Source organism: Medicago truncatula, chromosome 6 (genome assembly GCF_003473485.1).
Source record: "Medicago truncatula cultivar Jemalong A17 chromosome 6, MtrunA17r5.0-ANR, whole genome shotgun sequence".
NCBI classification, from domain to species: domain Eukaryota; kingdom Viridiplantae; phylum Streptophyta; class Magnoliopsida; order Fabales; family Fabaceae; genus Medicago; species Medicago truncatula.
The window spans coordinates 1,942,409-2,002,861 of NC_053047.1; the positions used below are offsets into that span (position 1 = coordinate 1,942,409).

General features: G+C 31.5%; 6 protein-coding genes across 9 annotated transcripts; all 6 read left to right on the plus strand.

Annotated features, from left to right (window-relative positions):
* Positions 1–6,236: 6,236 nt before the first annotated feature.
* LOC25495224 (xyloglucan glycosyltransferase 4) lies at positions 6,237–10,408 on the plus strand. Its single transcript, XM_013595411.3, has 4 exons — positions 6,237–7,200; positions 7,750–8,058; positions 8,378–8,782; positions 9,417–10,408. The coding sequence occupies exons 1-4, from the start codon at positions 6,553–6,555 to the stop codon at positions 10,053–10,055; spliced, it is 2,001 nt and encodes a 666-aa protein (XP_013450865.1). The 5' UTR covers positions 6,237–6,552; the 3' UTR covers positions 10,056–10,408.
* Positions 10,409–12,077: 1,669 nt separating this feature from the next.
* On the plus strand, positions 12,078–15,935 carry LOC112422479 (protein MAINTENANCE OF MERISTEMS). 3 transcript variants are annotated; one of them, XM_024785418.2, is made up of 6 exons: positions 12,078–12,267; positions 12,373–12,481; positions 13,611–13,769; positions 13,895–14,044; positions 14,216–14,956; positions 15,053–15,935. In XM_024785418.2, the coding sequence occupies exons 2-6, from the start codon at positions 12,380–12,382 to the stop codon at positions 15,812–15,814; spliced, it is 1,914 nt and encodes a 637-aa protein (XP_024641186.1). In that variant the 5' UTR covers positions 12,078–12,267; positions 12,373–12,379; the 3' UTR covers positions 15,815–15,935. The 3 variants fall into 3 exon arrangements, with proteins under 3 accessions (XP_024641186.1, XP_024641187.1, XP_024641188.1); XM_024785419.2 differs by having other exon boundaries at positions 13,907–14,044; XM_024785420.2 differs by lacking the exons at positions 12,078–12,267; positions 12,373–12,481 and having other exon boundaries at positions 13,629–13,769; positions 13,847–14,044.
* Positions 15,936–19,053: 3,118 nt separating this feature from the next.
* LOC112422480 (uncharacterized) lies at positions 19,054–23,703 on the plus strand. 2 transcript variants are annotated; one of them, XM_024785421.2, is made up of 11 exons: positions 19,054–19,260; positions 19,365–19,474; positions 20,300–20,458; positions 20,937–21,020; positions 21,453–21,536; positions 21,652–21,747; positions 22,246–22,338; positions 22,426–22,569; positions 22,883–22,990; positions 23,229–23,280; positions 23,445–23,703. In XM_024785421.2, exons 2-11 carry the CDS (start codon positions 19,376–19,378, stop codon positions 23,477–23,479), a joined length of 954 nt encoding a protein of 317 aa, XP_024641189.1. In that variant the 5' UTR covers positions 19,054–19,260; positions 19,365–19,375; the 3' UTR covers positions 23,480–23,703. The 2 variants fall into 2 exon arrangements, with proteins under 2 accessions (XP_024641189.1, XP_024641190.1); XM_024785422.2 differs by having other exon boundaries at positions 19,081–19,260; positions 21,655–21,747.
* Positions 23,704–31,030: 7,327 nt separating this feature from the next.
* Positions 31,031–35,072, plus strand: LOC112422891 (uncharacterized protein Mb2253c). Its single transcript, XM_024786670.2, has 6 exons — positions 31,031–31,140; positions 32,798–32,890; positions 32,980–33,123; positions 33,667–33,774; positions 34,452–34,503; positions 34,773–35,072. Exons 1-6 carry the CDS (start codon positions 31,123–31,125, stop codon positions 34,802–34,804), a joined length of 447 nt encoding a protein of 148 aa, XP_024642438.1. The 5' UTR covers positions 31,031–31,122; the 3' UTR covers positions 34,805–35,072.
* A 3,276-nt stretch (positions 35,073–38,348) lies between these two features.
* Positions 38,349–41,079, plus strand: LOC112422662 (uncharacterized protein Mb2253c-like). Its single transcript, XM_024785988.2, has 6 exons — positions 38,349–38,430; positions 39,339–39,431; positions 39,526–39,669; positions 39,895–40,002; positions 40,540–40,591; positions 40,860–41,079. Exons 1-6 carry the CDS (start codon positions 38,413–38,415, stop codon positions 40,889–40,891), a joined length of 447 nt encoding a protein of 148 aa, XP_024641756.1. The 5' UTR covers positions 38,349–38,412; the 3' UTR covers positions 40,892–41,079.
* Positions 41,080–47,571: 6,492 nt separating this feature from the next.
* Positions 47,572–48,584, plus strand: LOC120580954 (uncharacterized protein Mb2253c-like). The gene is made up of 5 exons (XM_039835309.1): positions 47,572–47,595; positions 47,876–47,968; positions 48,063–48,206; positions 48,294–48,401; positions 48,528–48,584. Exons 1-5 carry the CDS (start codon positions 47,572–47,574, stop codon positions 48,582–48,584), a joined length of 426 nt encoding a protein of 141 aa, XP_039691243.1.
* Positions 48,585–60,453: the final 11,869 nt, after the last annotated feature.

A 60,453-nucleotide genomic window follows, 5' to 3' on the forward strand; every position in this document is an offset into this window, starting at 1 on the left:
AAAATCTAAGATAATTTTATTCGGTGTAGTTTTAATAGTTGTTAGTATGAACTTTAAGATAATGATAATTAGTTCGAGAGTCTCTTTCTGTTATGCTATTTCTTTACCTCCTTCTGGTTGTCATTGTCATTACAGTGTATACAAATATATAATAGACCTTTGTTTAATGAATAAATCCGAGTTTCATTTTCTTAACACTTACAATACTTCACAAACATTAACCTTCTAAGAAAATAAATGTATTGTTGCAAAAGAATATAGGTATGTGAGTTGTGTACCAAACAAAAAAAAAAAGTGGGTTGCGAATGAATTGGTCCGATTGTGTTATCTTGAAACCTTAAAGTGAGTTTCTCTTAAAGGTTTAGGTTTAAATTCTTCATGTGCCAATTTTTGTGAGTTGCTCTATAATCTATATTATGACTTCAAATGAAATTTTTCGAAGAACTCACTTGAATTGGTTTAGTGGTATTAATTTAATGTTCGATTCTCTTCAATGTCAATCTAGATGAGCTAATTTAACTTCTTAAAAATAAAAAATAAAAATTCTGCAAATGAACGGTTAGATTGATATCCCAAAGGGTTAGTAGGCCTTTACCTCCTGCAATATAAGTCATTTTTGGTTTTCCCCCTGTAAATTTTTTTGTCAGATTCCGTCCTTGTAAAATTTTTGTTTTGAGAAACCCTCTAAGCCAACTGACTATGCATTTTCGCTGATGTGGCACGCCGACTGTATAATTTTATTATTTTATTGTGTACACGTGGCATTTATAATTTTTTTTCAAAAAAAATTTAAAAAATTGATAAAAATGCTGATATTTATATCAATCAACGTAAAATTAAAGTCATTTTTTTATACCAACAATTTTTTTAAGGAAAATAACTTATATCATTTCATTAAAAATTAAATCAATGATACATAAAAGTTAGAAAATAATATGGTTGTCTTAATTAACATATGAGCAACCTCATGCCTCCTAATAAACTTAACATGAGAGTAAATACTCACAAATGACAAAAAATATGATTTTAATCGTAAATAAATAGAGAAAACTAATAAGAAACAAATAAGAATGACACAATACATAAGCGTAGGTTAACAAACACTAAACTTAAATTAAAAAAAAAACAAGTTTGGAAACGACAAAATATATATGCATAGAATAATAACAAAAAAACTTCATAGATAGAATAATAACAAACGTGTTACTTTCTTACTTACTACTTGATTTTAGAGAGATACTTTCTCACTACTTGTTCCCACCTTAATTTCTAACCAATTGACATAACATTATCTTTGTAAATTTGAACACCGCGTTACAACCTAATCCCACCGACACATCCAATGATACCAAACCATAGCCAGAAGACATCAAGTGGGACTACACTACACTATGCATTATGAATATTGTTTCATAAAAAAGGTATAGCAGTAGAATAAAATAATATCTTATGATGATTTTGATTAAAAATGTTAAAAAATACAACTATGGAATATGCTATGTTCCTTCGTGATGCATGAGATCCACAACTATATATAATAACCATCACGTTGGTGCATAATAATCATAGCTTTTGCATTTGAGAGATCCACCATATTTGGCTATGTTGTCCACTGTCCAACTTGGCATGAAAAGCCTAAACAAAGTCAATGGTTATTTTGACTATGGAAAAAATTAATTAACATCAAAACATTTCTACACCTAAAACAAATAAAAACTTGATTTAGATTGGACTTCTATAAAATTTTGGTTTGAATTCTTATATAAACTTGTATTAATTTTTTTGACTTAATGCTGTTTTTTTCAGCTACCTTTAAACACGGCTTTAATGAAGGCACTAATTTTAGATTCAATTTGTCATGTAATGTCTACTATGAGACATTGTTGCTTGACTTTTCTTGTTACATTTATTAATATCATATGTATAAATATGCTTCTATTTTTTTTTGTCAGTTCTATTCTTTGTTTTTTGTATGTAGATAAAGTGATAAACATAACCAGACACATAAATTGTTTTTTTACTCACCCAAAACAAAATTTCTTGTTTTTACTTTGATCTCTCGCTTCTTTTACCAAAAAAACAAACAACATAAGGGATTCACCTAATCTCCCAGGTATGACATTGGTAAAAAAATAAAAAATAAAAGTTTTTCACCACCTTCAAATGGAAAGTGACTCAATAACTTTGGTTGACAGGATCAAAGGAAACGTCAAAGTTAATGGCAAGTCACACCCACTTTGGTGTGTCGTATTCAAGAGCTTTTAAAGTTAAACCGATAGGTGCAATTCAACCATACTTAACGGAAGAAAAATAGAATTGTTGATTGACTAGATAATTTCAACTTCTCTTTAAATTCTTTCGACATTCATGTGATGAAGACTCCTCATAATGATGTTTCGAGCTCTTTTTTTTTTTATGATATTTTCGAGGATTACATATATAGAGATATTCATGTAATTATGTAGTTTTTTTTTCGCTTAGGGCTTTAGCCCTCTTTTACCACTAAAAAAAAATCGGATGGTCTTTTAAGATTAGAAATTAAGATGGTTAACAACCAATTTTTTTTGTACGCAAGACATAGTTTAACCAGCAATATCGACATTACTACATTGAATATCTTCACTCGAGTTTGAATCCGAAATTTGCATCTACGTGTGTGAATTTGAGACAGTTTTTGCTACTTTGAAAATAAAAGGCTTAATTGCATTTTTGGTCCCCTAAGTTTCAAGAAGTTGTGATTTTGGACCCCTAACTAATTAAAATACAAAACAGCCCCCTATGTATTGGATCTTTGGCAGTTTTGGCCCCCTAGACCAATTTTGACTCAGTCAACGCTGACGTGGCACTTCAAAGGCGCCACGTGTGCATTGTTTTAATTGAAAATAAATAAAAAAAGTCACATAAATTAAAGAATTAAATAAATGTAAAAAAAACAACAAATAATTAAAAAAAATAAAAAAGAAAGAAAAAAAGAAAGGAAATGTTCTATTGAACGAAACGAAAGTTTCGTTAAAAGGAGCATATCACATGCACTTTGACATATATAGAGGACACAAAACAATGCAACTATATTAGTTGCATGTTGCTTATACATAACTTGAATAAAAATTACACCTTCATTGTTCCCTAACAATACAATAGCCTGATATATTTATTATATAAATTATTTTTTTCATCCCTTACTCTGTCATTTTCTATATGTATATTTATTATAAACTGCTCAATTATTTGTTAATTTGCAGTTATAAATGCAATATTATCAATGTCAACATGAATAATGCAAGAATATCTGAATAATCTTCAATAGTATGAATATTTATTTTTGAATCAATTTTTGATTCAGTTAAAAAGTGTTTTAAAACTCTTCATCTGAGACACAATAACTCATACATGTTACCTTGAATGCATGAATAAGAACTCCCTGTATTACCAATTTGATGATCTCCCAAAAAAATCAGAACAATCACATACTGTCTACATTATTAAAAGTATAATGATAGTTTCTATTTATATTTCCTCATCAACTTTGTTCCTGAATGCTACAACTAGTTTACCTGTGTTTGAAAAATTAAAATGTCACTTTACTTCCTCGTGTTTCTGGTTACAATTCGAATACGAGAGAGATTCAATTGGAGCAAATCCATGGTGGTGATGAAGCAGTGGCAGAAAGCTTCAAGATTTTGGAACAAAGGGTTTTGGAGAGAGAGAATCACTGTTTTAGAGAGAGATGAGAGGAAGAAGAGAGAGAATCAGATTTTGGAACACGATTTCCTTACTTTTTTTTTTTAATTATTTGTTGTTTTTTTCATTTATTTAATTCTTAAATTTATGTGGTTTTATTTTTATTTTTAATTAAAACAATGCCCACGCGGCGGCTTTGACGTGCCACGTCAGCGTTGACCGAGTCAAAATTGGTCTAGGGGACCAAAACTGACAAAGATCCAATACATAGGGGGCTGTTTTGTATTTTAATTAGTTAGGGGGCCAAAACTGCCAAAGATCCAATACATAAGGGGCTGTTTTGTATTTTAATTAGTTAGGGGGCCAAAAGTACCAAAGATCCAATACATAAGGGGCTGTTTTATATTTTAATTAATTAGGGGGCCAAAATCGCAACTTCTTGAAACATAAGGGGCCAAAAGTGCAATTAAGTCAAAATAAAATGAAATCTTTATTTTTTTTGGTAAATATTTTTTTCTAGCAATTTTTCTTCTTCTAGTAATTCGTCTTTTTAAGGGGAATATGTAGATTTTTCTAGTCATTATTATAAACAAATTTTTTTGGGTAGATAGACGAAATAACAAAGTCATTATAAACTTACACACACAAGTGGAGGTAGCAGAGTTCGAACCACGGTCATGACATTTGACCTAACAATTTCGACATTTTTACCAGTTGAGCTAGGACTTCTGGATATTATAAACAAATTTATTGGAACTATATTATAAATCAGAATCGGATATACATCAAAATTATTCAATAAATTTAAAAACATGTCAAAAAAATAAATTAAAAACATAATATTTATTTATAATAATGACGAAAAAGGGCTTTGACCTTCTTTGTTCACCAAAAAAATAAAATGACCGAAAGAAATAAATTAGGCAATCTTTTTATCATTGGAAAAATATTAAATCTCCTTTAAAACAACGTCTTTAAATTTATTTCAGAAAAAAAAAACGTCTTTAAATGAAAAATCTCCCAATTCCTCAAATTACTTACATTGCATTAACAATTTCCCTTTAAATTTGATTAATGACAAATCAATCAATTAAATAAATACCCTTTAAACAAAATCAATTAAATAAATGCAAACTACAATACAATGAATGCACCGAGCGTATTCATTGAATTGAATGTCAAGGCGAGATTATGGCAATAGTTAATAAACTATCCTTTTTTTAATCATGATTATATAATAATCTTTCTATGTAAAGAATCAAATAAATTTATCATTATTATAATCAAGCAATTCAACCTCAATTCATTAACGAGATTCATCAATCACGTTGAAAAAACTTATTTTATTTTTTGAGTACAATAATTCTTAATCAAACTATATTTATCTCGCGGCGAACCAGTTTTAACTGAACTCTTTTCTTAAGGTTAAAACAAATTATAATTATAACTATGCAGAAACGTCTGAATTGTGTGTGGCAGCAGAAGAAAAAGGAAATTTCTGTGGTGATTCATTTTCAAATCTCTAGCTAAGCATAAAATAAGAACTTTCCCTTATGACAATGATGATCTGCATTTTAGCTGTATCTTATTGTCACCTTTAGAAAGAAAGAGAAAAAAAAGAAAAACTTTAATATAATGTGCTGTTTTTCATTTTTATTTTATTTTTCTATTGAGTGAGATTGCTTACGTGTGAAACAAATACTGCTCAACATGCCAGCTTTGTTCTTTCAAACTTACCTCAACTTGCTAAATCAACCAATCAAAATGAGTCACCATATTCTAAGAATAAATAACTAAGTGCCTTGTTAATCATTGGGTCAAAAAAGTGTATTAGCTAACCATGATTTTCACACTAAATGTAAAAAATTCATACTTCATTCTATGTGGTCAAAATTGGAATGGAAAAAAAAAAAACAATGGATGGGAAGAGACCTCACTAAAAGTGGTAAGTCAAGTCCTCTAATTAAGATTTTTTTTTTGATAAATCTCTAATTAAGATTAATCATCAACAAAACAATACTTCTAACAAATAACATATTTCTTCTGATTATATTAATAATTTTTTTTTTTTAGGTTCGTTTATCAACTGATGTATTTGGATTATAATATAATTCTTATACATATGTTATTTAATGAATATGAAAAATTAGAATTTGCTTATAAATATGATTGGAGGAATTAATTATATAAAAATAATTTGCAACCATTAAATCAGATCAAACAATCTGTGTTTCTAGTCGGTTATTTTGGTTTGTCAAAGTAAAAGTATAAACTTTTCGATATCACACCAACAAAAAAGGTAAACAATGAACATATTGATCGTTAAATCCAAATCAGACGATTTATGTTTCGAATTTGAATTTTTGATTCGACGAAGTACAAATATATCACCTAATTTTAATTCAACGATCGAGATATTTTAACCATAGACCATCCAAATCCGCGTAAATATTCATATTTTTAAGCTGGCTATTACCACATGAGTTATGACAAAAAACACAAAAGTTTGTTCTTACTATAAAGAAAGCATTATTAATACCTTGCTTTAGCCTGTCATCAAATTAGCTCTCTCTCTCTCTCTCTCTAGCAGATACACTCTCTTTCTCTCTCTAACAGATACATACACTCTCTCTTTCACCAAATTCCATAGCAGATTTCTCTGATTTGCTTTCCATTCATATTTCAAAACCAATCACACACATTAAATACTGTAATATGAGCATAACCCTTTAGTGTTTATGCTTCTATTTCCCTTCATTCATCAATGATGTTGAAGAAAATTCTCTAAATTTTCTTCCATTAACGTAAAAATTCAATCTTTAGATTTTTGGTTTTGACGACAAAAAAAAAAAAATAGAGAGAGAAAAAAAAATGGCACCAAACACAGTTACAAATGCAACTGACAAAGTTAATGATTTTACTTTGTTACATGTTCATGATGATGGTTTGGATTCTCCAATGTTTCAAGAGAAGCAAAAAAAATCTACAAGTACAAAACAGTTTACATGGGTTATTCTCCTTAAACTTCACAAACTTCTGACATGTTTGACATGGTTGACCAATGGTCTCAAATCAACTTTTTCATTGGTCAAAAAGAGAGTTTCATTATCTGATATTGGTGATGAAAATCCTAAGAACACAACAAGGTTATATAGATTCATCAAAGTGTTTCTTGTACTTTCAATTGTTGCTTTGGTTGTTGAAATCATTGCTCATTTTAATCAATGGAATTTGCATGTGATTCAACCTTGGGAAGTTAAGAATCTTTTGCAATGGTTTTATATGGTTTGGATTTCTTTTAGAGAAGATTATGTTGCTCCTTTGGTTTTGTTTGTGTCAAAATTTTGTATTGTTTTGTTCTTGATTCAATCTTTGGATCGGCTTGTTCTTTGTCTTGGATGCTTTTGGATCAAGGTTAAGAAGTTGAAGCCTATGATTGATGATGATGCTTATGATGTTGAGGATCCTTTGAGCTTTCCTATGGTTCTTGTTCAGATTCCAATGTGTAATGAAAGAGAGGTAACTAAATGCTGCAACTTGATTCTAATCTATGATTTAGGATTTTCTTTCCAACATTTTATGTGTATATTGGATTCAATTATGATTGTAATTTGGTAGCTTGATTTTTACATGATTTTCCAAATTTACATGTCTGGTAATTGGAGTTTGACTGTTAAGTAAGTAAAATCTGGTCAATGATTGCTTCGGCCAGACTTCGAACTCGGGTACTCCCGATCAATTCGAACTTCACTGGTAATCTGGAGTTTGGCCGATAAGTAAAGTCTGGTCAATGATTGTTCTAGCCAAATTTTGAATTTGGGCAATCTTGATCGATTTGACCTTCACCGGAGCTTATGTGTATAATGATTTTCTAATTATTTTGGCTTAACTCTCTGATTATCAAGGGAAATAGTCTCGGATAGTAAATAAAGTCTGACCAATGATTGTTCCAATCAGGATTCAAGTTCTGCTAGTCCCAATCGATTTAACATTCGTTAGAGCTCAAACACTTGGTTTTCCAATTTTACATCTGATGCTGACACATTTTTTGTTTTGTTTTGAATGAAGGTTTATTCACAATCAATTGGTGCTGCTTGTCAACTTGATTGGCCAAAAGACAGAATACTAGTTCAAGTATTGGATGATTCAGATGATCCTAATTTACAGATGCTTATCAAAGATGAGGTTTCTTCTTGGAAAGAGAAAGGGGTCAACATTGTTTATAGACATAGATTGATCAGAACTGGTTACAAAGCAGGGAATCTTAAGTCAGCTATGTCATGTGACTATGTCAAAAACTATGAATTTGTGGCAATATTTGATGCAGATTTTCAGCCAAATCCTGATTACCTCATGCAAACCATTCCACATTTCAAGGTAAGCATCATAAATAAGCCAAATAAGGACAAGGAAAAGTTTAGTCCTGTTTACTTCCTAACCACATTTACAGTTTTCAGTGTCAACTTTGACTTTGTATGTGACGAATGACAAAAGATGGAAGCTTACTAGAAATTATGCATTTCCAGAAATACCGAAAACAATGTTTTCAAAATTTTCAATAACTTTCAATCTATTTTCAACATGCATTTTAAAAAACTTCCACACTGTTGTATGTAATACATATTTTATCTGTGAAGATGGAATAAGGAAACAGTAGAAGTTAACGACCCTAACGATTTTCGTGACTTGTTTATAGGGAAAACCTGACTTGGGACTAGTTCAAGCAAGATGGTCATATGTGAACAAAGATGAGAATCTACTAACAAGGCTTCAAAACATCAACTTGTGTTTTCACTTTGAGGTTGAACAACAAGTGAATGGCTATTTCTTGAATTTCTTCGGATTCAATGGAACAGCTGGTGTTTGGAGGATAAAGGCTTTGGAGGAATCAGGCGGTTGGTTGGAGAGGACGACAGTTGAGGACATGGACATAGCTGTTAGAGCTCATTTGAATGGATGGAAATTCATATATCTTAATGATGTTAAAGTTCTTTGCGAATTACCTGAATCTTATGAAGCTTACAAGAAACAACAACATCGTTGGCATTCTGGTCCTATGCAACTTTTCAGGCTATGTCTTCCTGCTGTATTAACTGCCAAGGTATTGCTAATTCTCATTTCTCTTTCAATAGACTTGTTTAGGGTCTGTTTGCCTTGACTTGTTTGAGCTTATTTATTAGCGTAAGCACTAGTGAGACTGTTTGGAAGAGCTCATAGAACCAGCTTATAACTTGTCTATAAGTTGTTTTCAACTTATTTTCATAAGCTTTAAAAAATAGCTAATGAAAACAACTAATCGTTTATATATATGAAGTATGAATGCAGTTTGACTTTAGGCTCTATTTTGATAAACAAATTTACTAAGCACTTACCGTATGGTGGAGAGATTATAAAACAGCTTTCATATAAGCTATAAGCTATTTTCTATAAACTTTCTTGGAGAGCTTATAGAAATAAGCTGAAAACAGTTTGTGATCAGGTCATAAGTTGTTTCCACAAGCTCTCTGAAACAGTCTCAAGTTCTTATACCAATAGACAAGCTCAGATATAGAAATCTAAACATGTAATTTTATCTTTTGCTATAGAAATAACTTATATATGAACACTTATATGATAAGTGCCTATACTATAAGTGCTTAATTAAGTTGTTTATCCAAATTTTTGCAACTGAAATTTAAAACCATGCTTGGAAATTTGTACAAGTTTTCTGAATGTTTATTTGCTATTTTGTGCAGATATCAATTTGGAAGAAGGCAAACCTAATATTCTTGTTCTTCTTATTGAGGAAACTTATACTTCCCTTCTACTCATTCACCCTCTTCTGCATCATACTACCCTTAACAATGTTCATACCTGAATCAGAACTACCTCTTTGGGTGATCTGCTATGTCCCTATTGTCATGTCGTTCTTAAACATCCTTCCATCACCAAAATCAGTCCCTTTCCTTGTCCCTTATCTTCTTTTTGAGAACACAATGTCGGTTACAAAGTTCAATGCAATGGTTTCTGGACTATTTCAACTAGGAAGTGCTTATGAATGGGTTGTGACAAAGAAAACAGGTAGATCATCTGAGTCCGATTTGCTAGCATTAGCTGAAAGAGAGTCAAAGTCTTCAAATGAAGATAAACCATTGCATAGACGACACTCAGAATCCGGTTTGGAGTTATTAGGCAAAATTCAGAAAACAGAAGTGGTTTCGAAGAAGAAGAAAAACAAACTCTATAGGAAAGAATTAGCACTTGCTTTTCTTTTACTCACTGCTTGTGCTAGAAGTCTTTTAGCAGCACATGGTGTTCATTTCTATTTCTTGCTTTTTCAAGGTTTGGCATTCCTTGTTATGGGTTTGGACTTGATTGGTGAACAAGTTAGCTGAAGAATAAGGCATTGAAAATGTCTTGTTTTTTTATTACCAATAATTGGTGATTCTAATTTCAAGCCCATATATCAGTTGAAAGAACTATATCAGCTGGCAAGAAATGGGATATAGAGTAAAGTTTATTGATTGTATAATCATAAAATGATAAGGATCCATAGAACAAGAATGTAATTTTTTGTAGACTTCAAATTTGTTGGAGAGTTATATAATTTATTTGGTTTTTTTATTTTTGTGGTTTTTCACTTATGTAAAGTAGGATCAAGAAAATGTTGATTGAACATAACTGTATTTACTTACTACTGTCTTTTAGAAAAGCTTGTGAAATGAGCAACATTTCCTTTCTGGTTGTTTCTGTTTTGTGATAATATAATATATACTATGAAATCCCTACTTAACACCATCTGTGTTTTGATTAAGAAGAAAGGAAGAAAAAATTATTAAGAAAGTCTCCTTATTAAGGAGAAAGTGTATGGTCTATCCTAATTTTTTTTCTTGGTTTGCCAGAGTATCGAACTTAGGTCACAAAGATTGAAAAATGGTCTATCCTTATATATCCTCATCAGTTAGAAGTAATTAAATTTAACATGTCAACTGAAGTTGGCATTGCTGATGGTTTGGTTATTTGAATGGTTCAATTGTGATTTTGATTTCCAGTTCGACTTTTAACACATTTGTCAAAAATGTATGTAAAAACCAAACCGCGACATATCAAAAACATCTTCATCAAAATCAACAATGATATACCAACATAGTGGGACACAAACGGTAGATACTTAGACCATTAACCATCTGATCTAGAGTTTGGTCACTGGCGGTGCGTATGGAGAAGTATTTGTTGGGAGATGTCAACCCCTTAAATGAATCTCAGTTATCTTAAAAGATTAATCTATGTAGTTGCGTGCGGAGGATACATTTCGTGTATAAAAAAAGTTTAACAATGATATAGCTCAATCAAATTCATGATCATATTGAATTCATTTGTGTGATTTGTAACCAAAAGATCTTCGACATTTTTATAATTAAAGTTGCCAACATACTAGTAATATCTTGTTTGGAGAAAATGACTTTTCATAACTAAAATACTTGAAGTACCTAGCTTGAAGTGAATTTCTTTTTTAAGTATTTGATTTGATGACAGTTACAAACACACAATAATGATACATCACCCGTCTATATTTGGTTTTGGAAGTGTGCATCTATTCTAGATCACATAAGCAGTGTTTGGTTTCACGTTTTTTTCACGGTGCACGTTACTCAATATCACTTTTACTGTGATTTTATGAAGCTGGAAATTCCTGCTTTTGCTTAGACGTGTTTTTTTTGAGCTTTCCACCGGTATTCCAAACACATACTAAGTCATCTAAAAGTACACATATATGAATTGCATAAATTCAGTGGCTTTTCTAAATACATACATCTCAACAGATGTAATGGTGGGTGAGAAAAGTAGCCACATATATTCATTAGTCAATTAATATTTGGGCCAACAACTTTTCTCCCTTTAAAATCACTTTGAAAGTACACATCCAAAAATAGTATTTTTTTTTCCATCAGGAAGTATATAATCTGAAGAAAAAAATGTAGTTTTTCAGTTTCATCTAGAAGTACATTTCTAAAATTAAGTGTGAATTTTTCAGAAATGTGCACTTTGCTAAAGTTTCACTACTAAAAATTGAGAGTTTGTATATCAAAAATAATTTGAGAGCTTGTTTGTAAGTTCTAGTTTGACTTATGTCAATATTATTAAATTGAACATCTTTATTTAGTTAACGTGTCACTTTATTTGGAGTTGGTTTGAGATGTTGGAATGTACTCTTTTCTTTCAGGTATGATTTACCTGATGCCAATTTCGATGGACCAAATCCATACAAAACTATCCTGACTTTAAATCCTTTATGAGTGTAATTTTATGTACATTGTCACGTTATTTGAACTTAATCATTTTTTTTGTTTGTTACAAAACTCATTTTTTTATTAGACAAAAATAATCCAACATTAACATCCCAAAAAATACGACAACAGTTTACACAGTCACTCCTTAAAAAAAAACAGTTTACACAGTCACTCTTCTGTCTAGTCTCTTCTTTTCTTCTTCCACGCATCAACTACAAAAAAAGTTCAAAACTTTCATTTTCACTTTTCAAAATTCAAACTGATTCTCCTTTCCAATCACTGAAAAAGTGATCCTGCAACTGGGTTTGTCCAAAATGTAACTTACACTATTGAAAATTTCAATTTTAGCTTATTTATTTATGTGAATTTTGTTGTGATTCTCATAACTAAGATCACACCCTTTATGCTTGTTTGTTTGCAGAATTTCAATGGCTGATGAGAAAGATGCTTTCTATGTTGTAAAGAAAGGAAATGTTGTTGGCATATACAAGTCTTTCACTGATGTTCAACCTTTACTTTCATCTTCTGCTGTATGTATACATTTTTTCCATATCCTTATGCAAATTTTTTGTCTTTAGAATTTTTCTGCATTTGGGTTTGTATGCTTTGTAAGATGTTCTTCTCCCAGCTTATGGATTTTTTTTTGTATTTAAGGCCCAGTTGGATTGACTTATTTTTAGCTTATGAAAAATAGCTTATGCAAATAGATAAACTTTTATGTTAATTCATAAGTTCTTACTAACAAAAGTTGTATCTTCATAAGCTGTTTTTTCATAAACTGTCTTGACAAACTTCTGAATAATGCATAAAAGCTTATTTATTTGCATAAGCTGGAAAACAAGCCAATCCAAACGGGCCCTTAGGTATGCATGATTTGTGATGTTGAACTACTAGAGCATGTTTGGATTGTCTTATTTGAACTTGTGTAGTACTAGCATAAGCGGGGAGACTGTTTGAGAGTTTATGAAAACAGCTTATGACATTTCCATAAGCTGTTTTCAGCTTATTTATTTAAACTCTACATGCTAGCTTATGAGAACAGCTTATAGGTTATATGAAAATAGTTTGACTTTATTTTATCTTTTGTTATAAAAATAGCTTAAACGCTTATGCCATAAGCGCTTCATAAAGTTTTTCTATTCAAACATGGCCTACATGTAGGTCTTATTTGTAATGTTCTTCCTTCATGGTAAGTTTTTGTCTTAGGAATTTTTTTTTCTGTATTTTGGGTATGTATGTTTTGTGATGTTGAACCACTAAATGGAGTTCATTTATAAAGGGCATCTTTGGATGAAGAAATAAGCCCATCCACTGATATAATCATAAACCACTCACGAGACTGTTTGGGAGAGCTTATAGAAACAACTTATGACATGTCAATAAACTGCCTTTAGCTTATTTCCTTAAGTTCCAAGTTAGCTTATGATAAAACCTCTACGAAAACAACCTTGATGAAAACAATTTTGACTTTATTTTATCTTTTAATACAAAAATAGCTTATACGTAAGTGCTAATATGATAAGCATTTATGATATAAGCGCTTAATGAAACTGTTTATCCAAACAGGCATAAATGGAGCTCCTTTATATTGAACTTACGGGGTTGGTTTTTACTTTTTTTTGGGATGTTTTCAGTTGAATGTTTTCATTTTCCAAGCAGGTTTCTGGTGAAGCTGCAAGTGTTTTTAAAGGGTTTTCTTTACCTCAAGAAACTGAGGAGTATCTTGTCTCACATGGACTTAAGGGAGCCACTTACTCTATCAGTGCTGCTCATGTAAATGCGGGTAGTTTTGGAAGACTTGCTGTTTGTCCTCATCAGGTTTGTGACACTTTTTGTTCTTATTTTTGTTGTTCTCTTAAACTCGGTGTGAATTTTTCCTCTTATATTGGATAAAGGCCTATGAAGCACTGCATGTCGTCACCGATAATAATTTGATGAAATAGAATCCCCAGCAGCATTATGAGCAGCATCCTCAGCAGGCTCAGCCTGATATGGAGGATGAGGATGAGGGCTTTCCAGGGGGGCCTTATGAGTTGTCTCTTTTACCGAACTTCGGTAAACACGTCGCATACAAGCTTTGGAGCGACAAAGTAGTAAGTATAATTGTTTTATTTAATTTAATGATATTTTACTATTTATTAATTTTACTTAGAATATTTCATGATTATTTTACGTATAATTTTTTTTAACAGTGTTTATTAGAATACGTGACATTTATTTTTTACTTAAAATATTTCTTGTTTATTTTACTTATTTAATTTCAGTTGCAAGTGGAGCGTAAGATGACCGGCGTCTCGCACGGGAAGAAACTTAAGCTTTCTGCCTTGTCACTTCCGTTGCCGGTAGATGATAACCGTTGGTTCTGGGATCCGGTGGATACATCCGGTCTAAGGCCCCTCCTTCTGACTGGGTACGAAAGTATCTCTCACGGGCTAGTTTGTGCTTTGGCTGAGAGATGGCATGAGGAGACCAGCAGCTTCCATCTGCCTGTTGGCGAGATGACCGTCACACTAGATGATGTGGCTTGTCTTCTAGACATCCCCATCGTTGGACGGCTTATTGAGGAGGATGACTTAGATCATTGCGTGGGCGTAGAGCTGTTGGAGAATCAGCTACTGTTTACGGTGGAGGATGCGATGGAGCAGGTGAGTTATAATTCTGGTGCTTATGTCACTTACACAGCCTTGAAAGAGCGTTACGAGCAGCTGTTGAATAGGTGTAACCAGTTGGTGGGGGAGGATTTATCAGAGGAGGAGGAGGAGGAGCAGAGGCGTGTTAGGCCCGCCTGTGTTAAGGCGTTTTTGTTGCTCTTGCTTGGCTACACCCTTTTTGCCGGCAAGAACAGCAAAACCATTAATCTGTTGTGGCTGCTTGCGATTCAGAATTTGGATGAGTTAGGCGAGTGGTCATGGGGCGGGATGGGACTTGCTTTCTTATATGAGCAACTTTCTCTTACCTCCAGCTCACATGTTGGCTCCTGCGGTGGTTACATGAGCTTGCTTGTGGTATTTTTTTTCTTATTCTTTTAAGTTAATCATAAATGTATAGTTTTTTGTATGATACTTGTGTGCTGATATAAATTTGTCTCTTTGTGTTTGCAGGGATGGGTTTTAGCTCACTTCAGACATATCGTTCCGAGGAGGAAATATGAAGATTACGAACGGGAGAACCCGTATGTGGGTAGATGGAGACCTCCCAGGGGGTATTCTGATGCTGGACACTTTAGAGGCTTGATGGATTCAATGGAGCATTGTCATGTCATCTGGAGGCCGTACGAGCACCGACGAGATGTGACGCCTTTTCAGGACGTGTGCTGGTATTCTGGATGGATCATGGCCGGCAAACAGAAGATGGTGCGTCACTTGCCAGAGCGGGTTCTGAGGCAGTACGGCTATGTTCAGACCGTTCCTCGACCTCCTACGACGATTGTGCCTCTTGCCCCAGCAGAGGTGGCTACTGCCTTCTTCGAATTTGTTGTCCATGTCCTTAGCCAGCAGGATAGGGGTGACCCGGTCCCAGAGGACGAGTGGTGGAAGCATTCGGATGGGTACATTAAATGGTTCTACCGTGTATCCCATCCTCTTATCGTCAACCCTGCTCCCGTTCCTGAGTACATAGCTCCCAGACCTGTCTACCAAGAGGTTATTGTTGAGCAGGAGTGGGTCAAACATCCTCCTGATCCATTGCAGGTCATCAACAACATGAGAGTCCGAGTGGAGCATGCGATGGAGATTCCAGAGGTGGCTTCAAATCCACTCTTTTTCAACATTTTGGAGGGTCTCCTGTCCGATTATATCGTGTTTGACAAGGAGCCGGTTCCACGAAGGAGGAGTAGGAGTCCGCGGGTGCAGGAGCAGGAGTAGTAGAGTCTTATTTTATGAATTTTTTATATTTGTAGTATTTTTATGACATTTTGTCGGATTTGGATGTAATATATTTACATTTGAGCATTTGCGCTTATTTATGACATTTTAGTTAATTTTCGTTAATAGTGCGTATCTAAATTATGAATGAATGCATGATTTAATGATTTTTTTTTTTAAATCGGCAAAATAATATTAACCACTAGCCCGTGTAAGCCGCACTAATAAGCTAGGGAGCAAAATCCACAAACAAAAGAGATGCCAAAGCATCCTTCGAAACTGCAACTCAGTGAGACAATCCAAAGGAAACCTAAGCACTAAGCTAAAGAAAGGCAAAAGGCACCCAAACAGCAGAAAAAACGGTGCTGCCTACTCCTAGCAGAGCACCGACCAGCAGCACTACGGCTGCTAAAAACTGCTACTGTCATCTCCAAACAGCAGAAAACCTGCAAACAGCCGTACCATCATCTTAATAAACAGTCTCGCGGACACCATGACTACTCGTAAAACATACACGCCGGAGCATTAAATCTACCTAACAACCATCTCCACGATAACACCTTTACCTCCTCCACTAATTCATCCCACCTTACAATAACTTATTGAAAATAACCCTATTTCTCGCCTTCCAAATCACCCAAATAGCAACTTGCCAAATCATTCTCAAACCCTTCCGGATCTTCTTATTAAGAGCACCCCCCGCCCAACACTCCCAATGGATAAATAAATTGGGTGGCATTACAAAATTCAAATCCAACCACTTCATCAAATTATTAAGTCAAATATTTCTTGCCATATCACAATGGAGGAAAAGATGTGAAGTGGATTCGGGTATCATCACACACCAAACAATTCATGACTAACATCCGTTGGTAAACAACTTCTTTTCTCCAAATTCACCCGATTTGGAATCCGGTCTAGAAGAGCCTTCCACATAAAAGCACTCACCTTAGTTGGAACCCCAGACTTCCAAATTTGACGAAACACTCTCCTTTCCCCTTCCGGCCTAATCTCCTCTCCTATCTCCCTCCTATCCAACTTTGAATACAAGGACTTCACCGAAAAGGTCCTATCCTCCTCCAACTTCCAACCCCAAAAATCATCCTCTAACGACATCACATAGCCTTCCAATAACTCCCTGAGAAGGTTTTGTTCCCAAACAAATAACTCACGCCTCCAATTAAATCCCCAAGACCCTCCATTAGGTTTTGTTGAATGAATGTTCTCTAAATTGTGAGTTTTGGTTGAATGAATTAATGGTTGTACCTATGTATGAATGAAGGAACAAAGGAAATCAGGGAACAAGACACTATTGCCTGGTCTGGTACGAGCCCAGAAGCTGCGTGAGTTAACTCACGCTGAGATTAACACTAGCGTGACTTAAGTCACGCAAAATTTGACACCAACTTGAATTAACTCGCGCAGGGATAAAATTGTCATTTCAGTTGAGAATGAGCAAAAACTGTTGGATAAAGAACATAATTCTCTCTCTCTTTTTTTTTTTTTTTTTTTCCATTAGGAAGTATATATAATCTGAAGAAAAAAATATAGTTTTTCAGTTTCATCTAGAAGTACATTTCTAAAATTAAGTGTGAATTATTCAGAAATGCACACTTGGCTAAGGTTTCACTATTAAAAAATGAGAGCTCGTGTACAAAAATAAAATAAAAAATGAAAGCTTGTTACCTATGAAGCCCCAATACGGATACGGGTGCGGGTACGATACGAAACGAGTATGCGGATACGCAATTTTTTTAAATTTAGGATACGATACAATTAGGATACATTAACAAAAATTTATAATAAAACTTATATGTATGTAAAATACTTGAAGAAAATTAACGTTGATTACTTTTCATTATTGTATTGTTATTATAAAAGTTACAATTTTTTAAAAATAATACATGTGATCAAAATAATTTTTTTTTGAAAGTTTTCTTATAAACCATATTACATTTTCATATGTTAGGATATTGAGAGAAACATCATTAAAAAGAACTCAACACAAATTTTATCTAATGTTGATTAACTGAATAACATCTCTCGCTACGTTCATCCACAAGAAGTATAATTTTAAGTGTTTCATCCGAGAAACAATTCTATTGATGCATATCTAAAATTGAGTCATATACATCAATAATGAATTTTTACAATATTGTCTCACTTTTTTACTCTTCACCTTTTTCTAGGATACATGTCTGTGAAGTATCTTAGAAGTATCCTTGTGTATATGTGGAGTATCACATAAATATCCGATAAAATATTTATTAAAAATTAAAATAATTAATTCCGATACTTCGTGGATACGTATCCGCGAGTATCCGTGGAGTATCGGTATCCGATACGTATTCGGTACGAGTACATCTCCGTTTTGTAGTATCCGGGCTTCATAGCTTGATACTAAGGTCTAGCCCGACATATGACAACATCAATATTATTAAATTGAATACGTTCACTTAATTGACGTGTTAACATATTCTTTGGTGCATGTGTAAAATAATTATACACTAACATTGATCGTGTATACTAATTAAATTTTTTTCAGATTTTTTTTTGTTATTGATTCTTTTTGAGTAAAAGGTTAATAATGTTTTAACCCTTGTAATATAAGTCATTTCCGGTTTTTCCTTTGTATTGTTTTTTTTTACTACCCGAGTAAAAAAAAATTGTTTTGGAATACCCTAAATAGGTCATTCAAAAACCAATTTTTTTATTATTCTTTTTTTTACAGAAATTTTCGTTTTTGAATGACTTATTATTAGGGGATTTTCCTAAACAAATTTTTTTACAGGGTAAATAAAAAAAATTACAAGAGGGAAAATCGAAAATGACCTATATTATAGGGGGTAAAACACCATTAACCCTTTAATTTATACTCCCTCCGTTTTCTAATATAAGCAAATTTTAACTTTTAGGTTCATTCAATTAATGATGTTTGTGGTATATATTATAGGCCAAATACATCATTAATTGAATGAACTTGAAAGTCAAAATTTGCTTATATTAAAAAACGGAGGGAGTATACATTATCATTTTATACAAATTTTACGGATGTGTTGTAAGAACAATTAACGAGATACACCAAACTATGTGTTTTGAACTTATTAAATAACATGGGAAGATATCATTTCTAAAACTTTTGTACACTATATAAATAAATTAAATTCACTCTTTCAAAAAATAAAAAATTAAACTCATTTACTTTTTATTAGACAAAAAAAATCCAAAATTAACATCCCAAAAAACACGGCAACAACAGTTTACACAGTCACTCTTCCCTTAAAAAAAAAAAAGTTTACACAGTCACTCTTCTGTCTTGTCTCTTTTCTTCTTCCACGTATCAACTACAAAAAAGTTCAAAACTTTCATTTTCACTTTTCAAAATTCAAACTGATTCTCCTTTCCGATCACTGAAAAAGTGATTCTGCAACTGGGTTTCGTCCAATGTAACTTACACTATTGAAAAATTCAGTTTTTTAGCTTCTTTATTTATGTGAATTTTGTTGTTACTCTCATAACTATGATCACACCCTTTGTGTTTGTTTTGCAGTTTTTTGTGCAATGGCTGAAGAGAAAGATGCTTTCTATGTTGTAAAGAAAGGGAATGTTGTTGGTGTATACAAGTCTTTCACTGATATTCAACCTTTACTTTCATCTTCTGTATGTATACATCTTTTTCCATCTTTGTTATGTTTTACACCATTATGCAAAGTTTTTGTCTTTGGAATTTTGCTGCATTTGGGTTTGCATGCTTTGTTACGTTGAATCAGCAAATTTAGTTACTTCTTGTTATGCTCTTTTCCCAGCTTATGGATTTTTTTTATTTTTTTTTTATTTTTCTTTCTTTCTGTATTTAGGCCTGTTTTCGAGCTTATGATAAATAGCTTATGCAAATAAATAAGCTTTTATGTTGAATCATAAGTTATTACTTACGAAAATTGTATCTTGGTAAGTTGTTTTTTCATAAACTACCTTGACAAACTTATAAATAATACATAAAAGCTTATTTATTTGCATAAGCTCAAAAACAAGCCAATCCAAACGGGCCCTTAGGTTTGCATGAACTACTAGAGCATGTTTAAATTGTCTTATTTGAACTTGTGTAGTACTAGCATAAGCGGTGAGACTGTTCGAGAGTTTATGGAAACAGCTTATGACATTTCCATAAGCTGTTTTCAGCTTATTTCATTAAGCTCTACATGTTAGCTTATGAAAAAAGCTTATATGAAAGTAGTTTGACTTTATTTTATCTTTGTTGTAAAAACAGCTTATACATAAGCACTTGTATTGTATGATAAGCGTTATGCTATAAGCGCTTAATGAAATTGTTTATCCAAACAGGCCTAAATGGAGCTCTTTTATATTGAACTTATGGGGTTGGTTTTAATTTTTTTTTCCTTCCTGAAAGCATCCATGTCTTCTTCATTGTTTTGGTTATAACGGAAACGAGGTTTTCTCAGTTAAGTGTTTTGATTTCCCAAGCAGGTTTCTGGTCAAGCTGTAAGTGTTTTTAAAGGGTTTTCTTTACCTCAAGAAACTGAGGAGTATCTTGTCTCACATGGACTTAAGGGAGCCACTTACTCTATCAGTGCTGCTCATGTAAATGCGGGTAGTTTTGGAAGACTTGCTGTTTGTCCTTATCAGGTTTGTGACACTTTTTGTTCTTATTTTTGTTGTTCTCTTAAACTTGTTGTAAATTTCCTCTTATATGGGATAAAGACCTATGATTTATGAAGCAGTGCATGTCGTCACTGATAATAATTTGATGAAATAGGATAATTTAATGTAACCACATGCATAGCCGTATATAGGAGTATCCTCAATGTTGTCAATTGCGGATCTCAAAAGAGAATAGCGGCTTGTTCAGATTCCATTATGCTACAGCGCTATACTGTAACTTGGCAACATTTTGTACTAAATCGCGCATCACAGAACAATAGTGGCTTGTCCAAATTCCGTTATTCTATGGCGCTATATCACTGCTATTTGACAACATTGATTTTCCTCTCTTATTATGTTGGATTGTATTGCATAGTGGTTCTTAAGCTTATGCCATTTGTGTCTCTGGCAAGTTTGCAATTGGAAACATTTTAATTTAATGAAGAGATTAATGTTCTTTCAGGATCCATGTTCTTCAGGAGGAGGAACTGTTATGGCAAATTCCTCATTAAAGAGATCGCAAGATGCATTGCAAGTTGATACCAGTGTGAGTTATCAACTTCAAATATCCTCAACCAGGAATTATTACCTTCACATTACCAAAGACGTATCGGACACGTATCGGTGTCGGACACGTATCGGTGTCGGACACCAATACTTTGGCATTTTTGGAGTATTGGGGCTTCCCAGCATTATAGTGATTAATCTATTCTTTATATTATATGGAATAAAAGCTCTTTTATGTGTCTAAAATTTTGATATTGTTAACTTGAACTTTATTTTGCAACTTTTGTCTCTATTATATGATGGACTTCAATGCAACAGGGATCATCCACTATCAACATTATTTCTAAATTTCTAATAACTTCTTAAACTCTTTTCTATTTTGTATCGAGGAGCTTACGTTTATATGTTTTTGTCTCTTGCAAATTTGCAATTGGAGAAAAGTTTAACTAAGAGGAGATTAATTTTCTTTCAGGATCCATATTCTTATGGAGGAAGGACTAATATGGTGAATTCTTCATCAAAGAGCTTCCAAGGTGCCACGCAACTTGATGCTAGTGTGAGTTGTAAACTTTGGAATATCCTCAACCATGAATTTTCACCGAATATTACCAAAGAAATGTTCATTGCTTACCGCCTCATCCGTTCTTGTTCTTTTCCTTTTTCTTGTACAGAAGGGAGCTGGATCATCTTCATTTTCAACAAATTTGCAAAGGAATCATTCTATAGGTGGATTACATCTACAAGCAGACGTGTCGACTGATAGTTGTGTAAGTTCCTCCGTGTTTCGCATTGTTAATATCATTAATTTCATTATACATCATATTCATAGTTCTCCCAAGTTCCTGCATTCTTTTACTTGGAGAATTTCTCGATAACACGAACAATCCTTGTCTGGAATGACTCAACTAACACGTCACTTTTAAAGTTATTTACCATTGTATGGCTTTCTGATCCTTAATCTTGATTTCACCTTCTAAATCAAAAACTTCTGGTTACGTTTTTCCCCATCATTTAAAGTATGCATGAACTCTATAAGTGACTGTGAGATTATGTCCAAGCACCCTATTAATTACTTGATTTTCTTCATTTGTGTGCATTTATCCGCAAGTGGTTACTATAAATAAAAAGTGATGTTAATCATAAAATTGATTTCATCTCTAAAGTTTTGGCAGCAATTCAACATTATTCTTGATCTTACCTAGATAGATGTTTTACAAAATAAATCAATCTATAAGATAGATAATACAACAAAACATTTCTTGTAGCTTTCTTGTAGACTTGAGTTTGATGGTGCGTGCAAAGGAAATCCTGGACCAGCTGGTGCTGGAGCAATACTGCGTGCTGAAGATGGGAGCAAGGTGAATATTTTGTATTTGTACAAGTAATTAATCATTTTTGTAATATATATTCTTTGTGAAAAGTGGCTAACTGCTTCCTCTTCATAGGTCTACCGATTGCGTGAAGGAGTTGGTGCTGCTACAAATAACGTTGCTGAATATCGAGGATTGATTTTGGGATTGAAACAAGCTCTCAAAAAAGGATATAAGCACATCCGTGTTCAAGGAGACTCCTTGCTCGTTTGCAATCAGGTTTGTTATCTCTAAAGATACAAAGTATGCATCAATGTTGTTAAGTAGTGGTGCAATAGCGCTATAGCGTAATAGAATTTCAATAAATCACTATTGTTTCGCGATATCCTATTAATTACAAAATGTTGAATAAATCACTATTTTCTGTTATCTGCGATTGAAAACACTGGTATGCATTATTCCTAGTATTTTTCAAATTTTGTGCTCTCTAGCTACCTTTATTGGTCTATATTTCACTGATAACTTTTATAACTTTTCAATTTTATACTCTTTCTAATCATTTAACCATCATTTTTGTTTGCTTTTGTAACAGATTCAGGGTATATGGAAAGTAAAAAACGCGAATATGGGTGAATTATGCAATGAAGCCAAGGAGTTGAAGAATAAGTTTCAGTCATTCAAGATCAATCATGTTCTTAGGGTACCCTCTTTCTCACTTTGTCATTATTTTGCTTACAAAATGTTGAAAATGTTAGATAAGTTTTAGTTGTTTGTATTTGTATAGTCATGATCACTAGCATCAATATACACTCCGAATTATATGTATAATTTCACGCAAACTATTTTTACCTTTTTGTTTTAAGATTATAGCTTCCTCTTTTTTCTTTTGTCTTACTATTTGGAATCTGTTTATAAATAACATTTTTTTAATGTTCAAGGAATATAACTCTGAAGCTGATATTCAAGCGAACCGCGCGTTAAATCTCCAAGGTTAGATTTCAAGACTTTTCTGAGTTCCTTATCCGTTTCAGTTCTAATTTGCAACGAGTTTCACACCAAACTGTCACGAGTTCCACAAAACAACATCACTCCGTTCTCTATAGTCTTCATTTGGAAGGGGAACATTAATTTTAAGGGATTTTGAACTTTTGCAGCTGGTCAGGTTGAAGAAGATTGTGAGATTAAATAATGTTCAACTAGCAGCAGCATACATGACTCATGCCTTTGCCTTCAGCTAGTAAAAATTTGATGATTTTAGCTGTAACAAAGGTTCCAATTAAATTTCTAATTAAATTTCTTCTGTGACATTTCTTGTATAGTTTGTGCTTGTTTTAACTTTGGGACTAGAAAAGTGCTTTTAATGTTTGGATGTTGCTTAGCTTAATGCAAGGCCTTATTGTAAGTATTTAATCATATGCTTTTGAAGGTTTATAATTTTGCTTTTCAAGGTTTTTTAAAATATTAATTATTTACCATAAAAATAACCATGATCAGTACGATTCGAATTTCGCCACTTCGGAGTACTTAGTCTTACATACATTTTTATTGTTGAATTCTGCTCTTTACCAAACATATTTTACTAATTCTCAACTGAAATTCCAAAATTACAACTGCATGAGCTCACGCTGCGTGAGCTAGAGCTAAGTTACGCTTATGTTAAATTTTGCATAAATTAACTCACGTTAAAATTTAACATCAACTTGAGTGATTTTCTTTCTCACTTTTCTCTTTCTACAGGAACATATTCCTTAAAAATTAAAACAAGAATGACGTATAGAAACAAAAACCGAGGAATTTTTCATAAAAGAATTCACGTGACAATTATTATGGTGTTTGTTCGCATCGGAAAAGTTAATCATTTCCCACCATGGGAAAGTTAACTTAAGCCATTAGATTAATTGAAGAATACAATCATATGGTACATTTTCAATACTAGATTATTTCTTTTACACCTTCCACCACCATTCTCTCTTCTTCCTCCCCACCACCAGCAACATCCAAACACACGTGTAATACACTGTTCTATAACAAAAAAAAAACTGCAAAGCGAAATGAAAAGATTGGGAGAGATGGGATCTATACCATTTGAATGGGTGCACAGTTTTCATCCTCCATGTTATGCCTAAATTTGAAAAACCCATAAAATTATGCGTAGGAAGTAGAGTTATGAAATTATATTCCCACTTAAATAAATAGTTCAATCTGTAATTAGAATTTAACCTTCTCCATAATAATACTAATGAGGAGATGTTGTATTCATATCACAGCTAGTATAATATGAAAGGGTAGAGAAAGATCATATTACAGTCAGCTCGGTAATGAAGAAGAAAACATCGTATATCTCAATCGAATTCCACTTTTTATTATTTTTATCTTACACCCATCGATTTAAACCAATGGCTAAAAAGAAAGCAGGAGAGATGGCTGAAAGAAGAAAACAGGAGAGGATCCACATCAAGTGGTGTGTTTGGATGTTGCTGGTGGTGGAGAGGAAGGAGAGAATGGTGGTGGAAGGTGTAAAAGAAATAAGGGCTAATAGTGTTTTTCACCCTTGTAATATATGTCATTTTTGGTTTTCGCCTCTATAAAATTTTCAGTTTGATTTGCACCCTCGTAAAATTTTTATTTTCCGGAAAACACCCTTAATAGGCCATTCAAAAACCAAAATTTCTTAAAAAAAATTCTGAAAATGGCCTATTAAAGGTGTTTTTCGAAAAATAAAAATTTTATGAGATTGCAAATCAAACCGAAAATTTTATAGGGTCGAAAACCGGAAATAACATATATTACAGGGATGAAAAGCATTATTAACCCAAGAAATAATTTAGTGTTGGAAGTGTACCATATGATTGTGTTCTTCAATTAATCTAATGGTTAAAGTTAACTTTGCTATGGTGTGAAAGAATTAACCTTTCCAAATGCCATCAATTATTATTACTGCACTCTGAACCTGATTCATCACCCACCCACCCTCTCTCCCAAGATTCCTTGCATTAATTCACTGCATGACAAAAAGATTGAAAAGCAACTCAACTCAACTGACATTTGGTTGAAAAACACAACTTATAGAAAAAGAAAGCAATTTGAGTTAACTCACGCTGACTCACACTGCGTGAGTTAACTCACGTAGCTCGACTTAAATTACGTAGAGACATTTTGAAATTTTCAGTTGGAAGCGAGCAAAAAGTGTTTGGTAAATAGTATAATTCTTTATTTTTTTTTTCTTTCTTTGAGGTGGGGATACATTTTTATTCAGGTTATTTTAGTAAAGAGACTAAAAAATAAATATTGTGAAAATTGGGGAAGAAAATGTGGAGACAAAATTAATAGTCCCGTTTAGATTGAGCTCATGAAAAATAACTTATGCAAATAAATAAGTTTTTATATTAATTTATAAGTTCTAACTAATGAAAATTGTAACTTTATAAATTGTTTTTTTTCTTCATAAATTACCTTAACAAACTTATGAATAATAAATAAAAGCTTATTTATTTATATAAGTTGTTTTGCATAAGCTCAATCCAAACGAATCCTTAATAAAGAAGATTTTGCTATTATAGAAGTGAGACTCAATTGAAAGCTACACAAACATTAGAGCACGAATTGGTGCAAGAGTAAAAAGAAGCTGAAAACCGGAGAAAGATCACAATGCAAGGAAACCAAGTAAGTAACTCATCTTATTCGTAAATGGTGATACGTGTTTAGCATAAAGTCATGGTGTCTTGTTGAGATACATAATAAAGGTTTGGTTGAAGAGGGTAGACTCTTATTATAAAGTACAAGCATTCTTTGGATCAAACGTATTTCGGTGTCGGATACATGTTGTGTCCGACACTGATATATATAATTTTACTGAATTACGTGATTTTCTCAAATTATTAGTGGTTTTGGTGTATTAGTATCCATTTCGTGTCTGGTATTTATGTCCGCATCCCTAAAAGCAAAACTCATACAATATTGTGGTTCCAATTATGATCGAAAAATGTGTCGAAAAATAAGATTATTAGAAGGAACCTATAAAAAAAAGTTAAGGACTTTCTTAAAATCTTTAGATCAAATAATAAAAAAAGTTTGATATCCAATTTTTCGTACACACTTGCTATTGATTTGTTTTTAAGAAGTTTGTTGTGTTGAGTTGTAGTAGTAAATCTGTAACAAACATTTTACTATAGAATCTTCTACCTCCATTTCTTAATTTACAAGTCTCCTTTTTTTTTGGTACAAGTCTCTCTTCTAAATGAAAAATTGAAGCAAAGATATTAATTTTTTTTCACTTGAAAATTTGGTAATTGAAAAAAATTATTGTCTATAATTTTTTTTTATAGATACACGAAATGATAATAGTCATGAAAAAATCCACACGCACAAAAGGAGGATACAAAGTTTGAACTCCGATCACTAAGTTCGGTTTAATAAGTTACATTTTTGACTCTTGAGCTATTAAAATTCAATTTAATTTTTTGTTATGAAAGCCCAATCAGTTATTTCTAATTCTAAAATAAATAAAATAATAAGATTTATTTTTGCAATAATTTTTTATTTTTATTTGTTTACATTTGTCTTCTCATATACCTAATTGGACCGGAGAAATCTGGATAAAGGATACAACACCCTTCACAAGGGCCAAAGTGGCCTCAAGTGCCCTTCACAGGAGGCAAAGTGGCGTTAGGTGCCCTCTATATAGGCATCGCCTATGGAACCTTCTAGAAGTAGCTAGAAGCCTCGATGCTTATCTCAGCCCAAGTAACTTAATGCCTAGGCTGACGGAGAAACAGACCCAGCTATGCTATGAATACTAACCTTAAGAGCATTCTCAAAGCATGACCTAAAGAGATTAACCCTAATTTGATAGATTGTTCTCACTCCAAGTATAGTAACTAACTTATTATACAAAATTATTATACCTAAATTGTAAACTTGTATAAAGTTTTGACAATCATATGTTATGTTAACTCCAAAATTTTAAATCTTATTTGCAGAGTTCTTGTATCCTTCAATTTGATGGTGCGTCAAGTGGAAATCCTGGATCAGCTGGTGCAAGAGCTATATTGTTTGTTGAAAATGGAAGTCTGGTATCAAGTTTATACAACAATTCAATTAATTATATACTATATTAGTATTATTTATTTATTTATAAAATGTAGCTAACTCTTATGTTTCTTTTCTTCATAGCTATATCAATTCCGAGAAGGACTGGGCTATCAAACAAATAATGTTGCTGAGTATCGCGCTTTGATCTTAGGATTGAATTAAGCAATCCAGAGAGGATATAGAAACATCAATGTGCAAGGAGACTCAGAACTTGTTATCAATCAGGTTTGTTCTATTATAAAGTATGCAGTAGTATATTATAATGTGCAAGGTCTTACCTTTTGCATTTGAATGTTGATAAAAAAGAAAACATATATAATTCAATGTTCCCAGAATGTTGCATGGTTTTGAAACAGCTTCAGGGTTCCATGGAAATCAACAACCCACATTTAAAGAGCTTATGTGAAGAGGCTTTGCAGCTCATCAATTGCTTTCACTCGTTCAGCATCCAACACATTCCTAGGGTATTTATTTAGTGATTTCGTGTGTGTGATACTTACATGCAAAAATCACCAACACCATTTAACAAAAAATTTCTTTATGTTTAAGGAATTTAACATTGAGGCTGATGCTCAAGCAAATCGGGCTATCAATCTCCGAGGTTAGACCTCCGGACCTTTCTAATTTTCCTATATATTTCAGTTGTTAGATATTTTGAAGAAATACTGTGAACAATTTGTTTGGCTTTCCCTCAGAATTTATTTTTATATTGGTATTTATGATGGAGGAACATAAAATTTAATGGATCTTCATATTTTTTTAGATGGTCAAGTTGAAGAAGATCGATCATATGTATTACTGATCAGCTGACAACATGCCACTTCAAAACTATTGGCAACTACGTTCATGCCACAACTATTGTAGATGTGTTTTACATGTGTGTGACATTGTTGCATGTCAAAGGTCAAATGTTGTTTACAATTTCATCAATTTGTACGTGCCACGACTTGTAGATAAATTTGAACATGCCATTTAAAAAATAATGTTGTGAATTGTGATGTTGGATGCTATGTTTTTTTTATGTGCATGTGCTATATGTTTATGTGCATGATTTTCAAGGATACTTGTTAAAATTTTCTTTTTAGAATTTAGTCACATGTTTTATCTACTAATTCTTTTCATTTATATTGTATGCTTTATCGGGGTGCTAATCTAATTGGGATGTCGTTGGTTCTCCTTGATGCCTGTCCTTTCTCCTGCTTTACCTATTTTTTTTTATTTTTAATATTTTTATCCAACTAAGTATTTCTCTTGACCTAAGGGAATTTCTCTTTGAGGTATTCTTCTACCAAATAAACAATACTTGGACACACATGAAGAGATTTATACCAAAAATAATCATTTTTTTTTATCATTTTCTTTATGTATGTACACAAACACTATTTATTTGATCATATGAAAGGTATAGTACATGTTGTTGAGTTAGTTATCACTTATGAAGATTATTAAAAAATAATAATTGAAGGGAACATTAAGGATTAAAATATTTGTTTTCAATATTTTATTTTATTTTGACAAAATTAATATTTAAAATCCTGTTTTAGTCTTTGTTTTATAAATCAAATCATATTTTTGATACTATAAACAGCCAACCAGATAATTTGTCACAATTATCAAACATCTAAATACAGTAGCATGACTCAATTGAAAGATACACAAATATTAGAGCAAGAGTAGAAAAAGTGAAAACCAGAGAAAGAAAGGTCGCGATGCAAAGAAACCAGGTAAGTGAGTCATCTTTTGCAACTAGGTTAAAAATTATCAATATATAAAAATATATGCATCAATACCCTTTTTCATGAAACTCGCTTAAAAATGTATCATGCGACCGCTTAATGTTAAGTTGGTAAGTTTAAATTTATGGCTCTTAAAACTATGATTCATATATGTATTATTCAATCATGATTTGAAACGAAATTCATCAATTACTTGATTTATAATATTATTTATTGATAAAATATTTATTTGTAAAATTTGGTTTGAATTCGAACACATGAAGAAAATGAGTGTATTTAATCATACTTAGTGTAAAAAAAACTTTTTAGATCTATCACCTCAATATTGAACAATCACTTAAACACGTTTTAATGGAGTTGGATAAAAAAGGGTAACAATGTAAACATCTTACGACTATAAGAACCAAGTCATTATATAAAAACGCTTAAAAACTAACTTGTTAGAGTCATCTAACTTAAGGGAATTTGAAGGTTTTTGGCCTATTTGTTTGAAGGAAACACCACGCTAAAACATGTGGCTTGATTTTGGTGCTATCTCTTTGCAAGAGGCTCGTGAGAAAGTAGCTTCAAGCATACAAAACACAACTTTAGGTATAGAAGAAATTCCGACCCTCTAAAAACACTCCATTCCCTTTCATTTAAACTCTCAAACAAAGTCTTAATGTATAGAAATTTGAAAATAATCTTTGATCGTGCAATTCGTTAATCAAAATAGTCACATACAATAAAATAGTCCCTCAATATTGACATTAACTCTTTTCTTATATGACAACAAGTAAATAATCATATGGACTACATGACAATAAATAAGTATATTGAGAATCTAATATGATAATATTAACATGGCGTATGAAATTATTTTGAGTGCACAATCAAAAACTATTTACCCAACCATTATTACTACCATACTCAATACAGTTAAATTTGATGGTTAAATAAATTTTCCGTACCTAAAATATTACGATTTTCCCAAAATTTTCTTTTTCTTTTTTGTCAAGTAGCATAGTGGTTGAAGCTCACACATTTTAAATGTAGAGAAATTAGATGTCCAACGTTCGAACTCCGACCTCTGCATATTATTATGCATTGTCTATACCAACTGAACTAAACTCACGGAGATTATTTTTAGTCCTTAATGAACATAATTTTTACATGTCTTTGATTTTTATTGAACATAAACTTAACACAATCGGATTAAACATAATTGATTGATATAACTTGTACACATCTTGAACATAAAACAATCATAATATTGACATTAATATGAACAAAAACAAAGGTGGAGCCTTTCATGGGCTGGGGTGGGCCACAACCCGCCTGAAAAAATTAAAAAATTAACAATTATATGTATATTATGCGAGATTTTAAACAATTTTACGACGTTTTTTGCCTTCGGCACATCCAAATCTTTGTAAAGTGGTGTAGTGGCTGACCTAAAAAATAAAAAACTATAGATCAATTTTGTGAGATTTTAAAGAATTTTTCAACGGTTTTAGATTTCGGTGGTTCCACAAATATTATACATGATTTTTGTCGTGTCTATAGTTGATTGGTTAACAAAGGTTTACAACCTTCTAATTTGTGGAGGGTTTCAAACATCCCTTATTATCTTTGAACTAAAACTTATTTCAATTAACATTTATACTGTAAAAAAAAAATTCATAATAGCTTTTCTTCGGGCTCCGCCACCAAAAAAAACATCATACAAAAACTTCACGATTTTATTATGGATGACCAATTTTGTGAATTAAAATAGGGAACTTTTTTGTTTATTTAATTTAAAATAAGAAATTGAAGCAAATATTAATTTCTTTTATTAGCAACTGAAGCAAATAAATATTTTGTTGTGTTTTAAAAATATTTAAAATAATTTTATCAAAAAAGTAAAATAATTTAAAATGAGGTTTGAGAGTTTGTTATAATAAGAAACCGATGAGCGTGACTCTACACAGAAACACATTAGAGTAGAAGAAGAATCGGAGTTGAAAACCAGAGAGAGAAAATCATGAGCCGTGGAAACCAGGTTCGGTTCCGTTCCGTTCCGTTCATCTTCTTCTCCTTTTCACTATTTTTATCTCTCTAAATACAATGCATGTACGATCATTCATTTTTAGCATTTTCGTTATCTTAATGCAATCATCAATCGGTTCTGTGTTTTCTTCGGTATCGGAATTCGGTTCATTCTCCGGCGATGGTTCTGCGTGTGGTTGTTTGGCTTCTTATGGAAGCTTCTTTTTATTTTCTTTTTCTATTTTCATTTGTTAATTTTTTTTTGTCTTCTAGTGTAATTATTTTATTATTTAATTAAATCTTTTTTGTAACAAACCATAAGATACTAGTAAGACTCTGTTTGGTAAAAAAAAAATAGTGAATAATTGATAAACTAGCTTATGTTAGTTGATATGCTAATTTATAATTGATAGCAGATCAACTAATTGATTGAATTTATGTTTGGTAAAATTAGCTGTTGAATTAACTTATAAATATGAAATAACATAGAATTGATATATTTAATGAATATATATATTTTTTCAATTAAGATTTCAAGGGTAAAATTGAGATGAATAATGATAAACTATAAACAATTTGAATCCGCTTATTGAAAACCGCTACAAGCTAGTATAAATAAGTTATAAACTCATGATAACACGACTCTTACCAAAGAAAGCGTTTTTTAGTCAAATGAATTTATAAGACTTAAGCTATGAGCTGAAAAACATGTCTTACCAAACAGATACTAAATTATCATATTCGTCTTTGACTTTATATGTCCTCTTAAATAGCTCTTCAGATTATGAATATTTCAAAAAATGTATTTGCATTTGTCAAATTTTACGCATATTAGTCATATTAATCCTTTTGACAACTTGCTAGGAACTAATTGATAGTAAGTGGTTAAGTATAGGTTTGGTTCCATTTCTATAGGTGTCAAAATTGATGCTAAAAGTGTTGAATTGATTATGACATATTTTTTTGCTTTCGATTAAAATTGATTTTGAAGTTAAGATTTGTATCTTTAGATTTTAAAATTTATTTTTACACTCAAGTTTATAGTTATACTCATTTTTATGTGAATGCATGCGAACACAATTTGCTTTATCAACTCACTTTAGTTGCAATCAATTTATGTCACTCCAGAACCAAACATATTCTAAATATAAGAATCAAATTGATAATTCGATGTAAAAATATAAGGATTTGATTGGTATTAAATGGTTAAATATAGCAACCAACTTGACAGTTTATTAGAGTCAAAGACCGTTTTAAAATACTCATAATCTCAGGGACCTATTTGAGAGCGTCCTACAAAGTTAGTAACTAATTTGGTGGTTTACTATAAAATTTAGGTGTTAAGAAATTATGGTTTGCACAAAGTTTCCATGGTAATAAAAAGTTAGTAAACGAAATTACTTCCGAAAAGCATAACAAAATTAAAAATGTTGTCTCAAAATGAATTTAAAAAAATACTACTCAGGTAATAAATTTGTTTATAGATACTAGTAATTGTGATGATGGCTTTTTTGATTCTAATTTAGTTCATTATTGTTACTTAGATGTTAATTTGTTTCTTATCTCTGTTACTTAGATACACACAACTATACATTGTTTCTTATCATGCTTGTTTTTGTATAAAGTTTTGACAATCATGTTAACTCTAAACTGTTATACCTTATTTGCAGCGTTTTTGTAACCTTATGTTTGATGGTGCATCAAGTGGGAATCCGGGACCAGCTGGTGCAGGAGCTGTACTATATGATGAAGATTGGTGTCTGGTATTAAATTTTTGCAACAATTCAATTGGGTATTATATTGTTGATTTATAAAATATTGTAGCCAACTCCTGTGTTTCTTTTCTTTACAGCTCTATCGATTCCGTGAAGGACTGGGCTATCAAACAAATAACGCTGCTGAGTATCGTGCTTTAATTTTGGGACTTAATCAAGCAATCTATAAAGGATATAGGAACATCAGTGTGCATGGAGACTCCTTGCTTGTTGTCAATCAGGTTTGTTCAAATCTCTAACCTTTTGCTTTACATGTCAATGTTTCATTACATAAATTGCATTTGAATGTTTATAAAAAGAAAACATAATCCAATTGTTCACAAAATATTACATGGTTATTTGAAAATTCTAAGTAATTAGTAATTACTGTGGTTTTATCCATTACCAACAATCTGATGAACATGTCCCCTAAACAACAATCTGATGAACATGTCCCCCTTCCAAAAAAATAAAGGCTCCTTTGGATTCATTTAATTAATATATTCTTCCTAATTGGTTAGATATTGTTAATATTTACTCATTGTTACTTTCCATTTTTTATACATTTGTTGGGATTGGTTTGCTCTGGCTGGGAGACAGTAATTTTCGGTTTTCGGATTGGTGTGTTTGCCCTTTGGGTTGTCTTGACAACTGTTGATGTGTCCGAGCTTATGATTTGTTTATGGGTTGGAGTACTCCTGGTACTCAGTTGAAGTAAAATTATCTTTGATTATCAAAAAAATATTGTACATTTTTTGTATCACTTGTTATTGGTTTTGCAACAGTTTCTGGGTATATGGAAAATCAACAACCCGCGTTTAAGGAACTTATGCGATGAGGCTTTGGAGCTAGCAGATAACTTTCACTCACTCCAGATTCAACACATTCCTAGGGTATTTATTTAGTTATTGGTCTATAATGTTTAAGTTGCCCTCTCTAAACTTAGTACTGCTTTGTGGAGTTGAAAATTATTACTTTGGTATTTGTGAATCATTTTGATCTCTTCTGATTTTTAATTCTAATGCATATCTATATAAGAAGTCATGTGATCCTAGCTAGTTATACTCTGAATTTAGATATACTAGTTCCACTTTGAATAAAAAACAGCATCCAGCTAGTTATATATTATGTTCAATCTATGTACACAGTTCCTAATATTTGCTCCTGTATATCAAAGATCACTAGCAGTAGCACCAACATCATTAGGCACCTTATTATTATGAATATTTACATGCAAAGATCACTAGCGTCATATCATTATGTTCCTAATTTTATGAATATTTACATGTAGTTATGTCTAGCCATCTTTTTTATTTTATTTAGATTGCATCTCTCCTCCCTCTTTTTATTGGGTATTTGCTTTGTGGAAAACTCAAATAAACAAAAGTTGGAGGTTGGAAAAACTTACAGTGGTTCGACTCTTGAATCGACACTCGGCATCCTATCTATGTTGTTCATGATCACTTGCATTAGGCTCCTAATTATATGAATATTTTTAGATTACAACTCCTTGTATTTTTTTCTCGCTGTTAACAAATAGTAACACTTTTTTTTTATTTAAATATTTAAGGAATGTAACACTGAAGCTGATGCTCAAGCAAACCGGGCCATTTATCTCCGAGGTTAGACTTCAAAACTATTCTCAGTTTTCTATATGTTTCAATTGTTTAGTTTTTGGATTTTGTAATTATTGAGAATCACATTGACTTAATGCCAAAACTGCCTTGAAACCTTGGTTTGTGTTTGGTTTTCTATTTCATTGGAAATATTTTCTTAATAAGATTTTGAAAGAAATATTGTGAACAATCTGTTTTGCTTGCCTCAAATTTCATTTTCGTATCTGTATTTGATAGTGGAACATAAAATTTAATGGATCTTTATATTTTTGTAGATGGTCAAGTTGAAGAAGATCGATATATCTGATCATCAAATAGCATGCCACTGTCAAAATCTATAGGCAAACTATGTTACATTTTTGCCTAAAACAATTTACCATATTTGGTGTTTGACATGTGACACTGAATATCAAAGGTCAAATGTTGTTTACAATTTTGTTATTTTGAACATGCCATGACTTGTAGATGCCCGCCATTTGCTTAGGGAATTAAAAAAACTGAGTTATGTTTGGATTGTTATATTTTTATGCTATTCTACTTTTACTGCTGTTATCTCACAGCATTGTTTCTACTAAGCATTGGTTAGCATAATGTCACGAGTCACGACATGTTTTTTAGGTGAAGTCACGACGTCTTGTTTAGACACAATATATGTTCGCACTTTTACCGGTGGAGGGTTTGGTCTAATAGAAAAGGCTAGGCTCTTATAACAAAGTGAATTGAGGTTTGAATCTTGGTTGGAATAAGTGTTCGCAATTACTCTCTTGCCGATCTCTACATAGGATTAGTGGAGGGAACCTATGTCAAAATAGAAAAGTTGTTATTTTTAAATGATTTTGATTTTATCAAATTTGAAATATCCCCAAAGAGGAACTTGTATCTTGATACTACGAAAGAAATGATTTCAGTTTTTGTGAACAAGTATTTGGATCTATTTTTGTATGACATCAAATCAAGTTTATTAGACCATCCAAAATGAGAGGGTCTTGCTCTATAAGACTTGATATCTAATAGGTACTCCTATTATAAACAAAAAGAAAAGAAAATCCATTACAGATTGTGGCTTTGTTAAGCACCCTCTCCAGGGGGACTCACTTTTCAAATTTATTAAACATATTTCTTTCTTTAAAATAACATCTGAAATATTTTGAAAAGTTTAATTGCATTTTGATCCTTAATTTCATTTCATTCGCGAAAATTGTATCCTTATTTTAAAATGAACATTTTGGTCCTTTACTATCATGTTTTTGAAATTTTGGTCAAAATCATTTTTCTGGGGCCAAAAATCATAATTTTAGGGATAAAAATACTAATTGTGTAAGTTGGTTTGTATGAGCCTGTATAACTTAGTATTTAGAAAAATCCTTGCAGTATTTATACCTAGTCCTATATATCTTGCTTTCACCTTATGGTTAACTTAATGTGTATGTTTTGAAAGGATTCTTCAGACCTTAATTTGAATGAAATTTTATACACATTCTTTCAGTAAAATGGTTTTTATAATATGTTTTCAATTATCATACACTACGTTTCGTTAAAGAGTCTAGCAACCAAACTCATATATTAAATGTTTGAGAAGTGGATAATTGTGAGTTTGAACTTGCACATTAGCATATTAAATGTCATCGCAAATTTTTATCATTTGAGAAGAATTACATCAAGAATAACACTACGCACTAAGAATCATATAACATTATATTAATGCAAGTTAATTTGGTAATATACTCACATCATATTAAATAGTTTATTTAACTTTAATGAAAATTTGCATGATCAACCACGTTAATCTTCTCAAGTAGGACACATATTCAACAACACCAAGTTTCAAAACAAATAATAGTACATGACATAGGATTTACAGTATACTCATTATTACCTGCCATACTCACCAGAGTTTAATGCCACTCGAGTTATTACCATAGTTACTTTTTACAGCTGTAGTAACAAATCATTTACTCTACAATCTTCTACCTCCATGAAAATATTAAGAGAATTGCTATTGACACATTGCATAAGGCTGATGCACACGAGTAAAATACGTTTTTGCTCCTTCGGCAGTTAACTGCCGATGAATTTGAAACCGGTTGCAGTTAACTGCCGAGGAAAACCTCGGTAGTTATCTGCAGAGGAAAACAATTATGCAGACAGTGGGTTATGCATAATTCTAATGCATTTTCAAGCAATTTTTCGGCCAGTTTTTATCTGTAATTAAAACAGAGCATTTCCAAAGGCAATATAAATCATACAACATTGAAACTCGATCATAACCAAGAAAAATACAATATCTTTTACAGTTGTCCATAATTAAATCAAACCGACATTTGGTTCAAATTACATAAACGTTTGAAATTCATCAAAACGTTACAAAGTGTCCATAATTAAACAACTCATTACACATCATTAAATTAAATCCTACTTACATTCAACGCAATTGCATATGGAACGAACATACATATATAATATATTATCTTCCACCATATTTCGAAACATAAATCCGACGTCGCCATCGTCGCGAATAAGCCAAGACATATAACTTGCCGTTTTCCATGCGTATTCGTCTATATCTTCTCCTAGGTCTATGCATGACATTTGACCAAATAAAGTGACGTGTATATTGATTTTCACCAAGATGCTCAAAATAAGTTTTAAGTTGTGCCTTCAAATCATCAAGATAGTCCGTCGGTGTTATCATAACCTTAATTGTCTTTTTAAAAGCGGAGTACCTAACATGACCTTCAATTTTTGCAACCTCGGACATGTTTTACTTGACAAAAGCTTTAAGAAAAGAATCATAGATTAGAACAAAATTAAATGAACATTGGATTGATCAAGCTTGACGGAACATTGGATTGATCTTTGTGTAACAATTGTAAATTCCGCCTTATTTGATTGACGACGTGCCCACTCAAGCAATTCTTCTCTATCTTTCGATTTAACGTCGTATGAAAAAAACCTAGCTGTGTCAACCTCGTGGGCTTGAAGTGGGAGGACACCAGAGCCAACATATTTTGAAGCTTCAACATGGACGGAAGCTCCATCAATGTTTGGTTTCGCTTCAACCTTAGGCGGTTTGACATCTCCGAAAAATTCGACAAAATTTGGTTTTGTCTCTCCCGGAACATCTTCCGCGTTCTCTACCATTGCTATAATTAAACAACATATAAATATGAATTAACAACTAACTAATGGATCAATATCAATGTCATAATGAATTAAAAAAAAAAACAAAAGAAAATAATTTTTTTTTGGAAAAAATGATAGTAGCTGGCATTTTTTCGTTGTGAAAATTTTTCACCAAGTATTCCTCGATACCTTACTACCGAGGTTTTTTTCGGCAATACACTACCGATGTTTTCCTCGACAGTTAACTGCCGAGGTTTCCCATGACAGAGTTCTACGTAACTGACGTAGATACCCATAACAAAACCAAAAAATGAACGGACTAAAATGCTCAATACCTGTTTTTTGACGTCAAAAGTGTGTTGATACCTCCTATGCTTGATGCTTGAATGATTTTGGATCAAGATTTGATGAAAAAAATTGGATTTGGGGATTGAATGGAGGTGGTATTGAAGTTGATGATGAAAATAGTATGTAGGGGGAGCAGGTAGCTGTTTCATCCGATAGTTAACTGCAGCCGATTTCAAATTCCTCGACAGTTAACTGCCGAGGGGACAAAAACGTAAATTACTCGTGTGCCTCAGCTTATACAATGTGCCAACAACAATTCTCAAATATTGATTTCATTTATACTAGACTAGAATACAATATATACTCTGGTTCATAAATTATTTGAAATCCGGTTTCAGAATTTGTTATAACAAACCGATCAGTTTTGTACTATATAGAAGTGTGACTCTACACAACAAACATTAGGCCAAAAGAATTGGAGTTGAAAAATCAGAGAGAGAGATCATGAGCCGTGGAAACCAGGTGAGAGTAATTCATCCTCTTCTCCTTCATATTTTTAGTGTGTGTTCTAGGTCTTCAAGATTTTTTTTTTTTAAATAAGGTCTTCGAGATTATGAATATTTCACGAAAGTTCTGTCAAATTTTATACATATTAATCAATACCTGTATGCTAGAAACTAAATTCATGGTAAGTAGTTAAATAGAAAGACTGAATCAATAGTAAGTTGTTGAAATATAGGGACTTAAGTTATCTTAAGTGGTTTATGAGAGTATGTTAGGGTCTAAATTGTAGTAAGTGGTTAATATAAGAACCAAATTGATAGTAACTTGTTAAAATATTAATAGAGTCATACACATTTTGAACCTATTTGAGAGCCCTTACAAAGTGTGAGAGATTAATTTGGTAGTTTACTTTATAATTATTGTGGCAAGGTAAACTTTCATTCTTCCTAATACTAAAATGTAGGTATTAAGAAAATTATAGTTTACACAAAATTTCCATGGTAATAAAAAGTTAGCAAGATTTTCTCAAACACATAAAGTCACTAAGGTGAATTACTTCCAAAAAGCATATCAAAATAAAAAAATGTTGTCTCAGAATGAATTTAAAAAATGTTACTCGTTATTTGCTCATTCGAATCTCGGACACCCTACTTATTTACCTTATAAGGTGAATTCTAGCCACTAGTGTCACTTCAAGATATTAATTAGTGTCTTATATCTGCTGATTTAGTTTAATAGATACTTATAAAATTGCATGACCAATGATGTATAAAAAGTTCTACATGGTATATAAATTTGCTAAATATCATGCTTGCTGTTTTAGTATTTTTTAACATTTATGGAAATCTTCTGCAAATTGAAATCCTGTTGAAAGTTTTGACAATCATATGAAATATTAACTCTAAAGTTTTATACCTTATTTGTAGCGTTCTTGTATCCTCGAGTTTGATGGTGCATCGATTGGAAATCCTGGACCAGCTGGTGCAGGAGCTATTCTGTATGCGGAAGATGGGAGACCGGTATCAAATTTATTCAACAGTTCAATTGGTTTTAATTTTATATTTTTGATTTATAAAATATTGTAGCTGACCGATATGTTTCTTTTCTTCGCAGCTCTATCGATTCCGTGAAGGACTGGGCTATCAAACAAATAACGTTGCTGAGTACCGCGCTTTGATATTGGGACTGAAACAAGCTATCAATAAAGGATTTAAGAACATCAGTGTGCAAGGAGACTCCAACCTTGTTATCAATCAGGTTTGTGTTCTATTATATTAAACATATTTTTTTAGTCTCTCGCCTTTTGCATAAACTCCATTTGAATGTTGATAGAAAGAAAGTATAATCGAACTGTTCACAGAAAATTACATAGTTATTTGAAAATTCTAAGTAATTATATGGTTTCTGCATTAACAAGAAAATAAGGAACTTGTGAAATGAAATTTACAATTTTCTTATCATATGTTATTGGTTTTGCAACAGTTTCTGGGTTCATGGAAAATCAACAACCAGTATTTATGGAACTTGTGCAATGAGGCTTTGCAGCTGAAGGAAAGCTTTCACTCATTCAGCATCCAACACATTCCTAGGGTATTCATCATCTCTACAATTGCTATTTCTTTGTGGATTTGCAAACAATTGCTTTAGTATTTGAGAATCATTTTGATATTTTTGTTCTCATTTTAATAATTTGAAGTTAGATATATACTGGTTCCACCTTGAATAAAAAAATCAGCATCCTAACTAGTTATATATTTTGTTCAATCTATGTACAGATTTCCTTATACTTTGTTCATGTAAAAAAATCAGCATCATTCTTATATGAATATTTACATGCAAAGATCACTTGCACCATATCATCATGTTCTTATTTATATGAATATTTACATTCTGTGGAAAACTCAAATAAATCGAAGTTCGAGGTTGAAAACATTTACGGTGGTTCAACTCTTGAAATGGCGCTCGGCATCCTAGCTACATTGTTCATGCTCACTTGTACCAGTTGCATTAGGCTCTTAATTATATGAACATTTCCATTCAGATCTGACCAATTTTTTTTAGATTACAACTCCTTATATTTTTGTCTTGCCCTTAATAATTACAAACATGTTTTTTTTAATGTTTAAGGAATTTAACACTGGAGCTGATGCTCAAGCAAACCGGGCTATCAATCTTCGAGGTTAGACTTTTCTTAGTTTCCTATATGTTTCAAATGTTTGATTTCCTAATTACTGAGAATTGCAATGACTTGCAACTAAAACTACTTTGAAACCGAAAAGCATCTTTGCTTTGTGTTTGGTTTTCTATTTCAATTGATATATTTTCATTTAGATGGCGTTTTGAAAGAAATAATGCGAACAATTAGTTTAGCATGCATCAAATTTTAATTTCATATCTGTATTTGGTAGGATAATATAAAATTTAATGGATTTTTAAATTTTTTGTAGAGGGTCAAGTTGAAGAAGATGCGTATTGTTGATCATATGACAGTGCCGTTGTCAAAAACTAATGGCAAACTATGTTACATTTCTGCCAAAAACAATTTAGCATATTGGGTGTTTTGCATATGACAATGCATGTCAAAGGTCAATTGTTGTTTACAATTTTGTAATTTGAACATGCCATGACTTTGTAAATGTAAATGCCCACCATTTGCTTAGGAAGTTAAAAATCAAATACTGCTATGAAGTTTGGATTGTTATATTTTTATGTGCTTGTTTGTGAATCTTTATTTTCTGCTAATCTACTTTTATTTTAAAACTCTTTGCTACTTGATCAATGATCACCATGACTGAAGAAGGTGTTTGATGATTTTGACCCTAAAAATGAGCTTCTTTTATACATAACGTTCTTCCTAATAATTTGACTTGAAATCTTAAACTTTAGGGTAACTCTAGAACATGCCCAAAAAAAAAGGATTAGGAAATTTGATTTTGCAATATTTTTACCTTGGAGTGCTTGCTTCATGTCATGTTCATTCATATTGTGTATATGGACTCAAATGTGAAAGTGTTTCCTTTGTAACACGTTTCAATTTTGTTTTGATAATTATAGAAGTTTTTCAAATCATTACTTATTACTTTTTTTTTACTTGTTACTTAATGTGTAAATTATTTTTGTTTGGAAAACATTTTTAAAAATATTGTGACTTTTCATGTTCGAACGAAAAATATAGTTCGGTCAATGAATGATTATGAAGCTAGTTCCTAGCATTGGATGATGAGGCCAATGAAAGTAGCCAAGACAACTTTAGGTAAATTGTACGTTCACAACTGCAATCAAACTGGCGATATTTAATCCGAAACTAATTATGTAATATGAGTCGGACATTACTCATAAAAAATCACATCAAACCCATTTTCACACCAAGTGTTGCTAAAGCATCTGCACACTTGTTTACCTTAGGATATGTGTGATATACTTTCGCTTCCCAATCCATTTCTAACCATCGAATAATTCGCTACACTAACCTATACCAAAAACCTTGCATCCCGCTTTAGTAATTATCGGGTTAACTCTTACACTACAATCCATATGAAGTTGAACTGCCTTTGACCACAAGACCAAGCCAACTCCAAGCAAATGTTTCACCCACTTAAACTACATTACAAATATTTAGCATCAAAATATGTGGACGCTAATTAGAGAATTAAATCAAAAATATCAGCGTCTACCTGACCTGATGCTAAATTGTGTAAAAAATGGATTGGAAAAATGCATTTGCATCAGAATTAGTGGACGCTAAATTGCAATTTTATTACACTTAATGTGAAGTAACTGGTTTCACTAATTATGTTTCCTTTAGTTGCATTTTAAGCATTGAACAAACCATACGCTTGTCCCTTTGATGTGTACTACACATGAAAGCCTTTTGAGGCGAGAAATGATATTTGTACAACCAATTTGTGACAACTTTTGTACTACTTTCTCTCTCATACTCACATGATGGTCTTATCCTCTCTCTTCTTTTTTCTCTATCCATTGTTTTTGACCAATAAGAAGAGAGAGAAACAAGGTTGTCACTAAAGTTGTCATGGAATGAATGTACAAATATCATTGCTCTTTTGAGGCAAATTGATTAAGTTTTGTATTTTGATACTTGTTATCTTTAAATTTATTTTCATACTAATTATGGATATTTTGCAGCAGTGAGTTATTGTTGGTCTTGGATCCACATATTCACGAAAATGTGGTGTGTACAGTTCATAATCTTTAGTCCCCTCTCAATCCATATCCATATATGTAATTTGAGATACATACACACGTAACATCTGTGCATGCACATGCAGTTTAACATTTTGAATATCACACATATGTCGCAAGTCAAATAAGCAGGTTGAAAAGATCCATTTTTACTGCCATATAGTACTCAGAGTTAATTACCATTGTTACTTTTTGCAGCTGTGGTAAAAAAATCATTTAAAATTCAGTTTCAGAATTTGTTATAGCAAACCAATTAGTTATGTACTATATAGTAGTGTGAATCTACACAGCAACATTAGTGCAAAAGAATTGAAGTTGAAAACCTTAGAGAGTGAGAGAGAAATCATGAGCCTTGGAAACCAGAGAGAGGTGATTCATCTTCTTCTTATATCTTCTTTGTATTTTTATTTGTTTATTTTGTCTTCTAATTAATTAATTCATTAATTAGTTAATTTTTTGTTACTAACTATAACAAATATAATAGGAAAAGAGAGAAATAAAAAATTAGGAGAGTGTAGAGTACTCTCGAATATGTCTATGAGATTATGAATATTTTTTCTGACACCGGTACCAATGAATTTTACTCATATTTGTCGTCTTGATTGTATGCTAGGGACTAAATTGATAATATGTATTTTAGGTCAACGGATACTTATATAATTGTAATTATGACCAACCCTGTATAATATTAGTTGCATGTATAGTTAGTGTTAGTGACTGTCCAAGCTCCATATCATGCTTGATTTTTTTTGTTACTCTTCTATCAAAATTTAAAACTTGTATAAAGTTTTGACAATCATAGGTTAACTTCAAAGTGCTATATCTTATTTGCAGGGTTTGTGTATCGTTCGGTTTGGTGGTGTATCGAGTGGAAATCCTGGACCAGCTGGGGCAGGAGTTGTTATGTTTGCGGAAGATGGGCGGAAGGTATCAACTATATGCAACAATTCAATTGGTTTTTATTTTATATTGGTGATTTATAAAATATAGTAGCTGACTGTTATGTTTCTTTTCTTCACAGCTCTATCGATTCCGTGAAGGACTGGGCGATCAGACAGATAGTTCTGCTGAGTATCGCGCTTTAATTTTGGGACTAAAGCAAGCAATCTATAAAAGATTTAGAAACATCATTGTGCAAGGAGACACCATACGTGTTATCAACCAGGTTTGTGTTCTATTATGGTTTTTGCATTAACAAGAAAATGAAATTTACAATTTTCTTATAATATGTTATTGGTTTTGCAACAGTTTTTGGGTTCATGGAAAATCATGAACCCTAATTTATTGAGCTTGTGTGATGATGCTTTGCAGCTAAGGGAATGTTTTAACTCATTCAACATCCAACTCATTCCTACGGTATTTATTTAGAAATTTGGTCTATAAAAGAAGTCATGTGATCCTAGTTAACTTTATAATTTGAAATTAGATATACACAATCTAAATGTTCCACCTTGAATTAAAAATCAGCATCCTACATCACTTATTATATGAATACTTTAATAACATGCAAAGATTACGTGCATTATATCATCATGCTATTTTTATGAATATTTACATGCAAGTATAACTAGCTTATTATCTTTTTGTTTTTATTTTAGATTACAACTCCCTCTTTTAATTATATGGTATTTGCTTTGTGGAAAATCAAATAAACCAAAGTTGGAGGTTGAAAACATTTACAGTGGTCCATGCTACATTGTTCATGCTCACTCTGACAATTTTTGTTGGCTAAACTGCACTTTTTGCCTCGTAAATTTTAAAATGTTGCGATTTTAGCTCCCTATTTATAAAAATGGCAATTTTGGCCATTTTCGTCTCAAAATTGCTGAGAAGACGCTACATGTCCTAAAACAGGGGTCATAATCCCAACTTTTTTAGAAGATATCATATTTCCCTTATGTTAGGGTGTCAAAATAGCATATTTCCCTAAACATGAAGGGTCACTTTTGCCATTTTTTAATAGGGGGTCAAAATCGCAACATTTTAAAATTTAGGGAGCGAAAAATGCAATTTAGCCTTTTTTTTTTTTTTTTTTAGATTATAACTCTGTTTTGTCTCGCCATTAACATTTACTAACTTTTTTTTTTTAATGTGTAAGGAATATAACGCTGAAGCTAATGCTCAAGCAAACGTGGCTACCTATCTTCGAGGTTAGACCTTAAGACTTTTCTTAATTTCTATATGTTTCAAATGTTTGATTTCCTAATTACTGAGAATGACAATGACTTGCAACTAAAACTACTTTGAAACCAAAAAACATATTTGGTTTGTGTTTAGTTTCCTAATTACTGAGAATGACAATGACTTGCAACTAAAACATATGTTTAGCATGTGTTAAATTTTAGTTTCATATATGCATTTGGTAGGAAAACATACAATTTAATGGATCTTTATATTTTTGTAGATGGCGAAGTTGAAGAAGATGCATATTGTTGATCACATGACAGCGCCGTTGTCAAAAAACGAATGGCGACTATGTTAGATTTCTACCAAAAACAATTTAGCATGATGGATGTTTTGCATGCGTCACTACATGTCAAAGGTTAAATGTTGTTTACAATATTGTTAATTTGAATATGCCACTATTTGTAGATGCCACCATTTGCTTAGGGATTTAAAAAACAAAATGAAGTTTGGATTGTTATATTCTTATGTGCATGTTTGTGAATATCTATTTTCTGCTATTCTACTTTGGATAATGTTTGATGTAGCGAATTTTGATTCACAACACTCTCACAATGGCTTAAGTGTATAAAACATGTAACCACATACAAGCAATACTTGCTTTGTTTTCCGTGAAAGGCACAACTTAATTGGTTGAAACTTTATTCGCGAAACTTTCGAGATGATATTAGTTGCGAGAAATAGCATTGCTAATCTACTTTCATTTCAAAACTATTTGCTATTTGATTGATGACCACCATGATTGAGGTGTTTTGATGTTTTTGACCCTAAAAATGAGCTTTTTTTATACATAAGTTCTTCCTAATAATTTGACTTGAAGTCATAATTACTTTAGGTAATTTTAGAACATAACCAAAAAAAGGATTAAGAAATTTGATTTCTGGGTGCTTGCTTCATGTCACGTTCATTCATATTGTTGAACATCAAACTCCACTTTGAATCTTTTGGTGAGGTGAGTATTTAACTCAGTTTTCACTTGTGTGACTGTAAAACTAAAGAACGTAAAAATTTTGTGGAGTGAATTAACCAAAGTATCTATGAAAACGCCACTCATTTTTTTACTATGTTAAAGTGCCACTATTTAGTATTTATAACAGTTGTGTAACTTATTTTTAGATTTGGATATCTAATTTTTTTGTTTTCTACTCTTTGGTGATTTTGGGCTTAAAAAGGAGATAGAAGGTAGAAAATATGAAGAAATATGGAGATATCGATGTGAATTTATGAAAGAGTTATGTTATTTGAACATCCATTTACACGATAATTTTTTAGACAACCAAAACATAATAAAGAAAATGAGATATATTAGCACAAAAACCAAAGCAATAGAGAGAAGGTAAAAATATAATGTGAGTATGAGAGAAAAAGTTGTCATAAAATGGTTATTCAAATATCATTTCTCTTTGTAAAATTTGAATCATTTACATAGAGTTAATCACAATTGAAATATCAACTTTAAGAACTTTTTGTTTTTGGATAAGTAGAGAGTCGAAGCCTAAAAAAAAAACTACATCTTAATTAACCGTGGAGTAGTAACTCCGACAAAATCGGCAAATGATAAATATGTAATATGAACCGGACATTGCTCATAAAAATCAAATCCGAACCATCTTCACATTTAGAGCTGATAAAGCATCCACCCACATACTTATTAGTCTCACAATACATACATGTGCCTCACTTTCACTTTCCGAAAATGTGACTCACTTTCACTACTATCGGTATTTAATTTGATCCAAACTAGCATGATGAAATCAATTAATTTCTCTAAACTCTACTGCTGTTACAATTCTTCTAGGAGTTGCATTATCATAATTTTTCACTTTCTCTAAGACACAAATACATTACCTAAAAGTATAAGAAAACGACTTATCATGTTAGAATTTTATTTCTCCACTGCCCCAAATTAATCTTCAGCCACTGCATATACGAACAAGATAATTAAGGTTAGAGTTCTCTCATGTGAGAAAGATCATCTTTAACTGATACGATATTTTGATAATTTTACTAATTTACTAATGACATTTTTTCTGACAAGTAATTTACTAATGACATGAATATCCTTGAATACCGGATTGTGTATTTATTAGCCAATATTACACACAATCTATTCATCTTATCATTTTTCAAAAAAAGATAAAATCCAATTACAAGCGTTTATAAAAATAAAATGAATCAAAATTCAATTTACTAAATTTTTATTCATTTTCATATTTTTTCCATATAAATACAAATTGCAATTTCAGGTGCCAAAAAAATAAATTAAGCATTCAAATTATTTTCTTCCAGATATGAAATTTTAGATTTTATTCATTTACTAAATTGGAATTTCAGATTTTTATTCATTTAGTAAATTATTTTTCGTCCAAAAAAAAATTAAGCAATTTAAGATTTTATTTATTTACTAAATTGCAATTTCAGATTTTTATTCATTTACTAAATTATTTTTCGTCCAAAAAAAATTAAGCAATTTAAGATTTTATTTATTTACTAAATTGCAATTTCAGATTATTATTCATTTACTACATTATTTTTCTTCCAAAAAAAATTAAGCAATTTCAGATTCTATCCATTTTACTGCCATAGTACTCACTGGAGTTAATTACCATAGTTACTTTTTGCAGCTGTGGTAAAAAAAATCATTTAAAATCTGTTTCAGAATTTGTTATAACTAACCAATTAGTTTTGTACTATATAGTAGTGTGACTCTACGCAACAAACACTAGAGCATAAGAATTGAAGTTGAAAACCTTAGAGAGTGAGAGAGAAATCATGAGCCTTGGAAACCATAGAGAGGTGATTCATCTTCTTCTTATTTTTCTTCATATTTTGATTTGTTTATTTTGTGTTCTAATTAATTAACTATAACAAAGATAATAGGTCAAAAGATACTTATATAATTGTAATTATGACCAACTCTCTATATAAAATTAGTTGCATGTATAGTTAGTGTTAGTAACTGTCCAAGCTCCATATCATGCATGATTTTTTTTGTTACTCTTCTATCAAAATTTAAAACTTGTATAAAGTTTTGACAATCATATATTAACTCCAAAGTTCTATATCTTATTTGCAGGGTTTGTGTATCGTTCGGTTTGATGGTGCATCAGGTGGAAATCCTGGACCAGCTGGTGCAGGAGCTGTTCTGTATGCGGAAGATGGGAGACTGGTATCAAATTTATGCAGTAGCTCAATACGTTTTTACTTTATAATGTTGATTTATAAAATATAGTAGTTGACTGTTATGTTTCTTTTCTTCGCAGCTCTTTCGATTTCGTGAAGGACTAGGTTGTCAAAAAAATAGTTCTGCTGAGTATCGCGCTTTAATTTTGGGTCTAAAGCAAGCAATCTATAAAAGATTTAGGAACATCACTGTGCAAGGAGACTCCATACATGTTATCAACCAGGTTTGTGTTCTATTATATATGGTTTCTACATTAACAAGAAAATGAAATTTACAATTTTCTTATAACATGTTATTGGTTTTGCAACAGTTTTTGGGTTCATGGAAAATCAGCAACCCGAATTTATTGAGCTTGTGTGATGATGCTTTGCAGCTAAGGGAATGCTTTCACTCATTCAACATCCAACACATTCCTACGGTATAAAAAATTAGCATCCTAACAAGTTATATATTTTGTTCAATCTATGTCTACACAATTCCTAATAGTTTTTTTTTTGTCTCGCGCGTTAACAATTACTAACATGTTTTTTGTTTAATGTTTAAGGAATATAACACTGAAGTTAATGCTCAAGCAAACCGGGCTATCTATCTTCGTGGTTAGACGTCAAGACTTTTCTTAGTTTCCTATATGTTTCAAATGTTTGATTTCCTTTGAGAATTGCAATGACTTGCAACTAAAACTACCTTGAAACCGAAAAGCAGCTTTGGTTTGTGTTTAGTTTTCTATTTCAATTGATATATTTTCTTTTAGTAACTTTTTGAAGATATATTGTAAACGATTTGTTTAGCATGCGTTAAATTTTAGTTTCATATATGCATTTGGTAGGAAAAAATAAAATTTAATGGATCTTTATATTTTTGTAGATGGTGAAGTTGAAGAAGATGCGTACTGTTGATCATATGGTGGCGCCGTTGTCAAAAACTAATGGCAACTATGTTACATTTCTGCAAAAAACAATTTAGCATATTGGATGTTTTGCTTGTGCCACCATTTGCTTAGGGATTTAAAAAAACAAATATTGCTAGTAAGAAATTTGGATTGTTATAATTTTATGTGCATGTTTGTGAATATCTATTTTCTGCTACTCTACTTTGGAAAATGCTTGATGTAACAAGTTTTGGTTCACGGCACTCTCACGATTGCTATAAAACGTTTAACCACATACAAGCAATACTTGCTATGTTTTTCGTGAAAGACACTACTTCATTTGTTGAAACTTTATTCGTGAAACTTTCGAGATGATATTAGTTGCGAGAAATAGCATTGCTAATCTACTTTCATTTCAAAACTATTTGCTATTTGATTGATGACCACCATGACTTAAGGTGTTTTGATGTTTTTTACCCTAAAAATGAGCTTTGTTTACACATAGCATTCTTCCTAGTAATTTCAAAACTTTAACGTAATTTTAGAACATACTGTTAGGACTCCAAAAAAAAAAAAAAATCGGAAATTTGATTTTGCAAATTTTTTACTCTGAAGTGCTTGCTTCACTTTGAATCTTTAGGTGAGGTGTGAGCATTTAACTCACAGTTTTCATTGTGTAACCGTAAAACTAAAAAACGTAAAATATTTGTAGAATAAATCCAAAGTATCTGTGTTTGCCTTGTGAATTCATAGTGTAGGAAATATGAAGAAATATGGAGATAACGAATGAGAGAGATAAAAAGATAAAATGAGAGACATAGGAAGAAATTCAGTATGAATTTGTGAAATTTGAATTATTTACGTAGGGTAAATTCAAGATACGAAAAATTTAATCCAATTTAAATATCAAATTTAAGAACATTTTGTTTTTGGATAAGTAGAGAGCCGAAGTCTAAAATAGTAACTACATCTTAATTTACCGTGGATAAATGTGTAATATGAGCGGGACATTGTTCATAAAAATCAAATCTGAACCATCTTCACATTTAGAGCTGGTAAAGCATCCGCACACTAAAAATTATTCAATTACATAAAAACAATTCATGTGTTATTCTGCATTTTGTCGAGTGGCGGAGCAAGAAAAAAAAGCTCAGGTGAACCATTAAAATAAACTATATTATATAAACACAAAATTAAAGTTATAATAAGCATTAAACACGGATTTGAAATGGCGGAGTTTGACTAAAAAAACTAGGGTGAATGCTTTAAAAAAATGAATACATATTTTACAACTGTTAACTGAGAAAATTTTCAGTTGAGAGGATAATATACGAGAGATTTGAAACTCATGCAAATTCAAAGATCTATAAGCCTTCGCTAACCAGTCAAGTATAAAAATAAAATAAAAAATCATGTATGTCAATTTTGAAACCGTTGAAAAAATGTTTAAAGTCTCGCACAATAGACCTATAATTTAATTATTATTTTTTCCATGTGGACCATTACACCACTTTGCGGAGATTTAGATCTGTTTAAAACTAAAACCGATGTAAAATTGTATAAAATTTTGCAAAACAGACCTATAGTCATTAATTTTAAAATATTTTTCCGGGTGGGTCATGGCCCACCCTAGTCCATGAAGGGCTCCACCTTTGGTTTTGTCTTGAAATTTTCACTATAGGTGCTTCCCCCACTCTCTCTTTTTCTAATGGTGTCATTACTAATCCTATCATATGTAGTCTTACCGCTCATCCAGGGTAGCATCCTCATCTCCGCTACACGTACTTGATTCTCGTGTTGGCTCTTAACCGTCCAACATTCCGTACCATACAACATCGCCAGTTTTACGGTTGTCCGATAGAAGTTTCCTTTCAACTTAAGATGTACTTTCTTATCAAATAAAACACCCAAAGTCTCTTTTCCATTTCAACAACACATCTTGAATACGATGATTTACATAAAACACTTGTGGCAGGTGATGTGAATGATACATCTAATTCAGGGTATTGTGGTAAACATAATCCAATTGTTCACAAAATGTTACATATGTAAAAATTCTAAATAATTATATAGTTTCTACACCAACAAAAACAACCCTAAGGAACCTATCCCTTTCTTGAAGAAAAAAAAATTCCTTTGGATTCATTTAGTTCATATTAATTAACTGGTTAGATATTGTTATATTTATCCGTTGTTACTTTCATTTTCGATACATTTTCTTTGCTAAACAATTTACCAACATATGTTATTTGTTTTGCAACAGTCTGCGGAACCATGGCAAATCAACTACGTGCATCTAAGGAGCTTATGTGACAAAGTTTTGAAGCTGAGGAGTAACTTTCACGCATGCACCTTCGATCTCATTCCTACGGTATTTTTTTATTTATTTTTTATTTAGTAATTTGGTCTAGTTTAAGTTTCCCGTCTCAATTGGGTGTTGCTTTCTTGAGTAATTGCATTGAATTTTGAGAATCATTTTGATCATACTTTTTCTTATGATATTTGGATTAAAACTTATATTTTTATCTCAACCTCCACAAATAACATGTATTTTTGTTTTAATGTTTAAGGAACAAAATGGAGGAGCTAATTCTAATGCAACCCTAGCCATCAATCTCAATGGTTAGACCTCAAGACTTTTCTCAGTTTCCTATCGGTTTGATTTTGATATCGTAATAAATGGAAATTTCAATGACTTACAACCAAAATTGTTTCAAAACTAAAAAGTGTATTTGGTTTGTTTTTCATTTTCTATTTTAATTGATAGAATTTAGATAACGTTTTGAAAGAAATATTTTGAAAAAAACCATAAAATTTTAATTTTATATCTATGTTTTGTAGGGGAGCATAAAGTTTAATGAATTTTTATCTTAACCTTTTGTAGATGGTCATGTTGAAGAAGAGCGTTTAGGCCCACCTTTTTCTTATGGAATACAAAAACTCTTAGCTATGTGATGTGATGATCACCATGACAGAATGTGTTTGATTTTATGATCACGTAATTTTTTGATAATTGGAGAGTTTATAACTAGTTTTTTTCTAACTTATAACATTTTTCGATAAACAAATTGAAGTAGCTTATAACTATGTTATAGGTTATCATTTTTTCTCTATAAGTTATCTTAGATCAGAAAAAATTAAATATTAATTAAACATGTCTCTTTTCTTAATTTTATTTTTACAAGTTAGTTCAATCCTTAATTTTATCAAATACCATAAATTAGTTTATTCGTATATCAACTATCAATTAAGATATCTACTATTTGGTATAAGCTCATCTTGTATTAGATATTTTTTACTTAAATCATACAATGCATGGAAACCATTAATACATATAATATTAATAAAAAAATGTAAAAAAATCAAAATCAAAATTCATAAAAAAAAAAAAAAAAATTATTTTTTGTCGGAAAAAACATTATTTATAATTGACATTCATTATGTAATAGAAAGAATGAGTGTCTGAACGCCAACGGTTGTTTAGTAATTTTGTTAACATGTACTCAATTGAATTGTTATTTTTTAAATAACAACATAAATAATATATACAATGCACTTAAAACGGTTCCACTTTGTTGGTAAGGATTGTACAATCGTAACACAATTATCCTGGATGACAAAAGGAGGAAATGGCTAAATCATATGGTGGATGATGGTGGATAGAGGCAAAACAACAATAATACCAATATGAGAAAGGAAGAATGATAGTTGACGATTTCACCACAACACATGGGCGAATAGGAAGTGACTATCAAACAAAAAACAACCAATATGTAGAGCTGTCAAAATGGTGGGCCGGCCCGTTTAGCCCGAATAAATATAGGGCTTGGGCCTAAAATATTGAGCCCGAATTTTAATAGGGCTTTTTAGCCCGGCCCTTAAAAGCCCGGTACCCGTTAGGGCTAGCCCGAATGGGCCGCGGGTAGCCCGTTAGTCCGCATAACAAAAAAAAATTCTATAAATTATATATATTTTTCAAATAATTAGACAAATATATTTTAGTTCATTGGTATTAAAAACGGTTTAAGTTAGGATTTTTTTTTTCTTTCTTAAAACAATTTATAATGTACGTCTTACAATTTTGTTAACATATACTTCATTAAATGATTGAATTTTTTCGAAATATACACCTAGAACCGATATAGTATAGTGCTCTCTCCGTCCCACAATGAGCGATCCAACTAAATAATATGCAATATTCATATAACATAGTTTGATTATATATTTTTTTTTACTAATATATAAAGGTAAATATTGGTATTACATAAGATATTGTCGGATTTATCTCATAAAAAAACATTATTTGTAATTTACATTCATTATGTAGTAGAAAGAATGTGTGTCTAAATGCTAACGGTTGTTTAGTAATTTTATTTAACTTATACTCAATTGAATTGTTATACTCAATCGTACAATCGTAACACAATTATCCTGGATGACAAAAGGAGGAAATGACTAAATCATATGGTGGATGATGGTAGATAGAGACAAAACAGCAATAATACCAATATGAGAAAGGGAGAATGATGATGGACAATTTTACAACAACACATGGGCGAATAGGAAGTGACTCTCAAACAAAAAACAAGCAATATGCTCAAAGACCAATTTCTAATAGTACATCACATAGGATTATACCTTAAATTCTAATATACACATTATCATAGTTCATAGTTACTTTTTACTATGTTGAGCTGTAGTGAGTTATAGTTTTCTACCTTCATTTCTTAATCTACAAGTCTTTTTACTATGTGTGCATCAAGTAGTCATGTCACTTGACATGTTGAATGTCTAATTCGTTATATCTTTTGCGTACATGCTTTATTGATTAAAGATATGTCTTTGTGACCTGTCTTTTATGAGTTTCTTAAAGTTTATTAAACACTACATGCTAGCTTATGATAGTGTGTCACTACAAGAAAAAATGCATTTTGCGACCTTTAAAATTGCTGATTGCGACTGTTAGAAGGGTCGCAAATGTACATTTGCGACTGTTCCCCAACAGACGCGGATGTTGGGGTCGCAACAGTCATTTACGACCCTTCAAAGAACAGTCGCTCCAACCGTCGCAGATGTTATTGCGACAGTTCTAGACAGTCGCAAATTAGGTGGTTTAATCTAAATTAAACGGAGTTGCGACCCCTCACAACAGTCGCAAATGTTTAGTTTTTTTAAAAAAAAAATTGAATGGGGCATTTGCGACCCTTCACAACAGTCGCAAATGTTTAGTTTTTTTTTAAAAAAAATAAATAATTAATGGGGCAATTTTTGTTGACAATTTAAATAAATATATTAAAAAATACTTAAAATACATAAATATATAACTAAAAATATCTAAATCCCATAAATATAATTCTTTCAATATTAACAATCAAAACAATAGATAAAGTACATCCTAGTGGCTAGACGTTCAAAACAATTGTATCAGAATTAAAACTCCATGCAAATATCTAGGCAAAACTCCATGCAAATATCTAGGCATCCCTTCGTGACGTTGCTCCATGATCCTCAATACGATAGCTAGACTCAGATGAATGTCTACCATCTCTTGCTGATTCTAAATTTGTTGGCTGGAAAGAAGAAAGGCAATGATTAGCAAGTTCTAAAAAGGCAGATGAATAAGACAATGATTAGGAAGAAAAAAAAGAAGACAAAAGAGGAACTCAATGGATAATTTAACCCTTTCTTCATTCATTATCTCAAGCTTCCCACTAACTTTTGAAGTCTTGGTTATTAGCTTTGGTTTCCCATGTCACTTAATCTTTGTTTTTAATTATAATTAAATAATACGAAATAATCTTTGTACTAAATAATCATTTTCCCGATTCTTTCTATACCAATAACAATCCACACAATACAAGATTTTTTTTTTTTTTTTTGAGGAACACAATACAAGAATCTTATGAGCAAATAATCCAAACAACATTCAACCCCTTTATATTTCAAGTAGCTTCCTGATCCTTTCTATACCAATAACCTAATTCAAATGAATAAATTTTACCTTGAGAAAGTGAAGTAGCAGAGGTGAAGTGCGAACCACGGCGAAACGCAATGACCAAAATAAATTGCCCAAAACTGAAAAAGAAATTACACAGATTCAATTAACAAAATGATGGTTAATATAAAGAAATAAAAATTAGAACTTTGAAGATTCACAACTCAGATTCAACACAATACAGAAATTCAATGTATAACACAAGAATGAATAAGAAAAAAGGACAACAGAATCACACGAGCTTGAAGAAGAATTGAGAAGACTCTAAGGAACCACATGCAGAAGCAGGTTGGGTCGTTTCTTCCAAAAACACCCTCACGAAGTAATGGCGTTGTGGCTGACAAAGAAGAAAGTTTCGTGAGAGTAGAACAAACCAAAGTTGTCTCAGATTAACCAAACAGAGTCGAAGAACGAAGCAAGCTGTCTTAGGTTCATGTTGAGGGTGACATTGAAATTGGGGATTTTAGGGTGAGATTCATGTTGACGGTTGAAATTGAGGGTGAGATTGAAATTGGGGGTGAGATTGGGAGGGTTAGGTTTCAGATAGAGAGTGAGATTGAAATGGAGGTTTTAGGGTTTTGAAAAGTGGGAACCGTGGGAATGAAATTGAGAAAGCGGGAGAGATGAAAATATTTTGGGTGAAAAGCGCAATTGACAATTGGAAGGCATAAAAGGAAAATCACTACAAAACTTGCGACTGTTGGGAAAACAGTCGCAACAACTGTCGCAGTGGTGTACTTTGAGGCAGTTTTAAAGCAAGGGTCGCAAATTAGGTGTCGCAAAATGCCAAATTTCTTGTAGTGTGTTTTGACATATTTAAACATATCAATCAAATGGAAGATAAAAAAACAAATTAAATTCTGTTTTAAATTTTGTTATAATAAGAAAAATATAATTTATTGGTTCGTTGGTATTAAAAGATGGTTTATAAATTGGGACATATTATGTTTCATTCTTAAAACAATTTATAATGTACAACTTACAATTTTGTTAACATATACTTCATCAAATGATTTAATTTTTTGAAATATGCACCTAGAGCCGACAGTACTCTCTCCGTTCCACAAAGTGCGATCCAGCTAAATTATATGCAATATTCATATAACATACTTTGACTATATTTTTTTTAATAATATATAAAAATAAATAATGGTATTACATAAGATAATGTCGGATTTATCTCATAAAAAACATTACTTATAATTTAAATTCATTATGTAGTAGAAAGAATGTGTGTCTGAATGCTAACGATTGTATAATAATTTTGTTAACTTGTACTCAATTAAATTGTTGTTTTTTAAATAACCACATAAATAATATATTGGAATAAAACAACATGATGAAATGAATCACGAGGTGAGTTAAATCATTTTTGATAAAACATTTAAATTTTATATCCAATCAAATGAAATACTAACAGTGTAGTAAAAAGAACTTTATCTGTAGCCACTTGCATGCACCATTTGCTTCTCCACTACAGTACGAGCTGGATTTACTCGATTAGGAGTTCTTCTATTTGATGAAGCCACTCATGAGGTATCATACAAAACAAAATATATAATACAATAAAACCTAAGTGAGTTGGTGCATTAATTTTGAAGGTATTTGTTGAAGGCAATGATTTTATTTATTTTTTAGCTGATTCTATTCCAAAAAGAAATAGAGTATGTTGCAGAAACAAAGTCAAAGTCAAATGAAATGCTTGCATTTCAAGCATTGATTATTCTTACGGTTAAAGTTAAAGAAATGGGTTATAAGCAAGTGAAAGCAATAGAAAACTCTAGTGATATTTATAACATTTTTTTAAGTCTCTACTCATGTTGTTATAATTATTATTTTTGTTGTTGTTGTTATTATAATATAAAGTTACCACGATTAGTTTTATTTAAATTACATGGTTTGTTACGTTAGTAGTGATAGTCTATAGATTTGAAATCCGAAAGTGTAATTGTTTGAACTCCGGTTCCCAATAATGAGTTGTTGCATTATTTTTTAGTTCTTTCTAATGCGGAAATCAATGAGGTATCTTTAGAAAAAATGTCAAGATCAATTGTATCTGTCTTTCATGCATCGATTATTGGCATGACTTATGCTAAAGAAATGGTTATAAACATGTGAAGGAAATTGGAAACTCTGTGGATCTTCATAACAAGGTATTATTATTATTATTATTATTATTTAAACTTAAAATTATGTTTTTTTTTTCTCAACAGTATGGCAAACCGTGGAAGTTAACAGACAAGGATAACGATATAATGGACTTTTGCATAAAGGCTATGGACATTCAAAAAAGCTTTGAGTCTTTTACCATCCGTCTGGTTCATGAGGTATTTATTTATTTTAGAATTTAGTCTATTTAATTGAGCGGAGAGGAGGAAGAGAGCTCTGTGTGTGTGTGAGAGAGAGAGCGGGGGGGAGGATGGTTTGGTAAAAAAAAAAATTAATTGGAGAAAAATGTGTCAATCTAACATAACTCTTTAATTTATGTTTCTACTAGATGTTTAGTTTATTATTAGTATTTAATTACTACATTTATTATGTTGGGATTGTTAAGTTTGATATTATATCATTTGCATAACATCTATGCTAATGCTATGGTACTGATCGTTTCAGGACCATAACGCATATGCATGTGAAAATGCAAAAGCGGCTGCAATTCTTGACGGTTAGACATAAAACTCTTTTTAATAATGTTTATTTGATTTTTGATATTTATTTGGTAGGGAAACAACATAAGGTTAAAAAAATCTTTTTTTTTATTTTTTATTGTTGTAGCTAATGCTTGTGTTCAAGTAACACTTCTGCCAAAACCTGAATGGCATGGAAGCTAGCTATTCACACTGCACTGCACTCTTACATTGCTTAGCATTTATTGAATTGTAAAAAAACTAATGTTCTGATGTTATATTTTTATGGACATGTTATTCTACTTCTACTACTGTACTGTTTAATGCTATTACTTATGTTTTGTTGTTTTATGTTCGAATTTCAGCCATTTGCATGCACCATTGCCTTTTCCACTCAAGAAAGATCTAATTAGGTATCATACAGAACAAAATATATAATATAATAAAACCTAAGTGAGTTGTTACATTAATTTGAGTTGTTGCATTATTTTTTTCATTGTGTCTGTTGTGGAAATCAATGAGGTATCTTACAGAAAAAAATGTCAAGGTAAGTTGTATCTACTTTCCATGCATTGATTTTTGGCATGGCTTATGCTAAAGAAAATGGTTGATTACATTTTGAATTTTTTTTTTGTTAGTCAAATTACATTTTGTATCATTTTGGATCTGGACGATATTTCGATTTTATATGATTATTCATCATCATTAATTTAGTATTGGCTTTACATATACCGACTATAATTTGTTTACTTTCTTTAGGGTGAAGCTTATATTACTTTTAATTATTTGTTTTTTTGTGCCGATATTACTTTTAATTTGATTTCACTGGCTAAGTGGATTCATAACATATATGTTGAGTGCAGTAAAATTAACTTTTCTTTTTTATAATCATATTGAAGTTGTGCATCAAGTACTCATGTCACTTGACATGTTGTTGAATGTCTAATTCGTTATATCTTTTGCGTACATGCTTTATTGATTAAAGATATGTCTTTGTGACCTGTCTTTTATGAGTTTGTTAAAATTTATTAAACACTACATGCTAGCTTATGATAGTGTGTTTTGACATATTTAAGCATATCAATCAAATGGAAGATAAACAAACAAAATTAAATTTTGTTTTAAATATCAAATTGTCACAAAATTTGTGTGAGTACTATAGTAGGTATGATAATTAAATCTTAGGTGGACTCATTCAACATTAAGTGCTTTCGGAAAACACATTATTAGGAACAACCAGCTATGGTATCACAATCCTAATTTCAATGGACATTTTACTTACAAGAGTTGGTTTCTACTCCAATTACTTTCAATGGTACACTACTACAAAGCATAAAATCATTGTAACAACCTATATGTTAATAAATTTTTGTGATTTTGAAGTTTAACTGAATTGTTTTTCAAATTAGATAAAATAACTAATTCAACTTCAATTTTACTAGAACATGTTATGTTTAAAGTTAACTTATAAACTGTGATTCAACTTCAATTTTAGTGTTGCGCTTTAATTATTTTAGTTAATTAATTACATGAACTGTGACAAAATATTCATGTGTTGTTATATATGGCAGAAGATGTTGATATTGTAGATGTAATAGTTTTTTAACCCTTTTGTAGATAGAAAAATCAATGGTTTCTTAAAAGAACTTTACGTTGATTGTCGTTGCCTAACACAACTCTCTTTTTTTACTCGTGTTGGGACCAACTTTAAAAGGGTTAAACAATTTTCAAGTTATTATTCTTAGATTTGCATTTTCTGAAATGAGGATACACCAATAGAAAATAAAGATAAATTTATTAAATTACATGTTCTTTTTTTTTTTCTCTAAATTATTGCTTAAAAGTGGAAAACTATTTATTTTTAGGGAAATTGGACAACTATTATATAACAAAAAGAGTATTTAGAAAAATAAAATAGAATATTTTTTTTCGACACAAAAAATAGAATATTAATATATCACACTCTTTCATTTAGGTAATCATAAAATTATTAATCAAAAAATAAACAAAGTTAAGAAATAAGTTGGTATGAATTCTTAAAAAAAAAAAAAAATGTTGGTATGAAGAAAAAATTACCACTGTTAGAACTAACTCTAGTTAGATAATTGTTTGTTTGAAATTCACTTGACTTGACAATACATATAGTGTGAGAATGTGACTGACTGTGATTTCATCCTCAGAAAGAGAGAGAAACACAACTACCAAAAATAGATACAGTAAGATAAAGGCAAAATATCTCAGTATTTTATTTTCATCTCCGACGTCGGAGTTTTTACTTCTCTTCCGCTCTAGTTGTTCGTTTCTGAAAACAAAATACGAGTTTCTCTTCCGAGGACGGTGTGTTTCCGCCGCCGTTGTTCGTTTCTTCAAACAAAAATACGAGTTTCTCTTTCGACAACGGTGTGTTTCTGTCGCCGTTGTTCGTTTCTTAAAACAAAATATGAGTTTCTCTTCCGACGACGCCGTTGTCAGTTGTTAAAAAATTAGTAACATCTTCGATGTCAGCGGTTGTATGCTTTCGCCGCTGTTGTTAAAATCGACTACGGTTCCGTTGATTTTTTGGCGATAGTAACGAGTTTCGTCGGCACTCCGGCGAGCACAGGGATCATAATATTCCAACCACTGTTTTGTGGTTTTGATTGGTTTCCCGTATTTAAAAGATATTTGATGCAATTTTTTTCCAACTCTTACAACTGTAATATTGATTTTTTTTTATTTATTTTTTTTGTTAAATATAGTTGGATCGGAATGGAGGCCAAATTGAAGCGTCTTTGTGTTGTTGTGAAGGAAAAATCAAAATCAGAATCGAAATATCTAGCTCAAATTCTTAAGAATATTGATGAGGTTAAGGATGATATGGGAGTCAAACAACAAAATCAACCACTTTCATACACCACAACTGTTTGAGCGGAATGGTGCATGAAAGTGGTTGATTTTGTTGTTTGACTCCCATATCATCCTTAACCTCATCAATATTCTT

Coding starts and splice junctions, on each gene's coding strand:
- LOC25495224 (XM_013595411.3), top strand. CDS start 6,553: ATGGCACCAAACACAGTTACAAATGCAACTGACAAAGTTAATGATTTT. Junction 8,059..8,377: donor AAACCATTCCACATTTCAAG/GTAAGCATCATA, acceptor ACTTGTTTATAG/GGAAAACCTGACTTGGGACT. Junction 8,783..9,416: donor CTGCTGTATTAACTGCCAAG/GTATTGCTAATT, acceptor TATTTTGTGCAG/ATATCAATTTGGAAGAAGGC.
- LOC112422479 (XM_024785418.2), top strand. CDS start 12,380: ATGGCTGATGAGAAAGATGCTTTCTATGTTGTAAAGAAAGGAAATGTT. Junction 12,482..13,610: donor CTTTACTTTCATCTTCTGCT/GTATGTATACAT, acceptor TTTTCCAAGCAG/GTTTCTGGTGAAGCTGCAAG. Junction 14,045..14,215: donor AGCTTTGGAGCGACAAAGTA/GTAAGTATAATT, acceptor ATTTAATTTCAG/TTGCAAGTGGAGCGTAAGAT.
- LOC112422480 (XM_024785421.2), top strand. CDS start 19,376: ATGGCTGAAGAGAAAGATGCTTTCTATGTTGTAAAGAAAGGGAATGTT. Junction 19,475..20,299: donor AACCTTTACTTTCATCTTCT/GTATGTATACAT, acceptor TTTCCCAAGCAG/GTTTCTGGTCAAGCTGTAAG. Junction 20,459..20,936: donor TTGCTGTTTGTCCTTATCAG/GTTTGTGACACT, acceptor ATGTTCTTTCAG/GATCCATGTTCTTCAGGAGG.
- LOC112422891 (XM_024786670.2), top strand. Junction 32,891..32,979: donor ATGATGAAGATTGGTGTCTG/GTATTAAATTTT, acceptor TTTTCTTTACAG/CTCTATCGATTCCGTGAAGG. Junction 33,775..34,451: donor AGATTCAACACATTCCTAGG/GTATTTATTTAG, acceptor TAAATATTTAAG/GAATGTAACACTGAAGCTGA.
- LOC112422662 (XM_024785988.2), top strand. Junction 39,432..39,525: donor ATGCGGAAGATGGGAGACCG/GTATCAAATTTA, acceptor TTTTCTTCGCAG/CTCTATCGATTCCGTGAAGG. Junction 39,670..39,894: donor CCAACCTTGTTATCAATCAG/GTTTGTGTTCTA, acceptor GTTTTGCAACAG/TTTCTGGGTTCATGGAAAAT.
- LOC120580954 (XM_039835309.1), top strand. CDS start 47,572: ATGAGCCTTGGAAACCATAGAGAG. Junction 47,969..48,062: donor ATGCGGAAGATGGGAGACTG/GTATCAAATTTA, acceptor TTTTCTTCGCAG/CTCTTTCGATTTCGTGAAGG. Junction 48,402..48,527: donor ACATCCAACACATTCCTACG/GTATAAAAAATT, acceptor TTAATGTTTAAG/GAATATAACACTGAAGTTAA.